Source organism: Patagioenas fasciata, chromosome 7 (genome assembly GCF_037038585.1).
Source record: "Patagioenas fasciata isolate bPatFas1 chromosome 7, bPatFas1.hap1, whole genome shotgun sequence".
Taxonomy (NCBI): domain Eukaryota; kingdom Metazoa; phylum Chordata; class Aves; order Columbiformes; family Columbidae; genus Patagioenas; species Patagioenas fasciata.
In genome coordinates, this window is record NC_092526.1 from 41,296,352 (window position 1) to 41,367,599 (window position 71,248).

Here is a 71,248-nt window from a genome sequence, read left to right on the forward strand (position 1 = left end):
CCAGGAACTGGGGAGGTGTGGGACCATAGTCCTGCCCTTGGCCTCACACAGCCCCACATCACACTGTCCCAGTAAGAGCACTGGGCAACGTGGGAGGGACAGGATCTGCCTTCCCAGGGCTGGGAGTCAGGGCTTGGCCCTTTGATTAATGAAACACATCCAGGTTTACTCACCATCGGAGAGGGCTTTATTTTACTTTTCCTGACCTGTCATTTCTGCCTCCAGTTTTCTGCTCTAACTGACCCTGGGGACAGTTAATCAGTAAAGTCCTTCAGTGGGACCCATTAACAGTACAAGAAACTTTGGAGGTGGAATCTAACTTGGACTTCTTCAGAGGTTTCATCAACTTCCTCCAGGGTCTGAGGTTCATGGGCTCAACACCAAACCCACCAGAGGGGTCATTAAAGCTCCTTGGGCTGCTCCTGTGCTGCTGAGCTGGGCTGGACTCCTGGGACAGAGGGAGCTCATGGCAAGCAGCCGCGCTGCAGAGAGACAGCTCTGCCCAGTAGCAGCTCCTCTGCAGAGTGCAGCAGGACTGAGGGCTCTGCCTGGGTATCTCAGGGAGACAAGCAAGGCAGAGAGAGATTAATGGTGGTCAGGATTGGGAAGATGACTGAGAGCTCACTGGAGGAGAAACCTTTGCAGCCCTTGCCATGGTAGGTCTCTGGGTGCAGGGCAGTGCAGCTCTAGGCATCACCTGGAGGCATCTCCTAAAACTGGCACAGGCACATCTTGTGGATCTGTAAGGATGGGATCTTGTCAGGCAATGCTGAATACCCGTGAATCTGGGTGAGCATCCAGGGGTGCCAAGGGCTGTCCTGCAAAGCAGGGTCCCTGCACCCCAGGGCTGTGCCGGGGCAGGGACTCTGCCGCCTGCCAGGGTCAGCACTCAGCCTGCCTGGGGAGATCCCAACAACACTGAGGGGAGAAGCTGTGGGGGGAAGGAGTGACCCCTATCAGGGCAGGAAAGGTGCTTCTGCTGTGGAGAAGGTGCTGTGTGGGTCAGGGCTGCTCACAGCTCCAGATCACTCCCAGCATTTTTCCAAGGGGATGTCTCAAGGAGAAGATCAATGCAAGGATTAGCAGACTGATAAGGAGCTTTCCTGAGCCCAGTGGCTTTCCTTTCCCAGCGGTTGGGCGGTGCAGGAAAGGATAGAATGAAAAAGAGCTCTCATGCTTAAACAAGTCACTGATACTGCTGAACTGCAACTCTGAGTGATCAATACATCTGCCAGAAATGTCATAACAACCCTTCATCCGCTTCTCTGCCTGTGGTCAGCACCTGCATCAACTTTGCTGGACCCGTCTTTTTTCCAACCTGCAAACAGGTTGGAAAGATGCCCCCAGGCAGTACCCTGTGAACAGCCAAGTCTGTAGGGTCAGGGGGAGGGCACAGCAGGTGGGATGGTCTGTCAGTGCTGACAGGGAAGAGACATGGACAGGGAGACACCTCCTAGGGGGAGAATCTCCAGGCAGAAGGGATGTGATACGGGAAGGGGAGGAAACAACCTGAAATTGTTATGGGAGAGAGAACAGAGAAAACTCTCTATGATCCCCTGCAGTGCAGATCCCTCCTGTGAGCAGCCCCCTCGCCTCCTCTCCCACCCAGCAAAGCCTCTGCCCTCAGGGTCGGCGGCTCCAAGGCATGAACCATCTCCTCTGCAGCCAGAGCTCCAGTTCCTCTGCAGAGCACAGGGGCTGAGAGCAGCTGCCCAGCAATGTTGGTGTCTGGGAGGTGGCTGCACAGCTGGGGAAGGGTGACGCTGTCTGAGTGCTCGGCTGCCTCTGCCCTGGCCTCTCTCACACCCACCCTCACTGCATTTTCCTTCTTGCTCCACTGCTCTGGGTCACTGTGGTTGTGATCTTGTTCTTGCTGTCAGGCTCTCTGGGGGTGGAAGTTTCAGCTGCAGAGTCACAGCCTGATCTTGTGGGTCCTTTCCTGCAGGTGTGTCCATGGGAACACGTGTCCCAGCTATGCTCTGAATTGTGGGGCTGTGGGCAATGCAGTCTGTGGGGCTGGGGAATGAGCTGAGTGTCCCTGAATCAAATGCCATCATTAGGACCCTTGGCTGTCTTGTTGAGGTTTCCTTCTAAGCTGTGAGCTTCCTTCCAGGATGCAAACTTGTCCTGCAGCATCTGTGTGTTACCTGAAAGCCCCATGGAGAAGCACAGAGTTGCTGCGACAGAGAAAATGCTGTTGGGTTTGTGAAATGAACTGTGTGTGTCCTGGGCTAAACATGGGTTGCTGAGACCTTAGGAAAGAGTGAGACGTGTCATGGTCTGAGGTGGATTCCTCTGCTCTCAGCAGTGCCTGGTGGCTTTTCAGGACAACATGGCAGTGTGATCAGCCTCCGTCCCAGAAACGTGGGGGCAGCTGGAGCAAGACAGAAGGACAGACCAGCTGTCCTCACCCTGTACTGACCTATAGGCCTCCTCTGGTCTCACAGGACTTACTCTGTTCTCACAGGACTTGCTCTGTTCTCCCTGAGTGCAGCAGAAATGCTGAGGGTTTCTGACACCCACGAACATTCCCCAGGGGAGCTGCAGGCTTTGGCTGGATGATCTTTTGAGGCCCCATCCAATCCCTAACATTCTGTGATTCTGTGAAGCTGTAGAAAACACAAACATTTCAAATTTCATTTTACCATCCTGTTTCCTTCTGGTGACAGTGCAGATGCTGACAGACCCTTCTTCACCAGCAGCAGTTTCGGATGACAACTTTGAAGCCCAGGTCTGTATCTTGCCCCCTGTTCCTATGTCCCCTGCTGTAGAGCAGGGCTGACTCCTCAAAAGCCAGCAGGCACAGGCCCTGCTCCTCACGGCACCTTCAGCCAGCACCACCCAGGGCTCAGCCTCAGAGATCAAGGAATGTCTGGAAAAAGACAAGCGGGTGTGAAGCAGGGGAGGGTGTGTGAGAAATGGCTTTGATTTTTGCACAGAGAAATCTCCCCTGTCATGTCATTGTCTTTTCTTCTTTTGTCAGTGCCTTGTGTCCAGAGGCTGCAGATGTCCAACAGCAACTCCATCACCCAGTTCCTCCTCCTCCTGGCATTCACAGACACATGGGAGCTGCAGCTTTTGCACTTCTGGCTCTTCCTGGGCATCTACCTGGCTACCCTCCTGGGCAACGTCCTCATCATCACTACCATAGCCTGTGACCAGCACCTCCACACCCCCATGTACTTCTTCCTCCTCAACCTCTCCCTCCTCGACCTGGGCTCCATCTCCACCATTCTCCCCAAGTCCATGCCCAATTCCTTCATGGACACCAGGTCCATCTCCTACCAAGGATGTGCTGCCCGGATCTTTTTTTAATCTTCTTCATCTCAACAGAGTATTTTATTCTCGCAGTCATGTCCTACGACTGCTACATTGCCATCTGCAAACACCTGCACTACGGGATCCTGCCGAGCAGCAGAGCTTGTGTCCACATGGCAACAGCTGCCTGGGCCACTGAGTTTCTCTATTCTCCGCTGTGCGCAGCCAATACATTTTCACTGCCACTGTGCAAGGGCAATGCCCTGGACCAGTTCTTCTGTGAAATCCCCCAGATCCTCAAGCTCTCCTGCTCAGACACCCACTTCAGGGATGTTGGGCTTCTCTTGGCTAGTGTCTGTTTAGCATTTGTTTGTTTCATGTTCATTGTGCTGTCATATGTGCAGATCTTCAGGGCCGTGCTGAGGATCTCCTCTGAGCAGGGACAGCACAAAGCCCTTTCCACCTGCCTCCCTCACCTGGCCGTGGTCTCCCTGTTTGTCAGCACTGGTGCATTTGCCAACCTGAAGTCCACCTCTATCTCTCCCCCATCCCTGGACCTGGTGGTGTCTGTTCTGTACTTGGTGGTGCCTCCAGCAGTGAACCCCCTCATCCATAGTATAAGGAACAAAGAGCTCAAGGATGGTCTGTGCAAACTATTTTCCTAGTCACTACTTCAGATCAGTTAGGTGCCCATTATCCCACCAGAACACCCACAGTATCTCAGAACTATCCAGGAATGACTGTTCTTCATACTTGTCTTTATTTTGCCTTAGTGCTCTTCTTCGGCTGTGTTTTTTGGTTTGTACCTATGGTAATATTATTGTTACCCTCCTGCTTGTCTTTTCTTGACACAAAGACTGTATGTAGATATGAAGCCAGACTTCCTGTTCAGATAAAATCTATTAATAAACCAGGAGAAAATTGTCTGTCTCAGCTCCCATATCTTCACATCTCCTCTGGAGCTGGAGCAGCAGACCCAGCATGCAGGAGGTCTTCAGGGGGGCAAATGTCCAGCTACCCCATGGAGGAGCAGCCCCATTGGCCCTTGGGGTATACCCTGGCTTCCTCAGGGCTCACTCTCACTCTCTGGCACCTGTGAGTCAGGGCTGCTGCTTCCCTGGAACCATGGCCAAAGACAGCAGCAGAGTGCAGCCTTTTCAGTGCTGGCCTTTCCCCATGTCCTCATTGTCCTGCTGGGGCCTTGGATTTGTGCCACCCCTGAGATCAGGTGGATCTTGTGACAGGTCTATTTTCCGTACAGTGGCTTCCCTGTGGCTGCAGGCAGGAGCAGGCCATGGGAACCACATTGTCAGATCTTGTCTTTGTGCAAGAACCAACATAACTAAAAAGACTCCACAGGACAGGGCCAGAAGGCCACATGCCTCTTCCAAAGCTGGTGTTAGGAATACACCCAAGTCCCTTATTCTGTGGGGCCAGCCCAGACTGGGCTGCTCTGCTGGGCTGGGCTGGAGAGAAAGCAGGAGCTGTGGGGAGATCTGGGGTGGGGATGGGAAGGGTCAACAAGAGGACATCCCAATGCTTGTTGAGCTGTGTGACCATGCAGGGGGAGGACACACTCCAGTGGGGTGAGTTGCAGAGCTAAGACACACAGGGGCAGGAGAGAGGAGGCTGCTCCATGTCCTTGGTGCACAGTCAGACTGGGAAGGTGCCCAGGACGTTTGTCTCTCCCATCACCATTTCCAGCACTGGCCACTCCCCCCTGTTACAGAACCACAGAATGTCAGGGGTTGGAAGAGACTTCAAAAGCTCATCCAGTTCAATCCCCCTGCCGGAGCTGGAACACCCAGATGAGGTTACACAGGAAGGTGTCCAGGTGGGTTTGAATGTCTGCAGAGAAGGAGACTCCACAACCTCCCTGGGCAGCCTGTTCCAGGCTCTGGTACCCTCACTGGGAAGAAGTTTCTTCTTATCTTTAAGTGGAACCTCCTGTGTTCCAGTTTTCACCCATTGCCCCTTGTCCTATCATTGGCTGTCACTGAGAAGAGCCTGGCTCCATCCTCGTGACACTCAACCTTTCCATACTGATCACCATGAATGTGGTCACCCCTCAGTCTCCTCTTCTCCAAACTAAAGAGACCCAGCTCCCTCAGCCTTTCTTCATAAGGGAGGTGCTCCACTCCCTTAATGATCTTTGTTGCCCTACGCTGGACCCTTTCCAGCAGTTCCCTCTCCTTCTTGAACTGAGGGGCCCAGAACTGGACACAATATTCCAGATGAGGTCTCACCAGGGCGGAGTAGAGGGGAAGGAGGACCTCTCTCGATCTACTGACCACCACCCTTGTAATACACCCGAGGATACCATTGGCCTTCCTGGCTACAAGGGCACATTGCTGGCTCATGGTCATCCTGTTGTCCACCAGGACTCCCAGGTCCCTTTCCCCTACACTGCTCTCTAATATGTAATTTCCCAACCTATACTGGAACCTGGGGTTGTTCCTGCCCAGATGCAGGACTCTACACTTTCCCTTGTTAAATTTCATCAGATTATTCCCCACCCAACTCTCCAGCCTGTCCAGGTCCCGCTGGATGGCAGCACAGCCTTCTGGTGTGTCAGCCACTCCTCCCAACTTAGTGTCATCAGCAAACTTGCTGATAGTACACTCAATTCCCTCGTCTAAATTGTTAATGAATAGATTGAACAATATTGGCCCCAGCACTGACCCCTGAGGCACTCCACTAGATACTGGCCTCCAACTGGACTCCGCACCATTGACCACCACTCTCTGGCTTCTCTCTTTAAGCCAGTTTGCAACTCACCTCACTACTCTATTGTCTAGACCACACCTCCTCAATTTAGCTGTGAGGATGCTATGAGAGACTGTGTCAAAGGCTTTACTGAAGTCAAGGTAGACCACATCCACCGCTCTGCCACCATCCATCACCTCTGTCCACTTTGAGCTTCAGGCAGGTGAAGCTGAATTGTCTTTCAGCCATTGCTCTCACACTCCCTGTGGGAAACTCTTAAATGTGGTGATGGACCTTGCTGGAAACTACTTAATTTACCGCAGAACTGAGAAAGAACATTAAGTTCTATTGTACTTTTTGGTTTTGGTTTTGGTTTTTCCCCCCTCTTTTTTTTGTTTCCTCTAATTAAAAAAGTCCTTCTATGCCTGTTTACATCCAGTTCTCTAAGGAAACATGAAGTAATTTCTGCAGATAAGTTGTAACATCCAGGTGCAAACTTCAGTGCATAACCTGATGTAAAGAAATATGATGTAAATCTGGGGAGACCAATGAGCAAAACAGGAAGTTTGGGGAGCTGATTATAGATGTCCTGCTAACAATTTGAGTAGAGAAACATTCGTCACAGGAACTGCTATGTTCATGTTGGCACCTTTTATACCTCCTCATCTGCCTCTTTTTTTTTCTTTCTTTTTCTCCTTTTTTTTTTTTTTTTCCTTGTTCCTCCCCCTATTCTGGCTTCCAAAACCTTTCCAAGGGAAAGATTCCATGAATAATAGAATAACTGACGTTTGAATATCATCTTGTCTCACTGTCCTGCTCAGGGCAGGGTGACCCAGGTGAGGTTGCTCAAGGCATCTGCCCAGTTTGCACCATCCACAAAGGAGCTGAAGGTTCACTCTGTCACATCATTCAGGGGGAGAAGAAAGATGTTCAACAGTGTTGGCCCAAGTGCTGGTCACTGAGGGATTTCACTGGTAACTGCCTGAATGGGGCACTTCGTATTACTGCTGACATTCCCACCTAGCATCCCATTCTTTAGCTCAGACAGCATCAATCTGCCTATAAGGACATCACAACAAACCATGTCTGACACCTTGTGAAATTTCTTGTGCACAACATTCCCTTCTTTCCCTACCCATTTGGGTTCAGCAATCGCTTCGTTGTTTTCCAGGTGCCTGGACATGGCTGCAGGAGGACTTGGTCTATTCCTTTCCCATGGAAGGAGACAGGCTGACCAGCCTGTAATTCTCACAGTTCTCACTCCTGCTCTTCTGGAAGACAAGCTTGACAACTGCCTTTTCCAAGGGCCTCAGAACCTCACTGAATGCTCTGACACATTTGAGACCACAATCCAGAATCACGGGTAAGATGGACATAACAGACAGGAGCACATTAGATTGATCTGCCTGGGCCAGTGGGGTTTGTTCCTGGAGTCACACATAGTCTGTCCCTTTTACACACAGAGGCAGGAGTCACAGTGTCCCTCTGGTTTCTAAGAGGTGGGAGGCATCTCAGTCCTAAGGTGTGTCCCCCTGCTCTGCACTCATCTGAGACGTCCCATGTCATTGGGAATGGACACAGGGACGTTGGTTAAATGAAGCACATCCCAGTGCTGCATTTAGGCAGCTTCTATGGGATGTTACTCCCAATGAGAAATTACCTCAAGACCCTGTCTGTCCCGTGGGCCATCATAAAACCTCCAGGAATAACTGATGGTATTTGTTCTCACTTGGGTCCATCTCACCTCACGTACATGATGTGTGTGCTCACATCTGTGCAGTGCAAACACGGAGTACTGACCTAGTCATTCAGTGTCATTCCATGGAGGGGCAAAGAACCTGTCTGAGTTGGGGTGAGAGGCCAGGGCTGGAAATGGAGGTTGTGAGGAATGAGTCCAAGATGATTGGGGCAGATTCCATTGGGTGTCCAGCACCCACAAGCACAGCCCAGACCCTGCTCTGCTGGTCCTCCCGGTGTCTGACAGGAGGCCTGGCTGTGAGAGGACGCTGCTGTGTGCCCAGTCCTGCACACACACACTGTTCAGCTGTACACTGGGGTTTGCATCTGTGGCCACTTTCTTGTGCATGTATTTGAGAGAAGTTTTGGAAGAAGACCTAAACCTTCAGGCCCTGCCCTGAAGAGATCTCCTTTCTTCCTGGAAAGGCTGTTCTGAGGCCAGCTCTGTCACACAAGTGCTCATTGCCTGTCCCTGCCTGCGCTCACAGGACTGACACACAGCAGGACGGTGACCAAGCTGCCAGAGCACTCAGGCCTTGCACCAACACAGGGGAAGAGAGGGAGAGTGTGGGAGTGGAATGAGAACAGCTCTGCAGTCCAAGTGCTGGTGGTCCCTGGCAGTGCTGCCAGGCTGGACACATTTCCTCTCCTCCTGTGCACACAGGAACTGTCCTTACAGCTCCAAAAAGGCCTTGGAGGAAGGATACCATGAAAAAGAATCACTACAGGGCCTTTATTTTGTTTAAATACACAAAGAGTATGGCCAGTAGTTGCAAAAGAAAAACAGACAGTGAATTTGAAAGGGGATGACACCATTATCACAATAAAAACACCACCAACAACAAAAAAATAGAGATGAAAGGCTAGCCCTGTAATTAGTTACATTAAAGCTCTTATGGAGAAAAAGGTGGGCAGTTTATTGCTTCAGAAAACAGTAAGATATGAGTTTCCAGAGGGCATCCTTGAGGTCCCTGTTCCTCATACTGTAGATGAGCGAGTTCACTGCTGGGGGCAACACCAAGTACAGAACTGACACCAGCAGATCCAGGGGTGTAGAGGAGATGGAGTGGGGCTTCAGGTGGGCAAACATACCAGTGCTGAGGAACAGGGAGACCACGGTCAGATGAGGGAGGCAGGTGGAAAAAGCTTTGTGCCATCCCTGACTCAGCACAGCCCTGAAGATCTGCACATAGGACACCACAATGAAAGAAAAACACCCAAATGCTAAACAGGCACTAACCAGAACCCCAATATCCCTGAGGTAGGAGTTTGAGCAAAACAGCTTCAGGATGTCACAGAAGAACTGGTCCAGGGCATTACCCTTGCACAGTGGCAGTAAAAATGTATTGGCCATGTACAGCAGAGAATAGAGAAACCCAGTGGCCCAGGCAGCTGCTGCCATGTGGACACAAGCTCTGCTGCCCAGCAGGGTCCCGTAGTGCAGGGGTTTGCAGATGGCAATGTAGTAGTCGTAGGACATGATGGTGAGAAGATAGAACTCTGCTGAAATGAAAAAGACAAAGAGAAAGAGCTGGGCAGCACATCCCATATAAGAAATGGCCCTGGTGTCCCAGAGAGAACAGGCCATGGATTTGGAGACAATGGTGGAGATGTAGCCCAGATTGAGGAGGGAGAGGTTGAGGAGGAAGAAGTACATGGGGGTGTGGAGGTGCTGGTTACAGGCTATGGTAGTGATGACAAAGCCATTGCCCAGGAGGGCAGCCAGATAAATGCCCAGGAAGAGCCAGAAGTGCAAAAGCTGCAGCTCTCATGTGTCTGTGAATGCCAGGAGGAGGAGGAATTGGGTGATGGAGCTGCTGTTGGACATCTGCAGCCTCTGGACACAAGGCACTGACAGAAGAAGACAAGACAGTGACAAGACTGGGGAGATTTCTCTGAGCAAAATCAGAGTCATTTCTCACACACCCTCCCCTGCTTCACACCCCCTTGTCTTTTTCCAGACCTTCCTTGATCTCTGAGACTGAGCCCTGGGTGGTGCTGGAGGTGCCGTGAGGAGCAGGGCCTGTGCCTGCTGGCTTCTGAGGAGTCAGCCCTGCTCTGCAGCAGGGGGTCATGAGAACGGGGGGCAACGGCCAGTCCCGGGCTTCAAATTTGTCATCTGAAACTGCTGCTGGTGAAAAAGGGCCTGTCAGCATCTGCACTATCACAAGAGGAAACAGGATGGTAGAATGAAGTTTGAAATGTTTGTGTTTTATACAGCTTCACAGAATCACAGAATGTTAGGGATTGGATGGGGCCCTCGAAAGATCAACCAGTCCAATCTTGCAGCTCCCCTGGAGAGTGTTGTTTGGTGTCAGAAACCCTCAGCATTTCTGCTACACTCAGGGAGAACAGAGTAAGTCCTGCGAGACCAGAGGACACCTGTGGGTCAGTGCAGAGTGAGGGCAGCTGGATTGTCCCTCTGTCTTGCTCCAGCTGCCCTGGGCTGGCACCTTTCTGATATGGAGGCTGATCACACTGCCATGTTGTCCTGAAAAGCCACCAGGCACTGCTGAGAGCAGAGGGAACCACCTGAGACCATGCAAAAGGACAAGTCTGACTAAGGGTGACGGGTCCACCAAAGGTCATGCAGGTGCTGTCCACAGGCAGAAGAGTGGTCAATGGATGTTATGGGGTTTTCTTGCAGACGTACGAATCACTCATAGTTGCAATTCAGCAGTATCAGTGACTTGATTAAGCATGAGAGCTCTTTTTCATTCTATCCTTTCCTGCACCCCCCACCCCTTGCGATAGGAAATGGAAAAGACAGGCTCAGGAAAGCTCCTTATCAGTCTGCTAATCCTTGCATTGATCTTCTCCTTGAGACATCCCCTTGGAAAAATGCTGGGAGTGATCTGGAGCTGTGAGCAGCCCTGACCCACACAGCACCTTCTCCACAGCAGAAGCACCTTTCCTGCCCTGATAGGGGTCACTCCTTCCCCTCACAGCTTCTCCCATCAGTGTTGTTGGGATCTCCCCAAGCAGGCTGAGCGCTGACCCTGGCAGGTGGCAGAGTCCCTGCCCCGGCACAGCCTTGGGGTGCAGGGACCCTGCTCTGCAGGACAGCCCTGGGCACCCCTGGGTGCTCACCCGGCTACACAGCTGTTCAACACTGCCTGACAAGAGCCCCATCCTTACAGATCCCTCAGGTTTTGCCTGTGCTAACTTAAGGAGGTGCCTCCAGGAGCTTCAGCTGCGTTGTCCTGCACCCAGAGACTTACCATGGCAATGGCTGCAAGGATTTCTCCTCCAGTGAGCTCTCAGTCATCTTCCCAATCCTGACCACCTTTAATCTCTCTCTGCCTTGCTCATCTCCCTGAGATCCCCAGGCAGAGCCCTCAGTCCTACTGCGCTTTGCAGAGGAGCTGCTCCTGGGCAGAGCTGTCTCTCTGCAGCGCTGCCACTTGCCATGAGCTCCCTCTGTTCCAGGAGTCCAGACCAGCTCAGCAGCACAGGAGCAGCCCAAGGCATTTTAATGACCCTTCTGGTGGGTTTGGTGCTGCGGCAGGATGCAAACACCCCTCTCTCCCCCTGCCCCTCCTTCAGTATGGAAGGAGTAGGCACATCTCCCTCTCTCCCTACTACTTGAGGCTTAGAGCTTCTTTTGTTTGGCCCCAGAGCACCCTGGCCAGGACCATTAGGAGAAGGGAGTGCCGAGGCGCCAGTGAGCCTCTGGGCACCTGCGACCAGTGTGGGTGATGTTTGGCAGCTTCAGGGGCACCCCACAGCTGGTGTGGGGGTGCAGAGAAGATTCTAGAATGCCTACAGCCAGGTCTGATCAACCAGTATAAAAATGGGATTCTTGTTGAGACTTTGCCCATTGTCGCTGGTCTCTTGGAGCATGAGTAAGATGCTGCCACTGAGAGCCCCTTTCCCCGGGATGGAGACTCCACTTGCCTTGCCGCCACGTGTGTGAGTAAAACTTCTTGCAGGATTGCGAATATACTTTTACTTTCCATGCACATATGCATGTGTAACTTTCCGTGCTCAATATGAGCATGTGTAAAATTACTTCTCGCATAATTGCAGGTGTATTTTTCTCCCGTGCTTCCACATAAGCACGTGTAACTTTCCGTGCTTAATACAAGCACGTATACTTTCCGTGCACATTTGCACGCATACTTCCCATGCTTAATACAAACACGTATACTTTCCGTGTACATTTGCACGTGTAACTTTCTGTGCTCAATACGAGCACATGTATCAATTATTTCCTCCCACAATCGCGAGTGTATTTTCTTCCTGTGCTTCCACATAAGCACATGTAGTATTCCGTGCACATTTGCACGTGTAAGTAAATTAACCCTCGCAGGATTGTGAGTGTATTATAAATTTACCATCGCGGAATTGCGAGCGTACACCTTCCGTACTCACTACGAGTACATGTATATCTTTAAAAATAATCACGCACCGTGTTCAGGCAAGTGTGTACTCCTCTGGGACTCAGAGACAATTCCGGCATTGTTTTGGGTGAAGCCATGTGTATGCACTCTGTGGACCGCCTGTTTTATTAGTTGCTGTCCCTTAATAATTTTCCTCAAGTGATATCCGAACCCGAATTTAAGTCACTTTTGGAGTGTTAAAACCCTGTTTCTCACCGGTTTAATAAAAGTTGTTTCGGACCTTGTCCCTTAAACTAACCTTGGGGTGTCTCCGTGACAGGTGCTGAGTCCATGAACTTCAGACCCTGGAGGGAGTTGAATAAACCTCTAAAGAAGTCAAAGTCAGATTCAAACTGCAAAGTTTCTTGTAATGTAAACGGGTCCTGCTGAGGAACACTACTGAGGAACTGACCCCAGGGTCAGCTAGAGATGACAGGTGAGGAAAAGCAAGGTGAAGGTCTCTCTGATGGTGAGTAAACCTGGATGTGTTTCATTAATCAAAGGGCCAAGCCCTGACCCCCAGCCCTGGGAAGTCAGATACTGTCCCTCCCACGTTGCTCAGTGCTCTTCCTGGGACAGTGTGATGTGGGGCTGTGTGAGGCCAAGGGCAGGACTATGGTCCCACACCTCCCCAGTTCCTGGGTGGGAACAAGGAGACCATGAGGCCCCTGTGCTGGAAGGACAAGGTGTCTCCTCACAGGCATCAGAGGTGGAAACAACAGCGATAGCCAAGGGGAGAAGGAGCTCATGTCTGGTGGGGGCTTTCAGCCTCTTTACATCCCTTGATCATCTCCACCACAGCCTGTCCTATGCTGTGGCATCACCTGCACCTCTTTCCCTGCAGGCTGCAGACATCCCCCCTGCTACCCCACCTTGCTCTTGTCTGAGCATCTTCCTTCCTTTGCTGAGATCTTTACATCCTCCCCAGCTGTTCCTTGAAGCACAAAGCCTTGGGCTGATGCAGACTCCCTCTGGGTGACCTGCTCCACCACAGCACTGCCCTTCCAGTCACATTCCTTTCTGCTCATGTCCAGCCTGCACCTCCCCAGCTGCACTTTGGGCCATAATTTCTTTCTCATGTTCTTTCCCACTATGAAGAAACCTCCATTGTCTCTGAAACCACCCTTCAAGCACTCTCAGGCTACTCCTACACTGCTGCTGGGCCAAAGCAGCCCAGATCCCTCAGCATTCCACACCATGTGCACAAGGTGCTGAACCTGCCTTGGCAGAGCACTGCACTCTCCAGTTCCTCCCTGCTTCTCCAAACTGGGAAGCCGCACCCTGGCACACTCCCGTGTGTGTGGGGTCACACCAGTGCTGAACCAAATGGGATGGGAACTCCAGGTGTCTGGGTCCCCATGCTCCTCCTCATGCAGCCCCGTGTGCAGCTGCCTTGTTCATGGTGAGCATGAACCATGGGCTTGTGTGGCTGCCCTTGTAGTGATCAGGCCCTTCTCCTTAAGGTCACTGCTCAACGTGTCAGGTCCTGATGGACAGGATTATTCTCCTGCCCTGATACAACAGTGCGCACTTCTCCTTGTACAACTTAAGAGCTTTCAGATGCTGGAACCCCAAAATTTCTCAAGGTCTTGACTCCTTGACTCTCCCTGAACTGCTGCAGCCACAGCCTCTCCTCTTCCAGTAGGGCAGGGACCACTCGCCTGGGGAGCTCCCGGTGACCCCCAACAAAAAGGAGCCCCGGCCTCCAGGACTCTGCTCAGCCCTTCAAGAGGTCACTGCAATAGCAGCAGTAGCAGGTTCCATCAGCAGTTTATTAAAGAAAAAGAAAATAATTTCCAACTTCCCTGGCACACTCTTGCAGTGCTGCTTTCTTCACTTTATCCTGGTGCCTCTCCCTGGCCGCCGTGCCCCACTGTTGGTGGCACCAGACTGTTGGGGGGCATGGCCATGTGCCCACACAGCCCCAGGGCCGTGTCATTGGTGCCCTCACTCCCAAGGGGACACCCAACTTGTCACTTCCACATAAAGGAGCTCCATACATCCAAGCAACCTCTTCACTTTGAGGGAATCCCTCTGCTGATCCTTCCAGCTTGTCTCTCCTGAAAAGCCTGTACCCAGCCACTGCAGCACCCCCAGCTGTGTGACTTGTCCCACCACACCTTGGCAGTTACTGCATGGATGTCAAACAGCACAGGCTGCAGCTTGTCCTGGCTGTGCCTGCCCAATGCATTATACGTGTGTGAAAGCCTTGGCACCTCATATAACACTGCAGACCTGTAACTGGCATTAAAGGGAAAAAATGCCCTGAATTTGATTCTGCAATAGAATCATAGAATCATTTCGGCTGGAAGAGACCCTCAGGATTATCGAGTCCAACCATAACACTAGCACTAAACCATGTCCTTAAGAACCTCGTCTAAATGCCTTTCAACCACTCCAGGGATGGTGACTCCACCACTGCCCTGGGCAGCCTGTTCCACTGCTTCACAACCTTTTCCATGGAGAAATATCTCTTAATATCCTACCTGTACCTTCCCTGGAGCAACTTGAGGCTGTTTCCTCTTTTTCTGTCACTTGCTACTTGGGAGAAGGACGAACCCCCTTCATGCTCCAAGCTCCTTTCAGGCAGTTCAGAGATCAGAAGGCCTCCCCTCAGCTCCTGTTTTCTAGGCTGAACCCCCCAGGTCCCTCAGCTGTTCCCATCACACTTGTGCTTCAGCCCCTTCCCCAGCTGTGTTCCCTTCTCTGAACTTGCTCCAGCACCTCAAGGGCTTTCATGGTGTGAGGGGCGCAAAACTGACGCCAGGATCCAAGATGCAGTCTCATCAGTATGCTGTTGGCCTTTTTGGCCATCTGGGCAAACACTGGCTCCTATTGAGCTGCTGTTTACCAACAACTCCAGGTCTTTTTCCACCAGGCAGCTTTCCAGACGCTCTTCCCTGAGCCTGGAGCATTCATGGGGTTGTTGTGATCCAAGTACCTGACCTGGCAATTGGCCTTTGATAAACCAGATACAATTGGCCTCAGTCCAACAATCCAGCCAGTCCAGATCCCTCTGTATGGCCTTCCCACCCTCCAGCAGATCAATGCTCCCACCCAAATTGATGTCATCTGCAAATTTACTGAGGCTGTACTCAGTCCCCTCACCCAGAAAATTCAAAAAGAGATTGAACAGAACTGACCCTAATGCTGAGCCCTGGGGACCACCAGTCATGACCGGTGCCTAAATGACATGGCTCCGTTCACCACAACTCTTTGGGCCTGGCCCTCCAGCCAATTCTTTATCCATCCCAGATACACCATCCAGGCCATGAGCTGCAGCTTCTCCAGGAGATGCTGTGGGAAACAGTGTCAGAGGCTTTACTGAAGTCTAAGTACACAATATCCACAACCTTTCTCTCATCTACTGGGTGGGTCACCATGTCATAGACGGAGATCAGGTTGGTCAAACAGGACCTGTCTTTCATAAATCCATGTTGACTGGGCCTGATCGCTTGGTTCTCTGGTAAGTGCCATGTGATTAAGATCACCTGCTCCATGACTTTGCCCGGCACCAAGGATAGACTGACAGGTCTGTAGTTCCCCAGACCCTCCTTCCAACCCTTCTTGTAGATGTGTGTCATGTTAGCCAACTTCCAGTCAACTGGGACCTCCTCAGTTAGCCAAGATTCCTGGTAGATAAAGGAAAGTGGCTCAGTGATCACCTCCACCAGCTCCCTCAGCACCCTCGGGTGGATCCCATCTGGCCCTATAGACTCGTGGGTGTCCAAGTGGTGTAACAGGTCACCAACCATTTCCCCTTGGATTATTGGGGTTTCATTCTGCTCCCCACCCCTGTCTTCTGGCTCAGGTGGCTGGGTACCTGGAGCACAACTGTTCTGACTATTAAAGACTGAAGTAAAAATGCGTTCAGTACCTCAGACTTCCCTTCATCTTCTCTCACTATGTTTCCCCCCACATCCATCAGGGGATAGAGATTCTCCTTGGCTCTCCTCTTGTTGCTAATGTATTTACAGAAACATTTCTTGTTGCCTTTCACAGCCATGGCCAGGATGAACTCTAGTTGGGCTTTGGCCCTTCTCATTTTCTCCCTGCATAACCTCACAGAATTCCTGTATTCCTCTAGAGAAGCCTGCCCCTCCTTCCAAACATTATAAATTCTATTTTTACTCCTGAGTTCTAGCTGCAGCTCTCTATTCATCCAGGCCGGGCTTCTTCCCCACCGACTCACCTCCTGGTACAGCTGCTCTTGTGCCTTTGAGATCACCTTTCTGAACAGAAACCAGCTTTCCTGGACTGCTTTGTCCTTCAGGACTGTCTCCCAGGGGACTCTGCCAACCAGCCTTCTGAACAGGCCCCAGTCTGCCCTTTGGAAGGCCAAAGTACTGGTTCTGCTGACCACCCCCCTCACTTAGAATCATAGAATGATTTTCATTGGCAGAGACCCTCAGGATCACTAATCCATGTCCCTAAGAACCTAATCTAAACGCCTCTTAAATACCTTCAGGGATGGTGACTCCACCACTGCCCTGGGTAGCCTGTTCCAATGCCTGACAACCCTTTCTGTGAAGAATTTTTTTCCTAATATATAATTTAAACCTCTTCTGCACTCTCTCTAGTACCTCAATGTCCTTCTTAGGATGAGGGACTCTGGAGCAGACAGTGTTTGAAAAACATGCAGCCAACTTCAGAAAAATGAAGTGACTTAAGCTGAAAGGAAAACTCAGTAAAAGATAATTAGTCTTGTTCTAACCAAAAGCAGGAGTGACCTCATCACAGCCTGCACCTTCCTCAGAGAGGCAGCAGAGGTGAGGGGCCTATGACCTCTCTCTGGTGACCAGTGAGAACAGGACAGGTGGAAATAGAATGAGGCTGTGCCAGGGGAAGTTCAGACTGGACATTAGGAGAAGGTTCTTCACTGAAGGGTGGTCGGTCACTGGGACAAGCTGCCCAGGGAAGTGGTGATGGCTCCCAGCCTGTCAGAGCTCAAGGAGTGTCTGAATGATGCTCTTTGTCTTATGGTTTAGTGTTACATAACCACACGAGCAGCAGGGAGCTGGACTCATTGGTCCTTATGGGGATCTGCTAAGGTGAGATGTTGTATGGTTCTGTGATCTTGAAGCTCAAAAATATTCCATCCCAGACACATTTACGTGTGTGTGTTTGTCTCTTTCTGGGCTAACTGAGGAGATCTCTGGGAAGGATCTAAACCTTATATGTGTCATATCCATATGTATATTTTCCACTAACACAGCCAAGTGGACAGAGAGACATGGCGGGATTGGGGAGGTGAGGAACAGGTTCTCCATACAGTGATGGACCTCAGGCAGACTGCTTCTCCTTCCTGTCCATACCTCCTTAGGGCACACTCTGCATCAACATCAGTGGGAGAATTCTCCTGTCCCTTATTCTAAGTGCTCTTTCTCTACCTTCCTCTTTCCCTACACCCTTGAAACTTACCTAAATATGTGTACAAGTGTTGAAGACCAGATGTACATGACGAAAGCAACATAGATCTGAGAATCTTCTCTGATAACTGCCAGTCCCAGGCAGATACCTCAGGTACACGAGGGCCTCTGGGTTGCCCCCACTTCTGTTATTTCATTTTCTCCCACAAGAATATAATCAATGTACTGACAAACAGCTGTGCTTTCGGGTTTGGGTGTTTTTTCTAGCTCTTGGGCTAAAGTGTGATGAGCTAACGTGGGAGAATGTTTGTGCCCCTGGGGAAGTCGGGTGAAAGTGAATTGTCATTTCCCAGGTGAAAGCAAAACAATCTCTGTCTTCTGGTTGCAATGGTATCATAGAACCCATGTCTTTAACATCTATTGTTGCTATGATTGGATGAGCTGCTTCTTCCTGTATCATGGTTATGAGTTCAGACAGACTGGGGACCGCAGCAGTTAAAGGATCAGTGTTGGCATTGAGCTGCCAAAGATCTATTGTAAGTCTCCACGTCCCATTGCATTTTCTAAATGGCCACACTGGAGAGTTTAAAGGAGAACGGGTATTTATTACCACTCCTTGTTCTCACATTTCTTGTATAACCAGTTTAATACCTTCTTTGGCACCCAGGAGAAGAGGATATTGTTTCACATTTGTGACCTGGCTATATGGGAGTGCCAGTGCAGTTTGCAATAGTCTGAGATGTAACTGTGACATTCCACAAGTCCACAAGAATCCTTTTGAATCCTTCCCATCTCCCTTTGAGGGTGTCCATACCTAGTAAACTGTTTGGAATGTCTCCAGTCGCCATCTTGATAGTGACTGGGTTCTCATTCCCCAGCAATAACAATTTTACTCAAGCAACTTCCATAACTTCCATTGACCCTAAAGCATTAAGGACGCAAAAACATCACCTCAAGGGAAAAACTCCACACCTTTCAGCATCTACTTCACTTAGAGTAGAAATCTGTGCACCGGTGTTGATCAAAAAGGTTATAGGTGCATGCTTAGGACCCACTATAGCCATGATTAATAAATCTCCACCTCTGGTACGTGTGAGCTTTCAGATATAAATCCATCCTCCATTCCCCCGCCCACTACTAGGGAATGGAGGTTCTAGTTTTCCTGTTTCTGGGAGAGACTTTCAGCCTCGGTGGGGGAGGGAGCTGAAGCTGTAACAGGTAGGACTCCTTTCATGCTCTGTGAGGCTTCTTTTGGATTTGGCCACCTTGATACTAGTTTAGTAAGTTTATCAAGGGGTAAGCCTTCCATTATATCTCTGGGAACTCCCTTTTTAATTCCCAAAACCCACCATTGTTGTCGGACCTCAGGCTGTTCTCCCTTTCCTGTTTTAATGTATGGATGCTCCTTTCTTGGGGCACCAATAGCAGCAGCAGTACTAGTAGAGAGGGGCAGATTCTTGACTTCAATATGATGAATTCCTCTCGACCTTTCTTCTAAGATTTTTACTGGGCCATATTTCCTATTATAATCTGTCAGTTCTTGTGCTACTTTCCCCCACATCCACACCTTTTGAGTATTGGCTTGGTTGGGGGAAGTTGGGGCAGGGGTGAAGGGGGAATCCATGCTGTTATTAGCTCCATCTCTCTGGCTCCCACTTCTGTTACCCTGGCTCCTAATCACACCTTCCAACCTTTCTCCTGGTCTCATTAATGTGAGTGTCCTTTGAAGGTTAATCCCAGTAGTTTTAAGTGATTCTGGAAGTCCCCTTATCAAGGGAGTCATCATGTCTGAATTTACCGGCAACATCACTGGGGGTTCACATTCGGGAGTTAGTTTCCTTTCGTGTATCATTTGCAAGCAGGCTGCTTTGTGTACTCTTTCTAGCAATTGATCAGGTGTGCCAGTGATTGCCAAGGGCTCTCCCCTCTCTAAAGGATTTAACCCTCCAGCCCAATAAGCAGCTGGCTGGGTTAGAGACCATGGGGCACATTTGTCACCAGTTGTTAAGAAAACTCAGTGTCCCCAGTAACCATTTGCTTCTTGTTCACTTACGTGAATTTGGTCTCCCCCAGTTAGTGGTATGCGCCACACGTATTCAGTTTCAATTCTTTAGGGAGGCGACCATATTCTTTTTTTTGTTTAGCCAGTTCCATGGCAGTGTAAGGTGTTTGCTTAGTTGTAATGTGAGGGTCAGTATCCTCCTCATTTGCATAAAAATATTCTGATTTCACTAATGGTCTCACATGTGGGTATTTGTCGTAACGCTTTCCCATGTCCTTTAATACTTTCTGAGGGTAAATCTGATTTATTTGTCAGATACTTTTCTCCTCTAACTTCCACTCCCTCAGCAGTCCTGTGGTTTTTAAACATTCTTCCTTTAGACTAGCTTTTAACGAGCAGTTTTCTTCCCTTTCCTTTTCTAACTGTTGAAAACAATTTTCTAATTGTTCTAAACTTAAGGTAGTTTTTTGCAAAATCTGCACTAGATTTTCAAGAAATTCTATAATTTTGCTTTTATTACTATGTCGTCTGAGGCGATCTTCAATTGCTGCTACTAGGCTGACTCCTAAGACAGCACAGGCTACAGCTTTATCTTTATTTGATCTAAACTTAGACTTAGTCTGTAAAAAAATCACTTGGTTGACTACACTCTGTAAATTAACCCAGTTATCACGAGCCCAGTCTTCTCCAGCTACGGAGGGTCGAGCCCCATACTTTGCTAAAAGTGTGCAGAACGAGTCTTGATCTTTTACTAACAAAAAATCTTGATTATCAGCCTTTTCAGTCATTCTTATTATGAAGGGGTGTAACTCACTCTGGGAAGGCACAACTCAGTTACAAAGCCACAGCAACAGCTGCGTCACCCTTCTCTTTCTCGAGTGGTTGAAGGAGCCAAAATCTGCTATGGGGAGGCTCAACGTAGTTACATAAACAGACAAGATAACCCCTTCACTCTCCCTAGCAGAAAATTCTCATCAACATGACAGCAAAATCCCTTTTGCACTTTGAGAACTTTTGGTTTGATTCCAGGAGACAGAGCCCTCAACTCAAGTTTGGGGTGCTCTACGCCAAGGTGTGTGTGGTGTACGGGAAATCTGAATCATCCCACTTGCATTTTGGACACTTCTCACCGATCACGGTGGAGGGTCAGGCGCGGCTGGAGCAAAACGTCCTTCCCCTGATACAGACCAGGCACTACCTGCACCCCTCTGTTTCCCAGAATCCTGTCTGTGATGCCAATTTAATGTCACGGTCCATTCAGTGATGGATTCGTGATAGTTCGTTTACCTTGATCTCGAAGTGCAAAATTAAGGCAACCAAAATGCCAAGGGGTTATAATTCAATCAAGCACTGTTACTTTATTATTTTGCCCATAAAGTGGCACGCGACAGAGAGAGAGAGTAGAGAAAAAGGGGAAAGGAAAAAGAAAAAGGGAAAGAAAAGAAAAAGGTGGAAATGAGGATTTGGTTACCACCAGACAAGTTCCAAAGGCATCCCTCTGGTCCCGTAGAGTCCTGCCGGTCTTGCACCATTATTCCAAGGGCTGATTGTTCTCATAATGAAAAATCTCCCTTGTGTGCAATTGCTAGCTCCCAAGAATAAATTGTATCCATTTCCCCTCATCTTTTTCATGTGACTCCTTGTAAAAGGGGAGTCTCTTCTTTGTAGCCACTGCTTCAGTTGGGTTTGTTTTCAAATCTCTAAGCAATATGTCTCAGAATACACAGTGCCACAGATTCCTCCAGAAAAATACAGTCCAGCAAGCACGAAAACAAGGGTTGTGCTCATTTAACTAAAAGCGAGTTAATTTTCTTCATGCAGTTAGAAACCTTTATTTTTCATAGCTAGCATGGCCATTTTTCAGATTTAGTTTGACAACAAGAAGATAAAACCCCAGGACACAGTTAGGGCTTTTCAGTTCTGCTGTCTGGGAGCCAAGGTCTGTCTGAGCTCTGCCCACAGGTGTGAGGCTGCTGGGAAGGGGGCACAGATGGGACAGACCTTGGCTGGTGTCCAGACTGATCAAAGGGACTATTCCGTCCCACTAGCATCAGGCTTCCTATTTAAGGAGAGTTGGGATTTTCTGGCTGGGAGGACAGACACGAAGACAGAGAATCGTTCTGGTTTCTGCTTTGTTTTGGCGGAGTTCTGTTTGGTGGTTCTCTCTAGTTTCACCTTTTACCATCCTGCCGTTTGCAGAGGCGTCTGGGCCTTATTGCCTTTTTCTCTCTTCTCTCTCTGGGATGGGCTGCTTGGGACCAGGTGCTGCTTCCTGGGACTTGCTGCTAAGTGCAGGTGGAGTTCATGAGGAATTGCATTGAGTAACTTTTATTTGATATTCTCTTTCTGCACCCTCAGTAAGTTTGCAGATGACATCAAGTTGGGTGGGAGTGTTTGTTGGAGCGATAAAGGACTCAGCACTCCGATTCAATGTGAATCACGCAGAGCCATTTATTACAGAAACAATCCTCCTTATATACGCAACTGTTCTCTAATCACGCGTCCATGCTCCAAGCATGGATTCGCTAAAGGAGTATCATGGGCAGTCCACACGCTGGAGCCCCACCGATGATAGGTCCAACGACTCATGCCATGCTGAATGAAGAAACACCCCTCTTTCTCACAGCACATTCTGTTCTCAGCTTCTCGAAGTGGCCTTGAGATTCCTTTGGGCCTGACTAATTCAACAACATATCTCCTTCTAAGGAAACTCCTCCACAAGTGTTGATCTGCTGGAGGGTGGGAAGGCCATACAGAGGGATCTGGTCTGGCTGGATCAATGAGCTGAGGCTGATCGTATGAGTTCCAACAAGGCCAAGTGCTGGGTCCTGCACTTGGGTCACAACAACCCCATGAATGATGCAAGTTCAGGGAAGAGAGGCTGGAAAAGGAGCTGGGCGTGTTGGTGGCAGCAATTAAACATGAGTCAGTATGTGGCCAAGGTGGCTATCAGCATCCTGCTTGTGTCAGCAGCGGTGTGGCCAGTAGGCCCAGGGCAGTGACCATCCTTGTGCTGGACACTGAGGAGGTCAGACCTCAAATCCTGGGGGCAGTTTTGGGCCCCTCACGCCAAGAAAGCCCTTGAGGTGCTGGAGCGAGTTGAGAGAAGAGAACAGAGCTGGGGAAGGGGCTGGAGCACAAGTGTGATGAGAGCGGTTGAGAGACCTGGGGGGTTCAGCTGGAGAACAGGAGCTGAGAGGAGACCTTCTGATCTCTGAACTGCCAGAAAGGAGCTTGGAGCCAGGGGAGGTCGGGCTCTGCTCCCCAGGAACAAGCACCAGGAACAGAGGAACGGCCTCAAGTTGCGCCAGGGGAGGTTGAGGTTGGATCTGGGGAACAATTTCTTCCCCAAAGGGCTGTGGAGCATTGGAACAGGCTGCCCAGGGCAGTGCTGGAGTCACCATCCCTGGAGGGTTGGACAGACGGAGATGATGTTCTCAGGACATGGGGCAGTGCCGGGGTTGGGTTAGTGGTTGGACTTGATGATCCTAGGGTATCTTTCAACTGAAAGGATTTGGTGATCCTGTGGTCAGTGATTAACCCTACCCTCCATGATTAACTGGGGTAAACAATGATTAACCAGAAATTGATACACGAGGCCAAAGGATGTTGTGCAATTAGCAGCACAATTAATAGTCAATAATTAAACACAGTGCTGTCAATAATTGATGATTAAGTATGTCAGGTGATCGATTGCCACTAATTAAGCACACCTTGCAATTAATCAGAACTGATGCAGGCAGTAATTAATGATGAAGCATGTTGGGTGATCAATAATCAATGATGTGTAGAAAATTAATGAGCACTAATGAAGAGCATCAGGCAATTAATAGTTGATAACAAAGCTCATCATGCAGTTATTGATTGTTAATTGAGAATGTTGTGGAATCAATGATTAATAATGATAAATCACCATGTGTGTTGGGTGATTAATAGTCCAGGACATTGTGCAATCAAGCATCAGGGATTAATCGGGGTTGATTAATGAGGACAGAGCTAATGAGTCGGATGAAGATGAGGGGGAAAAGGGTGAGGACACGCTGGGTTTCAGGGGTACGTTCTGCGTACACTCGCTCAGGGTTTTGCATGCTCACTTGGGGCTTTGCACACTCATTTGGGAATTTGCATGCTCTGTGCACACTCACTCAGGACTTTGCATGGATATGCACACTCAGCTTGGGGATTTACACAGCTCTGCACAACTCTGCATGGCTTTACACACTCACTGGGGCTTTGCACAAGTGCACAGCTCTGCACACTCACTCAGGGCTTTACACACTCGCTTGGGAATTTGCACAGATCTGCACAGTCCCTGCACGCTTGCTCAGGTATTTGCACAGCTCTGTATGCTTGGCTGGGGACTTTGCAGGGCTGTGCACGGCTCTGCGCGGCTTTGCACACTCGTTGCACGCTCCCTGCACACTCGATCAGGGCCTTGCATGTTCCTTCAGGCTTTTGCACAGCTCTGCACCCCACTGGGTTCTTGGGGAAGGCAGGTTCTGTGCCCCTCACCCCGTGTCCCCCCAGAATGATGATTAGGGTCCCCTTTGTCCCCTGGGTAATGACACAGATGCTGAGTTCGCCAGAGACATTATGGCGTGCTCAAAGCTTGGAGGGTGTCCTGGTGCAGGGGTGCTTTCCAGTGCTGGGAGGTGGGTCCCTGTACCAGAGCACCATCCCGGTACTGGGGGTCCTGGTGCCAGGAGGGGTTCCTGCTGTGTGTGTGTGGGGGGGTGGGGTCCCAATGGTGGAGAGGGGTTTTCAGTGCTGGGATGGAGTTCCAAATGTCAGGGGGTCCTAGTGCTGGAAAGTCCCGATGCTGGGGGATCCCGTTGCCAGGGGGGGTTCTCAGTGCTGGGGGAGGGTCCAGGTGCAAGAGGGATTCCTGGTCCTTGGGAGGTCCCTGTGCCAGGGGACCTGGGTGCCAGTGGGGTCCCAGTGATGGGGGTGTTTGCAATGCTGGGGAGATGTCCTGGTCCCAGGGGAGGTCATGGTCCCAGGGGTGGTTCCCAGTGCTGGGGGGGTTCCTATATTAGGAGGTCCTGGTGCTGGGGTGGTCTGAATGCTAATGGGGGATTTCAATGCTGTGGGGGTCCTAGTGCTGGGAGGAGGTTCCTGGTGCAAGGGGGGTCCTGGTGCCCAGGGGGGTTCCTAATGCTGGGGGGGTCCCAGTGCTGTGGGGGATTTGTGGTGCTGGGGGAAACCTGGTACCTGGGTGGTATCGCAATGCTGGGGGAGGTCTTGGTGCTGGGGGGGTCCTGATGCAGGGGTTCTCAATGCTTGGGGGTGTCCCAGTACCAGGAAGGGTTCCCAGTACTGTGGGGCTCCCTGTACCTGGGGGTCCTGGTGTGGAGGGGGGTTCCCAATAACAGGGGGATTTCCCAGTCCTGGAGGGGTCTCAGTATGTGTGGGGGCGGTTTGGGTGCTGGGAGGGGGATGTTCCTGGTCTGGGGAGGTCTCAGTGTGGGAGGGAGTCAGCGCGAAACCATGCGCATCTGGTAGAAGGGGGGGGATTTGGTGAAGCCGAACACCAGCGGTTCCAGCGATAACTGTTCCGGGGGCTGCAGTGGCTGCAGCCGCAGGTTCTGCAGGATGGTGCAGAGGAACAGGAACAGCTCCATCCTCGCCAGACCCTCGCCCAGGCACAGCCGCTTCCCTGCAGGGACACAAGGGGGTCAGGGGGAGCCAGGGGTTCAGGGACCCCCCACTCTCAAAGCTGGGGCTACCTGAGGAGAAGGGGACAAAGGCATCATTGCGCTTGAAGTGGCCACTCTCGTCGAGGAAATTTGTGGGGTTGAAGGTGTTCGGGTGTTTGAAGATGGAGGGGTCATGCAGGACGGAGCTGAGCAGCGGGTACACGTCGGTGTCCTGGGGGAGTCAGAGGGGACATGTGGGGGACACGGGGCAGTGTGCAGCAAGTGTGCACAGGGAAGTGTGTGTGCAGCAAACATGCACAGAGAAGGGCGCGTGCAGCAAGTGTGCGTGGGGCAACATGCAAAGGGAAACATGCATGGAGCAGTGTGCATGGAGCAGAATGCATACAGCAAATGTGCGTGGAGCAGTATACATGCAGCAGCAGGCATGGAGCAGCACTCATGCACAGGTGTGCACAGGGCAGTGTGCACAGAGATGCATATGTGCAGCGTGTGCATGGAGCAGGGTGCACGGGGAAGCGTGCATGAAGAAAGTGTGCATAGAGCATGCAGCACATTTGCATGGAACTGTGCAAATGGGCCAGCGTGCACAGAACAGCATGTGTGCAGCAAGCGTACATGAAGCCATGTCAGCGGGGGTGAGCACAAGACAGTGCAAACAGGGCAGAGTGTATGAGGAAGCAAGTGTGCATGGGGCACCAAGCAAGTGTTCAGGGAGCCATGCAAACGAGGCAGGGTGCACAAGGAAGCATGCATGCAGCAAGGGTGCATGAGGCAGTGCAAACATGGAAGCATGCAGGGAGCACTTTGTAAAAGGCAGTGTGCACAGAGAACGGTGCATCCAGAATCGTGCACAGAGAATTGTGCACGCCACTGGCACCTTGGGGATGAAGTAGCCGCGGAAGACGATGTCTCGGGTGACACGGTGGGGGACGTTGAGGGGGATGAGGTCGCTGCAGCGCTGGATCTCATGGATCACGGCATCCGTGTACGGCATCCGGCCTCGGTCCTCCAGAGCGGGTGCCCGATCGCGGCCGATCACCCGGTCAATCTCCTCGTGCACCTTCTCTGCAGCACCGAGTGGGACAAGGGGTCAGGGAGTGATAAGGTCCCCATGGGTGCGTCGGGGCTGAGGGGGTTGCGCCCCACTCACCCTGCACGTGCGGATGCTTCATGAGCATGAGGAAGCCGTAGCGTAGAGTGGAGCTGACGGTCTCGGTGCCAGCGAAGAAGAGGTTGAGGGTGGTGAGCTCCAGGTTCTCCAGCGTGAACTCCGATGAGGGGTTTGACTTTTCCTGGGGGGACACACATACATGGAGTGTGGAGGTGCAGGGAGCGCCCCATAGTGCACAGAAGCACCCCAGGTTTTGCACAAGTGAGCTGGGTGCGCATGAACACCTCTGGGTGCAGGGCATCACCCCAGGGTGCTCAGGGGATGTGGGTGAACAGGAGCACTCTGTGTGCAAAGGAACATCCCAGCGTGCACGTGATCCCCTCTAGGTTGCAAGCACCTCCCCTGGCGTGCAGGAGATCAACCCAGGCACAGAGGAGCACCCCAAGGTGGAGGAGATCTCCCCATGTGCACAGGAGCATCTGAAGTTTTGCACAAGTAAACTCGGTACAAAGGGGCCTCCCCACCTTCTCCATCTGCTGCAGGAAGCAGTCAATGAAGTCACGGGGGGCCCCGGGCTGCAGTGAGGCCGCATTGTCCTTCACCCTCCGCGCGATGAAGCTGCGCATCTGCCCCAGCATCACCGGGATGCGCCGGTGCGGGCCCGGCACATGCTGCATCAGCGTCTCCGCCATGTCATATACCTGGTGGGGGGTACAGGGATGTCACTCGTCCTCCCACAGACACCACTCTGCATCCCAGGAAGCTGCCAGCCCCCCCCATCCACCCATTGCATCGCACCTGTCCCACCTGCACCCAGAGACTGGGAGGTCCAGAAACTCTTGATCATCATTGCACCCCCAACAGCCCCCATTACACCTCCCTGTAGTCCCCCCACTGCACCACCGTGACACAGTCCCCCACACACTCCCTGGACAGCCCCCAGCCACCCCTTGCAGCCCCTGGGGTCCCAGCTGCTCCCAGGGGTGCTGAGTTCCCAAAAAGTCATTGCACCCGCTGACACCTCCACCTATTGCATCCCCCCCTACTTCACCCCTATTACACTCCCAGAACTCCCCCATCCACCCCTTGCACCCCCCAGGTTGCACCTGCACTCAAGGTACTGAGCTCCCAAAACCTGTTGTTCACCATCAAACCTCCTCCGACCCCCCCCCAACTCAGCTCATGCACCCCCTGACCCCACATGCACCCAGAAACTGGGTGCTCCCAGAAGCTCTGGTTCATCATCGCACCCCCGGATCCCCCAGTTAACTGCCCCACTCCCCTCATTGCAACCCCATCATCACCCCCCACCCCCAGTCGACCCACCTGCGCCCAGGGGGTGCTGAGCTCCCGGAAACTCTCGTTCATGAGCCGCAGCAGCTCCAGGAACTCGCTGTCACGATAGTCGAAGCGGTTCCCGAACACGATTGAGCAGATGATGTTGGACACAGCGCAGCTCAGCAGGTACGTGGGGTCAAACGGTTTCTCTGGGGGAAAGGGGGTTTTTTGGGGAGGCGATCAGCACCCAAGGGTGACCCCCCCACCCACCCAGACCTCCCCAAACCACCTCACCCCCCACTCCATAACCTGAGTGCAGCTCAGTAGGTACAGGGGAGTCGAAGTGGGGAGGTGGGAGGATTTTTTGGGGGTGTCAGCACCCAGGGGTGCGCCTCCCTCCAATCCCCCTGAGCCCCCCCACCGAAGTGCAGCCCACCGGGTACGTGGGGGTCAAACCACTTCTCGGGGGCAGTGGGGCTGTTCTTGGGGGGTGTCAGCACCCAGGGGCGTGTGTCCCCCACCCTGACCCCCCCCATACCCTGGGTGTCTTGCAGTTCCTTCAGCAGCGCTTGCGCCTCCTCCTGGATGCGGCTCTCGATGCTTTTCCGGCCCATCCCGAAGTCCCGCAGCACTGAGAGCGAGAAGCGGCGCAGCTGCCGCCAGCGCTCCCCATTGGCGAAAATCACCCCTGGAGACACAGGGGGTTCAGCACCCTTGGGGAAACAGCATCCCAGGGGAGGGGACATGGGGGGGGCAGCACCCATGGGGAGAGGACAGGGGGATCAGCACCTATAGGGGGTGGGTAGCACCCTTGAGAGGGTCAGCACCCTGCATTGGGAGAATATCATGGGGGTCCAACCACTGTCAGTGTGCCACCATTGGGGTCCCACCCTCAGTGTCCCCGCACACCGTGGCCATGGAAGGTGCTCTCCACGGTGGGTATGCGTCCGCGCCCGGCGAAGGCCTCGGCGTTGTCCACCAGCGCCTCGCGCACTGCGGCGTGTCCACAGAGCACCAGCACTCGCCGGGTCCCTAGCCACACCGTGAACACAGGGCCATACTTCTCACTGAGCTGGGGACACCACGGACAGTCGTGTCACCCACTGTGTCACCCACCCACCCGCTGTGTCCCCTGCCACATCGTGAACATTGGCCCGTAGTTCTCACTGAGGTGGAGACACCAGGGGACACCTGCGTCACCCACCCACCTGCCGTGTCCCCAGCCATACCAGGAACATGGGATTGTACGTCTGGCTGAGCTGAGGGGACACTGGGTGACACTCAAACACCCCTGCTCCCCTCACCTTGAGCAGCACCTGCAGGAACCCCCTGTGTCCCCCCATGTCTTCATGTCCCCACCTGGAGCAGCCCCTCTAGGATCCGGGTTGGGGACAGCTGCAGCAGGTTCCCATGTCCCAGCCATGTTTCCCCATGTCCCCATGATGTCCCCACCTTGAGCAGCCCCTTTAGGGTCCTGGTTGGGGACAGTTGCAGCAGGTTCCCATGTCCCCCCATGTCCTCACCTTGAGCAGCCCCTCCAGGGTCCTGGTTGGGGACAGCTGCAGCAGGTTTCCCAGCAGCGGCAGCGCGGGGGGCCCAGGGGGCAGTGGGTGCCCCCCCTGCCGCCCCTTCCCCAGCAGCAGCAGCAGGAGGAGGAGGAGGAGGAGGAAGAGCAGGAGGAAGCTGAGGGACCCAGCCAACTCCATGGTGGCACCTCTGTCACCGTGTCACCTTCTGACGCTGCTATTTATGCACTGATTGCAGAAAAGGGGGCAGGCCCAGCGGGGCCACCACCCCATGGTGGCTCTGGTGCTGTCCCTGTGGGTGGCACCAGGGGTGGACCCGTAGGTGTCCCTGTGAGTGTCCCTGTGCCTGGCCCTGTGCATGTCCCCAAGCTCTGGTGTGTGTCCCTGTGTCCCTGTGCATGTCCCTGTGCCCTGGTCTGTCTCCCCATGCATGCCTCCAAGCTGTGGTGTGTGTCACATGCATGTCCCTGTGCTCCTCCTGCATGCCTCCAAGCCCTGGTGGGTGTCCCCATGTTCTCGTCCAAGTCCCCAAGCCCTGGTGGGTGTCCCCATCCACGTCCCCAGGCCCTGCTGTATGTCCCCGTGCCCTCTTCCATGTCCCCAAGTTCTGGTGTGTGTGTGTCCCTGCATGTCTTCATCTATGTCCCCAGGCCCTGGTGTGTGTCCCCACACATGTCCCCATGCTCTGTGCATGTCCCTGTGCCCTGGTTTGTGTCCCCATGTATGTCCCAAGCCCTGGTGTGTGTCCCCGTGCCCTCATCCATGTTCTCAAGCTCATGGGGCATCAGGAATGTGTCACAGTGGGGTGTGGGGACACAGCCGTCACCTACACCCTCTGCCCAGCAGTGGGGTCCCCGCCAGTGACACCCGAGGCCGCGGTGATGCATGGCCTGGTCTGGCCGCAGCAGGGCTGGTGGGTGCTGATGGCCCAATGCCAAGCGAAGGCTGCCATCATCGTCACCGTCACAGCACCATGACCATCTAAGTGCTTCCGGACCTGCTCAGGGACCCCCAGCACTCACAGCACCCTATAGCACCCCATGGGGAGCCTATGGACACCCCACATCCCCTATGACACCCACAGCACTCCACAGACACCCTACAGCACCCCATGGACACCCCATGGCCCCCACGGCACCCCATGGTACCCAAAGCACCCCACAGCACCCTATGACACCCACAGCACCCCATGGACACCCCACAGTCCCACGGCACCCACAGCTGTGGATACTCCAGGGCTGGGAGCAGGGGGTGCCCAGGGGAAGGTGTGGGATGGGTGGCCAGGGGGGATAGAACCTCTGTCCCTGTCCCCTTCCCTGTCTTGGTGTTGGCAGGAGGGGTGACACGATTGCTGTCCCTGTGGTAAGGAGAGGCAGCAGGGAAACGATCACTGTCCCCGTCACAGAGGCGGCAGTGGCCGCAGTGGGGATGACACGGTCACTGTCCCCAGATCCACCTCCCTGGCCTGGGGCCTGTGGTGTCACTGACAGCGTGGCCAGTTCCCATCAGGGAGGGGACAATGATGTGACATCCGGGGCAGGGACACCCCCTGGCCCCGGAGTGGCCTTCACAGCAGCTGGGGGGGGCCTGTCCCAACCCTGTCCCGTGTCCCCACCTCATGTCTGCACCCTCTGTTCCCACCCCCTGTCCCTGCCCTGTGTCCCCACCCCCTGTCCCCAGCCCATGTCCCCACCCTGTGTCCCCAGCATAGTTCCCTGTTCCAGCCCCAAGTGGCCATCCAGTGTCCCCACTGGGTGTTGAACTGGGTGCTGGGGGGGGGGGGCACTGGGTGCTGAACTGGGTGCTGGGGGTGCAATCTGGGTGCACCAGCAATGTGCCAATGCTGGTGCACGCCCTGCTGCTGTGGCCTCGCATGAGGTCCATTGATGGCAGACGGGACCCGTCAGTGTTGCATGGGTGTGCTGGCATAGCACAGGGTGTGTGAGCCTTGCACAAGGTGCATGAGCCTCACACGAGGCATTTTAGCTTTGCATGGAGCATGTCAGTGTTGCATGGGCTGTGCAAACCTTGCACACAGCACATCGGCGTCACACAGGGCACACAGGACTTGCATGGGGTGTGTTGATGTTGCACAGGGTGTGCAGACCTTGCACGAGGCACACTGGCTTTGGACAGGCTGTGTGAGCCTCACACCAGGTGTACAAGCCTTGGATGGGGCACATTGGTGTTGCACGAGACACACAAACCTTGCATGGGGTGCACGAGCCTTGCACAGGGTGTGCTGATGTTGCACGGGGTGTGCAGACCTTACATGGGGTACACTGGCCTTGCATGAGGCATGTCAGTGTTGCACAGGGCATGTTGGTGTCGCACGGGGCATGTTAGTCTTGCACGAGGCACAGTAGCTTTGCACAAGGCAAGTGAGCCTTGCACAGGGTGCATTAGCCTTGCACAGGTCATGTTGGTGTGGCACAGGGTGTGTGGACCTTGCACAGGGCATGTCGGTCTTGCACAGGGACACTGGCCTTGCACGAGATACATTAGCCTGTCAGAGGGCATGTTGGCATTGCACGTGCTGTACGGACCTTGCACAGGGCACATGAGCCTTGCACGTGGCATGTTGATGTTGTGTGGGCTGTGCGAGCCTCGCATGGGGCATGTGAGCCTTGCACGGGGAATGTTGGTGTTGCACAGGTGATAAGAGGAACAAAAATCTTTTAGAAAACCCTAGGCCTAATGTAACAGGAACTTAATAGAGAAACAACAGCTCTGTAGAAACTGGACATGAGGGAAAGTGGGATGTCCTGGGCTTGCAAGCTGGGAAAGCAGAATGTTCCACTAAATGAAGAAAGAGCTGCGTGACCGTTGCTGAGTAGCAGCACGAACCAACAACACACACACTCTAGAAATCAGGTCAAGGAGCCGACACTGGAGGGGCAGCAGATGTGAGGACACCAGGGACACCAGTGACCCTGATGAAGACTCTGGAATATCAAAGATGTACTGCCAGAAAAGGGTGGGGTTATGTAAATAATTGATGTTTAATGCATGAAGGAAGCAGTAGAAACAAATGAACATGCAATAGGTATATGTAATAAATACTAAGAAGTGTGAGTCATGCCCGTTCTTGATTAGAGGAACGATCCTCTGAGCGTCTGGTGCGCTGCAATAGAAGTGCTGCTTTTTAACACTTTCAACACAGTGTTAAAGAGGTTTTTTTGCCAACTTTTCGGTATCATTAGCAAAGCCAATTTCTGCACACCAGTTACCCCAGAAACAGACAAACACATATGGGTCTTGAGACTGAAGAATATAGAATAATAGCACATCTAGAGTGAGAAGGGACCCATAAGGATCATTGAGTCAAACTCCCTGCTGCTTGCAGGGTGACCTAAAATTGACGATAAGACTGAGAGCATTGCCCAGATGCTCCTTGAACTCTGGCAGGCTTGGAGTCATGACCACTTCCTGGCGGAACCTTTTCCAGTGACCAACTGTAAGAGTTGGCCTAAAGATGAAACAGTATTTGCCTGAAATATTTGCCATCAGGGACTAGGAGAATCAGGGCCCTGACAGAAAGAACAGATGGACAGTGACTTAGAGAGAGGCTTGAGGAGAACTATTGTGTTGCACAGGTCTCTCCAGCCCAGGGGTACCGGTAACAATGGCTGCTGTGTGGAATCACCTGCTGCCTCAGCCAAACTTCCCCCTGCCTCCTAAAAGGGATTGTTACATGGGTCTCTCCAACCCAGGGACAACAGCTGCCATCCAGAAGATATGTTCTCACCTGCTGCCTCAGTCACACCTGCCCCCACCTCCTCCCTCAAACAAAGGCCAACGAAGAAGAGCATGCCCAGAAGCTTGCCAAGGGTCCTGAGGTCACCCAACGGACCAGAAAAAGATGCCTGAATGTGGAGCCACGCAGGCACAGACGAGTCCTGGCAAGCAGAGCGGGGACTTTTTGAGCCAGTGCAGTTAAGCCTGGATTGCGAAACAAAGGTGGAGATTGGCCTCTGTGTGCACATACGCAGGCACATCGCAAGAAGAGCCAGAGGCCACGGATGCATTTGCAAAGAGCAAGTTTTATTTTAGTTACCTCTCTACTGGGGGATCTCCGAAGCCACACCTGAGCTCCCAGGCAGAGGTGACACAAGCGGGGACGCAGGCGCTGGTCAGTTCAGCCCTGCTGGAAGATCACTGGGCCTGCTGAGCTCGCCTGTATTTCAAGGCTTCAGGCAGGCGCAGCCTCCCGCTCTTTCTCACAACGAAGCAGGAATCTCAGACATAGTGATAAGGTGCCCAGAGTTTCTCCCAGGCCTGTGTTATCTAACACAGAGCTTCTACTCATCAAGCACACAAGGTCAGTAAGACAATTAGTGTGATGTGTGTGCTTTTTCTACAGACAGGTGCAAGTCACTTGAGCGTGTTTACATGTAACTAACCTCCTCGCCAAATCTTCCGCTATATCCCCATACAGCCTCAAACAATGGGAGCGAGGCGGGGTGAAGAAGCATAAAAGATGACTCCCAAAGGGACATGGTGAAGATCTTCCCACCAGAGGATCATGAATCACGACAGAGGACCAGCAGGATGCTGCTTGGGACCTTGGACCATAGGCATGCCTTTGGGCCCATGGTGGTACCCAACCAACCAACCAAACAACTAACCCTCTTTCCACCTTTTTTTTTTTTCTCTTTCCCTTTCTCTCTACTCTATCATGTGCTGCTGTGTGGGCAAAAAAAGTGAAGTAACACTGTTAATGAATAATAACCCCTTGGCATTTTGGTTGCCTTAATTTTGCACTTCGAGATCAAGGTAAACGAACTATCACGAATTCATCACTGAATGGACCATGACACTAAATTGGCATCACAGACAGGATTCTGGGAAACAGAGGGGTGCAGGTAGTGCCTGGTCTGTATCAGGGGAAGGACGTTTTGCTCCAGGCGCACCTGGCCCTCCACCATGATTGCTGAGAAGTGTCCAGAATGCAAGTGGGATGATTCGGATTTCCCACACACCACACACACCTTGGCATAGAGCACCCCAAACTTGAGTTGAGGGCTCTGTCTCCTGGAATCAAATCAAAAAGATCTCAAAGTGCAGAAGGGATGTTGCTCTCATGTTTTCTGCTAGGGAGAGTGAAGGGGTAATCTTGTCTGTTTATGTAACTACATTGAGCCTCCCCATAGCAGATTTTGGCTCCTTCAACCACTCGGGAAAGAGAAGGGTGACGCAGCTGTTGCTGTGGCTTTGTAACTGAGTTGTGCCTTCCCAGAGTGAGTTACACCCCTTCATAATAAGAATGACTGAAAAGGCTGATAATCAAGATTTTTTGTTAGTAAAAGATCAAGACTCGTTCTGCACACTTTTAGCAAAGTATGGGGCTCGACCCTCTGTAGCTGGAGAAGACTGGGCTCGTGATAACTGGGTTAATTTACAGAGTGTAGTCGACCAAGTGATTTTTTTACAGACTAAGTCTAAGTTTAGATCAAATAAAAATAAAGCTGTAGCCTGTGCTGTCTTAGGAGCCAGCCTACTAGCAGCAATTGAAGATCGCCTCAGGCGACATAGTAATGAAAGCAAAATTTTAGAATCTCTTGAAAATCTAGTGCATGTTTTGCAAAAAGCTACGTTCAGTTTAGAACAACAACTAGAAAATTGTTTACAGCAATTAGAAAAAGAGATGGAAGAAAACAGCTCATTAAAAGCTGCTCTCAAGGAATGTTTAAAAAACACAGAAGTGCTGAGGGAGTGGGAGCTGGAGAAGAAAAGTATCCGACAAATCAAACTAATGAAAAGGATACTGACTCTCACATTACAACTAAGCAAACACCTTACACTGCCACTGTGCTGGCCAAGCTAAAGAAAGAGTATGGTCGCCTCCCTAAAGAATCTGAAGTGGAGTGCGTGTGGCGCATATCCCTAAGTGGGGGAGAGTCCCTGGCAATCACTGGCACACCTGATCAAATGCTAGAGAGTGTACACAAAGCAGCCCGCTTGCAAATAATACATGAAAGAAAATTGATTCCTGAATATGAATCCCCAATGATGCTGCCAGTGAAACTTAACATGATAACTCCCTTAATAAGGGGACTTCCAGAGTCTCTCCCAGAAACAGGGAAACTAGAACTTCCATTCCCTAGTAGTGAGAGGAGGAATGGAGGATGGATTTATATTCGACAGCTCACACACAGAAAAGAGGGAGATTTATTGATCACAGCTATAGTGAGTTCAAAGCATGCTCGTGTAACCTTTTTAATCGATACCGGTGCACAGATTTCTGCCCTGAGTGAAGAAGATGCTAAAAGGTTTGGGGTTTCTCCCTTGAGGGGATGTTTTTGTGTACTCAGTGCCTTAGAGTTAACAGAAGTTATGCAAAAATTACTTCAAATTGCACCATACAGCCAAGTTATGAATGCCAAACAATACTCCCTTCCCCTGCGTGCCAAGGGAGGTATCAAACCAGTTATACAAGAAATACGAGAACAAAGAGTGGTAATAGATGCCCATTCTCTCTTTAGCTCCCAGTGTCTTGGGAGAAAGGTGTGTTTGTCGTTAGCCTGGCTCTGGTAGACACAGAGAAGATTGCAGGACAGCAACTGATTGTATTAAGAGGCCCATTTGAAGTCATAAAAACAGTCACTTCTGTGACCCCTCCTTCTGATGGGGTGGCCCAAAAGGCCTCAGTATGGAAGTGGTATGCTCAGATTGAACACTATTGTAGCGTTTTCTCAGTATCTGAAGGAGCTTTAAAAAATCTAGCTATACAAGAAATCAAGAGCTTAAACGATGATCAAGATAAACCTGCCTCAGTAACCCAAGTTGCACCTCCCTTTTCTCATGATCAGTGAGTTAGTGCTTGGTTTACTGGCACTTCTGCTAAAAGAGAAGGAAAGGTGTGGAAATACAGGGCAGCAGCACTCCATACCTCTTCCAATGAACAGATTATAACAGAGGGAGAGGGCAGTGCACAAGTAGGTGAATTAATCACAGTATGGAGTGTTTTCCAACACGAAGCACAAACTGCTTCTCCTGTCCACATTTATACTGACTCTTAGGCTGTGTTTAAGGGCTGTATCAAGTGTCTTCCTTTCTGGGAACAGAACAGATGGGAAGTTAATAGGATTCCAGTGTGGCAAAAGGAAAAATGGCAAGAAACCTTAAGTATTGCTGGAAAGGGAAATTTTGCTGTGGGCTGGGTGGCTTCTCATCAGGTAGATGGGGGATCCCCAGGAGAATGGAATAACGGAGCTGATGAATTAGCAAGACTGGCCCCTGTACAAAAGGACCAAATTTCGGCAGAATGGGAACGCTCGTTAGTATGGTTACATGTGAAACGCAAGCACACCGGAGCTAAAAACCTGTATGGTAAAGCTCTGGCCCGAGGCTGGCCCGTCACCAGAAAAATGTGTAAAACCTGCATCTCGACCTGCGAACAATGTCGGAGACAGCTAGAAAGGCCCTTTAGAAGACAACCCTCCGCATTTGAGGGAGAGTGAAGGTTAGTGGGATGCCTGGCAAGTGGATGATGTTGGTCCCTTTAAGCAATCAGGAGGCAAGCATTTCATACTGGTGAGAGTGGAAATAACATCAGGATCAGTCCAAGCTGAAGCTTTTGGCAAAGCTACAGGTGAAAACACTGTGAAACCATTGCGAGAATGGCTTGGAACTTTTCCAAAGCCACAAGAAATGCAGTCTGACAATGGTTCCCATTTCACTGCCAAAGTTGTACAAGATTGAGCACAAAATGAAGGGATTAAATAGATTTTTCACACCCCATTTTACCCACAAGGTAATGGAATTGTAGAAAGAACAAACGGCCTCTTGAAACGGCTTTTGAAACCTCATGAGAGTAATTGGGATACTTGTCTGTGGCAAGCTGTCACAGGTGTAAGTGACAGATGGGGTGTAAATGGATGCCCCAAAATCACCACTTTCTGCCCAAACGCCCCTTCCTTGATTCCCTTTCTAAAGGGACCAAATGATTCCAAGGATCCAGCCCATTACCCAGGGCAGCCAGTCCTGGCGGAACTCCCCACTGTGGGAAGTGTACCACTGATATTGAAAACCCCTTCAAATGCAAATTCATAGGTAGCTTCCAATGCCCTGGGCAAGGAACATCAGATAAATATCCATTGGATAATTCCATCTTTTTAATTATTTTTGCCTCAAAGAGGCGAGCCCTGTTTGCTTTCCTTTTTGCAGGGGAACTCTGAGGGACACAGAGAATAACACGAATAATCCAATAATCGAATCTGAAAGCCTAGTTTGTCAAGATGACCAAAAGTATAATTGGGTTACTAATACTTTTCTGCATCCTCTCACCTACTCATAACCAAAAATATGCTAAATGGCCTTGTGTGGAGGGGTTTCTGTGAGATGGAGATTTGTTATTGAACTAGCCAGGCCCAAAGGAATTTCAAGGCCAACTCAGAAAGCTGAAAACAGGACCTGCCGTGGGAAAGAAGCAGTTCTACAATAACAACGCCTCAACATTAGGTCATTAGGTCATGGTTGTGAAGAATTTGAGAGAATGTGTTGTAATAAGTTGTCTGATCATTCTGAATCTATTCATAGTACTTTAGACAAACTAAACCAGCATGTTAATAAGATTTCATAGTAGAATTGGGGTTTGACAAATGATTTAAAAGCTTGGGAATAGGTGGGTAGTTGTTTGATCTTATGTAAGGCTTAACTGTATTATATGTAACCGTAATTATTGTTGTTAATCATGTTGCAGTGTATTTCAAAGATGATTCAGTGTGCTGTCAATAGGGCCTGGCTGGTTCAAGAACAATAACGGGGGAATTGTGGAGGGGTTTCTGTTAGATGGAGATTTGTTATTGAACTAGCCAGGCCCAAAGGAATTTCAAGGCCAACTCAGAAAGCTGCAAACAGGACCTGCCGTGGGAAAGAAGCAGTTCTACAATAACAACGCCTCAACATGATGTAAATCAACGGACCTATCAGCAGTGAGCCTTCAGCGCGTGGACAACTCGTGAACACAGATGATATTCAATTAGTGAATGCATGCTTGGAGCGTGGACACGTGATCAGAGAATAGCTGCATATATAAGGAGGCTTGTTTCTGTAATAAACGGCTCTAGCGTGATTCACATTGAATCAGAGTGCAGGGTCCTTTATTCGCTCCAACAAATGGTGACCCTGACGTGATACTCTGAATGGCGCTTCACTGCGATCGGGGAAAAGCCTGGAGTGGCTCAGCTGGAGGCGGATCAGCTGGACTGAGAACCAGGCAGAGGCATACAGACATTCCACAGACAAATTTGTCGAAGAAATCACCGGAAAAGGTGAGCGACTGGGGCAGGAGGAGGGAAGAGTGAAGCTCCTCCTGATATCCTCTCTGTGAGAGGACTTAAATATTAAGAAAGTAACATATGTAGACTGTTAGTTTGGTGTAGAACTAATGGCTACCCGGGAGAAACTGAGAAGGCTTTTAAACTTGAACTTTGGGATGATACAGGGCAGAAATTATGGGATAAGGTCAGCAATGGAGATAAAGCTAAATCATTAGTAACTACATGGAAGCTTACAATTTCCACCTTAAAAGATCTTACGGCTGAACAGTCTGCTGCTGTTGGAATTTTTGTAGCATTGCAGCCTGATAAGAAACCTGAAAGTCACTGTGAAGTTACCTGGTTCGTGTCTTTGATACCCTCCCTATTCCATCTCCTGCTGTGCCTTCGGCACCCCCAATAGTTCAGCAGTCCGGAGCGGGGGGAGGAAAAATGTTGAGTGAGTGGCCTCCTACACTATTACCCAACCCTGATGAGAACAGCAAGTCCAAAGGATTGGAATCAGACAACTTGCCCAAAGAACCTGTGAAAGCTGAGAATGCTAAAGTCATAAACAAGTGTACTATCAGTCCTTTTACCAATTTGTATCTGTCTTTAACATCTTTTAACCCTCCAGCTTCCACGAGAGAGCAGAAGGAGTTGCCAAATAAGAACTGGACAAAAGAACTGTGTGAAAGATTAGATCAGCTATTAGCGAGTGAATCCAGCAGTCGGCAATGCAGTCATGCTGATCGTGATGGGAAAGGGGTGCACCTCGGGACTCAGGTTATACGAATAATTATGATGCTAGAAAGTATTGCTGAGAATGTGCACTGTTCCGAATCCCCCTGTTACTAATGATTCTCCAGCACCGTTCGAGTCTGCGTTATCTGATGACTTGGATGAGGGTTTGCAGCATTTTTTTGAAAAGGAGTATGTGGACATGTTGCCTCGAGATCAGATAAAAACCATGAAAGACTCAAGCAAAATTGGACCTATGCAATGTAACAGCTATAGATCATTTAGGACAGAATGATGGGGATTCGTTGAAAGCGATGGGTATCCATCAGCTCTTGGAAGAGACACTAACTGACACATCACAATTACAGGCGTGATTAGTTTCTGAAATCCTGAGGCAGTCAACAGACCTTGCATATCAAGCTATGATAAAGGTGCCTGAAACCAACAAAGCAGCCAAATTATCAATCAGGGTCTCAATGAGAATTACATGCAGGTTGAAAACTTAGAAGGTAATAAAGCACTGGTGTTGAAATTAGCAGTAGAGAATTCTAATGTTTGCTATCAACATGTTATTTGCGAGTTTTACAGTACATATTATGCGCTCCTGTGTATTGCCTCTCTGAAAATCAAGCAGCTTGTCAGGAATGTAAGTTAATTGTTTTACTAGTTGTTTTTAAGTGCGCCATAAAATCTTCTCCCCATTTTTCCCACTTGCGCTGCAACGAGCCCTGTGCTTCTCCCCCTCCCTCCCTCTTCTCAAGGTTTTTACTTACGAGATGGGGTCAGAATTGACTGTTTTCAGCCATGTTCCTAAGAAATTGGTATTGGGAGGTGTTCTAGAACATAGGAAAGCACTTGGAAATAGCAGGAAATATGATCTTGTTAAATATTGAAATTTGTGTTGGCTGCTGTATAAGTTAAATGATTGGGAAAAGTGTCCAGAGAATAGAATCTTGAAATATAACACCTTGTTGCAATTAATGTTGTTTTTAAGGTGAGACGAGTAGGACAAAATAAATCCCTACAAGAGATCATTAAATCATTTCAGACAGTTTTACAGGCAGAACGGTTTGAATTTCAACAAGCTGAGAGAGAGTTAACTGATAACATACGGGTCAGAGTAAACTTGCTGAAGTCTGCAAGATGCTTTCCTCATTAACCTGGTTTCTTTGTGGGTATCTAAGTATGTTGCAGTTTTGGCAAGTCTTTGTTATATGGTACGGTAAGTTCACAGACTGTTAAATCATGAGAATCCATTGACTCAAAATGTGCGTTTTGTGATAATACAGAGCACCATGAGTAATTTAGTTCTTTACTGCATGAATGTGATGGTAAAATTTTTGTGTGTAGTAGCTGTTATTTTTCTTTCTAGCATGCTAGCTTTATTCTGGTATCCAGACTTGCGCAACTCTGTGATAGGCTGTGTCTCATCTCGGTGTACTAGCTTTGGCTCTTTCGTATGCACACCATGTAAAGAATCCTGTTCTGGGGTAACACCAGATGAGACACTAGTAACAGCCTTGCCCAGTCCAGCTTGCAGTGGCAGGGGGGTGGGTGCCGATTGTGCTCCAGCCGCACTGACCTGTTTTGTCAGGGAGACCCAGCGGTACCTCTGCCTGGCTGAGCAGTAGGAGGTTGAAAGGTGCAATGCAAAAATTGAGAGATTGTCTTAGTGTAACTGTGATCCATCTGCATATTTGAACTTGATGTTTGGTTTTCATATCTAAGCTCAGTATTTTAATTTGCATATTTATATTTGGTACCAAAATACTTTTGTTTGGGGAGATAATTACAAAATGGGAACCGGTTCCACTGCTAAAATACCACCTCACTCCCCCTTAGGATGCATCCTTACACATTAGAGTAATTGCTTATATTGTTATCTAATAATTCTGAGATGAGAAAATAACTGAAGTTCTCTGATTCGCATTGAATTTATGTGTTTGTTGGAGGTATGGGAACTAAATGCTATGATAGATGTGAATTTGGAAGAGGTTGTATTTAGAAGTTGCTAGAATATGAACTGATTTGGATTTAGGAAAATGGAATAATGGATTGATGTTTAATATGCTGGTTTTTGACATCTGTAAATTGCAAAAAGTAAATGGAGCTAAGGAATGTAACTATTGCTGAGCTACTTGGAAATGCATATGAACTGTATTATGGTTGGAATGAAATGGGAAAACAAAAAAGCAAAATATCCCAGGCCTGTGTTTGAACATAAATTTCAGGCCTGTGTCAAGTTTCAAGATAAACTCAGCTCATTGTAAATGAGGAGTCTGCCAGAGCCTCCTACTTCGTACCAGCAATTACGCCACCTGCATGGCCTTGGCTATATCTGAACTGTAGCAAGAAGGAAACAAAACAAAACAAACCAAACAAAACAAAATAAAACAAAAAAACAGAAAACAAAAACACAACCTGGCTGCCTGCTTTTAAAGTGGTTAAAGGGGGGTTTTCTCTCCCCCCCCACTGCAGTGATGTTGTAATAATGAATGGAGCAGTCTGAGGGTGAAGTTTAAAGGCATCCCTAGCAGATCTGTAGTTCTAATGAAACTGGGAAATTAAACAAAAAATAATTAATAGACTTATTCTGTGGTAACTAGTTGTAAAAGACTTCTTAGTAAATTCACCATGATAGTTTTGAGATCGTGGCAAATAAAGAAAGAAAGACCGTTTCCTTGAGACCAATGGAATGCCAAACTTGGAACAAAGTTTTACCATATGAATTCTTGTATTTGTCAGAAAGCCCTATACCTCTCTTGGATCAAGATTTGTTAAGTAAATTTTAAGCTCTAATAACATTTTCTGAGAACTCTGTTTAGCTGCATGTCCTACAAGAAGCTGCTTGGATGGTGCAGATCTGCTTGCTTCAAGCGAGAAATCTCCAAGGAAATTTCGAATGCTGTATTTCCACTAATATTAAAAGCCAATGTTTCAATAAAGCAAATACCACACTGATAGAATTGAAACAGGACTTCAATCCGGTAAGGGAAAACAGTATCCAATAAATATGAGAGCTGAAATGGAGTTGGAAACTTTGAGGAATAAATTTATGACAACCTTACAGGCTGACTGCATTCAGTTGGACTTGCAGATTTGTCTATTTATAGCTACAACATAGAAAGAACATGTGGCTATTGTGGGACAGTATGATGAGATTGCTAACAGACTGATACACCAATTGTTATTCTGATCAAGAAATGCAGGGAATGAATTTAAGTCTTAATAGGCCATGATCCTTTTGTCATATATGTACTGTTTGTGAAATTTAGTTTTGATTTTTTGTTTGTAATCTATGTCCTTGTAAATTGCACTAAGCTGGTTTTCTTAACAGCACAGCTTTTGGCATGCCTAAATGTAAATTGCTGCAGAACCTGCAAGTCTTTAACATCAGGTCACAGACCATATTTGTATTTGGTCTGATCCTACATACTTGCACAGTTTTTGTTGATGGTTCTGGGAAGTCTCATAAAGCTGTAGTGGTCTGGCGTGAAGATAACAATTGACATCATTCTGTAAAAATTATTGAAGGTTCAACCCAATTAGCAGAACTTGGCGCAGCTTCACACTACTTCGAGCTTTTTAAGGAGGAACCTCTAAATTTGATTTGTGATTCTGAGTACATAGTCAAGATCCAACACACGTATCTGATTCCAAACTGTCTTTGTCTGTTTGTTTAAAACCCCCCACCCACACACACACACACACAAAAAAAAAAAAAAGAAAAATAAAAGAGAAGTAGAGGAAACACCACAAAACCAATTATCAAAAGCACTCTATGCGATGAAACACTTTGCAAGTATGACCCAAAACCATGCTAAATCAGAAAGAACCTACATTAGTTATGGTCAAATCACTAGTTAATGGTCAATGGAAAAGGCCACATCAACTGATAACCTGGGGAAAAGGTTCTGTTTGTGTCATTACAGACCAAGGATCAAAGTGGATTCCTGTGAAATGGGTCAAGCCATGGTTGAATAAACACAATAAAGATTGAATGGATGCAGATGGACAGGAGGGAGATAAGTTGTGAGGACCGTTTCCTATGTAAACCGTGGATCCTAATTCAGTGTTATAGATGCTCACAGACCTGGTTGTCTAGAAGCCTGTTAGCAAGCAGGTGATGTACCTTCTGTGGAGAATGGCAATTTGAACACACAGCAGGAGAGCTAAAAGGGCGATATTACACTTAGATAGAACTGAGGTAAAATTATGGGACATTCTTCCCATAATACTGCACTCTTTCTCTCTAGTCTAGCAGCTAGTAAAAGCTTTAGGAGACATATCAAAGTTAAGATATTGGTTTTTAAATAGGTTAATCTAACTTCTGAAATACTAACTCAATTAATAGCAGATGTTGATGATATTAGGCATGCTACTCTACAAAATCGCACAGTTATAGATCTTTTAACACTAGGTCATTAGGTCATGGTTGTGAAGAATTTGAGAGAATGTGTTGTAATAAGTTGTCTGATCATTCTGAATCTATTCATAGTACTTTAGACAAACTAAACCAGCATGTTAATAAGATTTCATAGTAGAATTGGGGTTTGACAAATGATTTAAAAGCTTGGGAATAGGTGGGTAGTTGTTTGATCTTATGTAAGGCTTAACTGTATTATATGTAACCGTAATTATTGTTGTTAATCATGTTGCAGTGTATTTCAAAGATGATTCAGTGCGCGGTCAATAGGGCCTGGCTGGTTCAAGAACAATAACGGGGGAATTGTGGAGGGGTTTCTGTTAGATGGAGATTTGTTATTGAACTAGCCAGGCCCAAAGGAATTTCAAGGCCAACTCAGAAAGCTGCAAACAGGACCTGCCGTGGGAGAGAAGCAGTTCTACAATAACAACGCCTCAACATGATGTAAATCAACGGACCTATCAGCAGTGAGCCTTCAGCGCACGGACAACTCGTGAACACAGATGATATTCAATTAGTGAATGCATGCTTGGAGCGTGGACACGTGATCAGAGAATAGTTGCATATATAAGGAGGCTTGTTTCTGTAATAAATGGCTCTAGCGTGATTCACATTGAATCAGATTGCAGGGTCCTTTTATCACTCTAACAGCCTTGGTCTGAAGCCACTGTCAGATACACTATTTCTCTAGGACCATATCCCAAAGACTGCTTTCCAATTTTAGCTACTGTAGTAAGTGCATCACCCAAATGAATGGAAATGGGATAGGAAGGATTGGGTTAGAGTCCTGAATGGTACAATTGGAGAAAAAATTAAAGTTGGATGTAGAAAGGTAGAAGGATCTAACCATGAAAAAGTCTCTTCAATTACAGTTAATGGAAACCTTTTAGATCTAAATTCGAAAACTCAAATTCACCCTGACATCTCAGTGAAACTCTGTCCCACTGCAGAGTGGAAATGTAACAAACAAAATCCTCTCATTTTGTGTTGTCGCCAAAAGAATCTTGGCAATTACAACAATACCACCTTGGACCCAATTACCTGCAATGGGGAGATTACTAAATCCTGCAAAGATGAAGAAACTCATTGTTGACACAACTTCACTTTAACAAGGACCATCCAGGTGGTGTGTAATTGGTCAAACAATCATGCAAACCAGTTGGAACTACTAGGCCTGAACTACAAATTTAAAATAAATGCTCTCCTCGAACCCCTAGTGACACTTGTAGCAATAGTAACCTATCACAACAAAGACAGCATTTTCACGCCAGATGTCAAAAATAAAACTAAAACTTCACCCTCTTTTATGGTGGTCCAGAGTGACGGTCTCCTTGTGCAATGCAGACTGATTACTGAGTCCCTCACTGAACCTGTAAACAGCTGTGGAATTGGACTACACGGCTCTACTAGATCACGCCAAAAAAAAAAAAAAAAAAAAAAAAAAAAAAAAAAAATCAAAATTGTTGGCTATATTTGACTGCAATACAATACACACATAAAGTAACGTGTGGTAAAAATAATACCAGACATTGGGGGGAACTCAGGATAGAGGTTGTGATGCCTACCACCCAACTAACAGCAGTACCTAGTCTGGAAATTTTTTAAATTGGACCATATGTGATCAAAAATATAGGCCAACAACAAATACTGTTCAATTCAGAATGGTCCCTCAAGCGTGTTGTGTTGTTAATGCAAAGTAACATTTCTGAGATTCAGCCAGCCCACTCTCCTTTCTTAAGGACCTCCTTCGAGGGGTCGACAACCTGGCTGAGGAAACAAATTCCTAATAGGACACTGAGACACCTGACTGGTGTGTTGGGAACAGGACTGGGAGTTCTAAATGGTATTGATTCAGAGATATTAATGAATAAACTGACTGCTACAACTAGTGATTTTGCAAAATTGCAAATGCCCTTGCAGTCTTCCCTATTGGCTTTGGGAACTAACCAGTGGCTGTTACCCACAGTATTACCAAAACAGGAAAAGGTAAATATAAAAGATCACAAACTGATAATAGACACACTTGGTGTGGTCCAAAATAACCTTTCTGTGGCTCTCAGTTGTATTCAGGCACAACTGCGGATGCAATCAGTGGCTGCCTCGATCATAAGGGAAGGTGAAGAAGGTGCTTTTCCTACCAAAATTCAGAAAATTGTTTGGGACAGCGCCACTGAATTTAAGAGAGAACTGCAATCCTGGTGGACTTCAGTAAACTTCACTTATAACCCCATCACAAACACAGCCATGATTTTTGTGTAAACCATACACAATGCTTCAATATACATAATCTACCCCATCATTGCATTAGGGTTGAACCACAAGGGAACTGTACTCTGTCCTTTTGAGCATAGAGTATGGGCCCAAAAAGTGGATGAAAAATGGCCAACTGTTCATTTAGAATCTTGTATTGTGCGAGAACAGCAAGGATTAATCTGTGAAAGTAATACAATCAGTGCTCAAGACATTTGTCTGGACACTGAGCAAAACGTTTGCCACTTAGAGGTTAGTCCTGACAATCGAGAAATGGTATTAGTGTACATTGGCAAAGGTTGTGTGTGCTTGAGGACTGCTTGCAACTCTATATTAGTAGATACAGTGATGGTAAATGTTAGAGATGATTCAAATTTTTGTGTTTGTAATTTTGTTAAAAATTAATGGATGTGATTTTTCTTATTTAGCACCAGTTATACCTCATCAACTTATACATTCTAATTACACACTGATTCATGAATTACTGCCTACACCTATCGAGACGAATCTCACATTGGTAAAGCAATTGTTACAATGCCAAGACTTGATCAAGGTCTCGGAAGAGGCTCAAGTAAATGGGCAGAAGACCTTAATAACCATTCACCACAATGCTGAAAAAAATTCACCGTGTGTTAAGAAGAACAGAAAAAGATGCAGAATATAAGTGGTGGAACATGCTTTTTGGGTGGTCACCTACTGCTACAGGCATCCTGAACAAGTTGTGTCACCCAATTGTTGCTCTCTCAGTACTAGTTTTGGTAGGTTTTGTTCTGTCCGTGATATTGTATATTTTAAATTATAAAATGTTAAACCGTTTGACACATTTGTCATCTGTACTTAATGCACACAGTTTGTTTAGTGTGCCCTTCAATGCAGACATTCTTAAAAGCATTGATACAAAGCAGATCACAGGGATATAAACCACTTTATGTTTCCTTTCCCTTTTTCTTCCTCCTTCTGTCTCCAAGGATGGTGTTACTGCCCCAAGCTCCTGATAATGTTCAGCCATGGCATGGTGTAAAAGTCAGTCCGAAGAACAGTATTTGCCTGAACATCACCATCAAGAACAGATACCCTGACAGACAGAACTGGACAATGACTTGGAGAAAGGCCTGAGAAGAACTGTGTTGCACAGATCTCTCCAACCCGGGGGTACCAGTAACAATGGCTGCTGTGTGGACTCACCTCCTCCCTCAAACAAAGGCCAACAAAGAGCATGTCCAAAAGCTCGCCAAGGGTCCTGAGGTCACCCAACGTACCAGAAGGAGACCCCTGAACATGAGGCCACGCAGGCACAGATGCGTCCTGGCAAGTGAAGCAGGGACTTTTTGAGCCTGTGCATTTAAGCCTGGGTTGCAAAACAAAGGAGGGGATTGGCCTCCACCCATGGAAGCGAGTGTCGGTAAAGCAGCATAAAAGATGGTTCCTGACTGGACATCATTGAGATCTCCCCACCAAAGGATCATGACAGAGGACCGACAGGATGCTGCTCAGGACCTGGGACCATAGGGACACCTTTGGACCCATGGTGGTAACCAGGCTTCTCTCCCCCGTTTCTTTTTCTTTCCCTTTTACTCTACTTTATCGCGTGATGTTTTACGGGCAAAATAATAAAGTAACACTGTTTGATTGAACCCCTTGGCATTCTGGTTGCCTTAATTTTGCACTTCGAGATCAAGGTAAATGAACCATCATGAGTCCACCACCAGCACCTAAGATAGCAAGAAACAGAAGAATGGTAGCTCTTGGAACAAGTCCCCAGCCCCACGCTCCTCCTCGCCTCTACCCCAGCTCACCACAAATGCTCCTCTGAGTCCAAAGGGACCACAAAGCACCTGCAACACAAGAAGGAAACACTGAACTAAGTCACCAGGCAATACTGTGCTCCTGAACACCCACCATCACCACCACCTCTCCTTTTTGGCTGCTGGCCGGCGTGCAGCTTCGCCTCTCTGAGCTTGCCTGTGGCACCTGCAAAAACAAAGGCACATGCTCAAACACTGCCCAAAAGCACAGCCTGCCCACAGACGGTCCCATCTCCAGCTCCCTTACCTTGGCCACTCACCCACCTGGCCACCGTTGCTTTTGACTGCAACACTGTTGACCACATAGAGGTTCAGCTACCACCTGTAAAACACAACCAAAGGACACCCATACCTGCACCAGCAACACAAGACCTGAAATGAGCTGCTTCTTCAGCCCAGCACTCATTGCTCATCTTGCTCGAGGAGCTGCGGTGCTGACACCCAGCTTTCCTCATTGCTTTAGACTTATAAAATAGAAAAAACAACCAAACTTACATAGAGGCACGTGGCACACCTTCCCTCTGACACCACACACCAACCCACTTGCTTACGGCACTCTGCTCACCTCCTCCATTGCTCTTTTGTGCCATGTTGTGCTTCCACATCTGAAATTAAGTTATTCAATATGTCAGCAAGATGCTGATCAACAGATTTAACTTTCCACAGGTCTCATTTCTATTTAGCAGTCCCACCAGAAGCTCTAATCCAGTCCCTAAAACACTAGTGAAGGGACTGTCCACTCCCCTGCCCACAGCTATTCCTCTCTAGATGACCTCTGCCTACACAATTTAACATGTCAACAGACTAACCATGGACTCCTAGAGCTCAGTCCACCCACCAGTGACTCTACACCTCTGGGCAGAGCAGCTCAAAGTCAAACGTACATATGTGCAGACTGATGCTTCATAGAACACTACAAACATCACCACTCCAACAGTACCAAAACTGTTCAACAACAAGAATGACTCCAAGACCAGAGACAGCATCAATCAAAAGAACCTACAGGGAGGCAGCAGTGACGCGAGGAGCCTCTACTGCAACCCCAAAACAAAAAGGAGCTGAATGCCACAGCGCCTTATGAGATGGTGGCACTGGCACAACAAACTGAGATGGCGCAAGCAGCTCCTGCAAGACCCAAGAACTTCTTCCCAGTATCTTGAAGTCCCAGTCCCTTAGACTGGATGGGTGGAGAGCAGAGCTGCCAATGCAGCGTGGAAAAAAACACCATAAAACACAACTGACCAGAAATGTCCAAGGCATAAGAACCATCCACACTTTCGGTTGTTGATACAAGAAAACCAGCACCCAATTGGCACTACGCTAATCAGCACCAGCATTCCAGACCCTGGAATGGCACCTGAGATGCCAGTCACGCCCCTTGAGCACAATGAGAGCGCAGGATCATCTGACAGGCACAAGGCAGGCTTCCTAAACTACACAACAATGCAGACACAGGCTGGAGCTGCCCTGTCCATGCTGGCATTGCACTGTAAAGTTGCCTGCGCCCTTTACCTGCCCAAAGGGGACTGTTTCTGGATAGCCCTTTCCCCTATGAGAACTTTAATCCCCCGCTGCGATTCTCAGCCCCTATCCCTCCACTTAGCTTTCAGAGGGCCCAAGGACTGAATCCATCCTCAACATAGGAAAACACCACATGGGCTCAAGGGGACCTTCCTGCAGTTGCCACTTTCCCCTTCATCACCTGCCATAAGAAAAGAAAACACACGCACACTAATGAGTACCCAGATAATATTTATCAGTAATAGTCCACAAGTCATTGCTCACCTTGTCTGAGTTCTGGGAGGTACATTTGAATGATCTACCAGGGGCCACCGCATGCTGCAAAGGCTCTAGGAACAACACACTATTCTGTGGGTGATCAGGGAGGCGGTGAACCACCCCATAGCCTGAAAGACACTCTGCCTTATGGCCCTGCTGCTTCCTTCAGAAATGCTAAAATTCCATCTACAGATACGAGATGCTCATCCTAACCCCTGCTAAATACCCTGAGCATCAGCCCTAGGAAGAGAGATTATAAAAGCAGCTTGTTATATAGCAGTACCAACCAAAAAACAATGCTGCATTTTCATCGCAGTCAGGAATTCCACAAAAATGCAAAGCACCTGAAATTAGATCAATAAATTAAACATAGTTTACAGACATATGTTCTGCTACAGCTGCTATTGAACCTTCACTGCTCTTGAAGCTCTTACCACAAACAGACACCTCCACTTCTCCAAACACACCTGCCCATGTGGATTAAGTAGCTCAAAAGCTGCCAACTGCTGAAAGAGCAACATAGAACCAACACCAAAGCAGCCTCAAAGCAGAATGACCTCCCGGGGCTCAGCTATCCCAGGCCCTGCCCACCCTCTTCCCACAATCCCCTGGGAAAGGGGAGGGGTGAATCACCCCAGGCCCCACCCACCACTCTTACCAAATCACCAGGACCCTCACTGGGAGTTACAGCACCTGCACTTTTTTACTTCTATTGCATCTGCAATGGGACTGAATACAGATTTTAACTTAGTTTTTCTAGGGTGTGGATAGAAAATTAAATACAATAACAACATTATTATTAAAATTGTGTATTGAAATTTCCTATAAAAAAAAGGAAGATGTTATTGCATTTCACTAAATTTCTAGCAAGACCACAGATACTACCTGACTTCTACCAGGAGTACATTCTAGGTAGGACTGAATGACAAAGCAGAATAAGATTCCATAAGAATCTCTTCTAAAAAATAAGCCAGGGCTTGCTTCGCCTCCCCAGGACTCCAAAGGTCTCCCCAGGACCCCTCTCATTTTTCAGGGCTCCCTGGACCCTCCCCAGCTATCACCTCATCTCCCTAGGGCTTCCCTGAGATCCACCGTCCTCCGCAGGGCTCACCTCAATTCCCCAAGGCTGCCAAGTTCTCCCCAGGGCTTGCCTTGGTTCCTCAGAGCTCCCAATGCCTCCCTAGGGCTTGTCTCGGTTCCTCAGGGCTTCTAATACCACCCCAAGGCACCCCAAAATGTGTCTTGGCTCCTCAGAGCTCTCCATTCCTCTCCAACGCTCCCCTACAGGCCTCTGTCAGATTCCATCAGGCTCTGTCAGGCTCTATCAGGTTTTGTTGGGCTCTGTCAGGCTCTGTTGGGCCCTGTCAACTTCTGTAAGGCTTTTTCAGGCCCTGCCAGGATTTTCAAGCTCTATCAGGCTCTGTCAGGCTTTCTCGGGCTCTGTCGAGTTCTGTCAGGCTCCATTGGGTCCTGTCAAGCTCTGTCGGGTTTTGTCAAGATCTATCGGGCTCTGTTGGGACCTGTTGAGCTCTGTCGGGATATGTTGGGCTCTGATGGGCTCTGTCAGGCTGTGCACAGCTCTGCACGGCTTTGCACACTTGTTGCATGCTCCCTGCACACTTGACCAGGGCCTTGCACATTCCTTCACGGTTTTGTACAGCTCTGCACCCTACTGGGTTCTTGGGGAAGGGAGGTTCTGTGCCCCTCACCCCGTGTCCCCCCAGAATGATGATCAGGGTCCCCTGTGTTCCCCGGGTGATCACACAGATGCTGAGTTCACCAGAGACTTTATGGGTTGCTCAATGCTTGGAGGGGGTCCTGGTGCTGGGGGCGGTTCCCAGTGCTGGGGGGTTGGTTTCTGGTGCTGGGGGCATTCCCAATGCTGCCGGGTGGGTCACCATACCAGAGCGCCATCTTGGTACTGGGGGTCCTGGTGCCAGGAGGGATTCCCGCTGTGTGTGTGGAGGGGGTGGGGTCCCAATGGTGGAGAGGGGTTTTCAGTGCTGGGATGGAGTTCCAAATGTCAGGGGGTCCTAGTGCTGGAAAGTCCCGATGCTGGGGGATCCCGTTGCCAGAGGGGGTTCTCAGTGCTGGGGGAGGGTCCAGGTGCAAGAGGGATTCCTGGTCCTTGGGAGGTCCCTGTGCCAGGGGACCTGGGTGCCAGTGGGGTCCCAGTGATGGGGGTGTTTGCAATGCTGGGGAGATGTCCTGGTCCCAGGGGAGGTCATGGTCCCAGGGGTGGTTCCCAGTGCTGGGGGGGTTCCTATATTAGGAGGTCCTGGTGCTGGGGTGGTCTGAATGCTAATGAGGGATTTCAATGCTGTGGGGGTCCTAGTGCTGGGAGGAGGTTCCTGGTGCAAGGGGGGTCCTGGTGCCCAGGGGCGTTCCTAATGCTGGGGGGGTCCCAGTGCTGTGGGGGGTTTGTGGTGCTGGGGGAAACCTGGTACCTGGGTGGTATCGCAATGCTGGGGGAGGTCTTGGTGCTGGGGGGTCCTGATGCAGGGGTTCTCAATGCTTGGGGGTGTCCCAGTACCAGGAAGGGTTCCCAGTACTGTGGGGCTCCCTGTACCTGGGGGTCCTGGTGTGGAGGGGGGTTCCCAATAACAGGGGAATTTCCCAGTCCTGGAGGGGTCTCAGTATGTATGTGGGCGGTTTGGGTGCTGGCGGGGGGGGGATGTTCCTGGTCTGGGGAGGCCTCAGTGTGGGAGGGAGTCAGCGCGAAACCATGCGCATCTGGTAAAAGTGGGAGGTTTGGTGAAGCCGAACACCAGCGGTTCCAGCGATAACTGTTCTGGGGGCTGCAGCGGCTGCAGCTGCAGGTTCTGCAGGATGGTGCAGAGGAACAGGAAGAACTCCATCCTTGCCAGACCCTCGCCCAGGCACAGCCGCTTCCCTGCAGGGACACAAGGGGGTCAGGGGGAGCCAGGGGTTCAGGGACCCCCACCCTCAAAGCTGGGGCTACCTGAGGAGAAGGGGACAAAGGCATCATTGCGCTTGAAGTGGCCACTCTCGTCGAGGAAATTTGTGGGGTTGAAGGTGTTGGGGTGTTTGAAGATGGAGGGGTCATGCAGGACGGAGCTGAGCAGCAGGTACACGTCGGTGTCCTGGGGGAGTCAGAGGGGACATGTGGTGGGTGGGGGACATGGGGCAGTGTGCAGCAAGTGTGCACAGGGAAGTGTGTGAGCAGCAAACATGCACAGAGAAGGGCGTGTGCAGCAAGTGTGCGTGGGGCAACATGCAAAGGGAAAAGTGCATGCAGCAGGAATGCATGTAACAGCATGCGTGCAGCAAGTGTGCATGAAGCAGCGTGCATGCAGCAAGTGTGCATGAAGCAGCGTGCATACAGCAAGTGTGCATACAGCAAATGTGCATGAAGCAGTGTACATGCAGCAGCGGGCATGGAGCAGCACTCATGCACAGGTGTGCACAGGGCAGTGTGCACAGAGATGCATGTGTGCAGCAAGTGTGCATGGATCTTGGTGCAGGGGGAAGCGTACATGCAGCAAGTGTGCACAGAGAATGCAGCACACTTGCATGGAACTGTGTAAATGTGGCAGCATGCACAGAACAGCATGTGTTCAGCAAGTGTACATGAAGCCATGTTAGCGGGGTGTGAGCACAGGACAGTGCAAACAGGGCAGAGTGTATGAAGAAGCAAGTGTGCATGGGGCACCAAGCAAGTGTGCAAGGAGCCGTACAAATGAGGCAGGGTACACAAGGAGGCATACATGCAGCAAGGGCGCATGGGGCAGTGCAAACATGGAAGAATGCAGGGAGCACTTTGTAAAAGGCAGTGTGCACAGAGAACGGTGCATCCAGAATCGTGCACAGAGAATTTTGGGGGTGTCAGCACCCAGGGGTGCTCCTCCCTCCAATCCCCCTAAGCCCCCCCACCCCAGGTGCATCCCAGTGGGTTCGTGGGGGTCAAACCACTTCTCGGGGGCAGTGGGGCTCTTCTTGGGGGGTGTCAGCACCCAGGGGCGTGTGTCCCCCACACTGACTCCCCCGTACCCTGGGTGTCTCGCAGCTCCTTCAGCAGCACTTGTGCCTCCTCCTGGATGCGGCTCTCGATGCTTTTCCGGCCCCTCCCAAAGTCCCACAGCACTGAGAGCGAGAAGCGGTGCAGCTGCCGCCAGCGCTCCCCATTGTCGAAAACCACCCCTAGAGGCACAGGGGGTTCAGCACCCTTGGGGAAACAGCATCCCAGGGGAGGGGACATGGGGGGGGCAGTACCCATGGAGAGGGGACAGGGTGGTTAGCATCCATAGGGGGTGGGTAGCTCCCTTGAGAGGGTCAGCACCCTGCACGGGGAGAATGTCATGGGGGTCCAACCACTGTCAGTGTGCCACCATTGGGGTCCCACCCCCAGTGTCCCCACGCACTGTGACCGTGGAAGGTGCCCTCCAGAGTGGGCAGGCGTCCGCGCCCAGTGAAGGCCTCGGCGTTGTCCACCAGCGCCTCGCGCACTGCGGTGTGTCCACAGAGCACCAGCACCTGCCGGGTCCCCAGCCACACCGTGAACACAGGGCCATACTTCTCACTGAGCTGGGGACACCACAGACATTCATGTCACCCACTGTGTCACCCACTCACCCGCTGCGTCCCCTGCCACACCGCGAACATTGGCCTGTAGTTCTCACTGAGCTGGAGACACCAGGGGACACCTGTGTCACCCACCCACCTGCTGTGTCCCCAGTCATACCAGCAACATGGGGCTGTACGTCTGGCTGAGCTGAGGGGACACCGGGTGACACCCAAACACCCCTGCTCCCCTCACCTTGAGCAGCACCTGAAGGAACTCCCTGTGTCCCCCCATGGCCCCATGTCCCCACCTTGAGCAGCCCCTCCAGGATCCGGGTTGGGGACATCTGCAGCAGGTTCCCATGTCCCCCCATGTCCCCTCATGTCCTCACCTTAAGCAGCCCCTCCAGGGTCCTGGTTGGGGACAGCTGAAGCAGGTCCCCATGTCCCAGCCATGTCCCCCTATGTCCCCATGATGTCCTCACCTTGAGCAGCCCCTCCAGGGTCCTGGTTGGGGACAGCTGCAGTAGGTTCCCATGTCCCCCCATGTCCCCATGTCCTCACCTTGAGCAGCCCCTCCAGGGTCCTGGTTGGGGACAGCTGCAGTAGGTCCCCATGTCCCAGCCATGTCCCCTCATGTCCTCACCTTAAGCAGCCCCTCCAGGGTCCTGGTTGGGGACAGCTGAAGCAGGTCCCCATGTCCCAGCCATGTCCCCCCATGTCCCCATGTCCTCACCTTGAGCAGCCCCTCCAGGGTCCTGGTTGGGGACAGCTGCAGCAGGTTTACCAGCAGCGGCAGTGTGGGGGGCCCGGGGGGCAGTGGGTACCCCCCCCGCCGCCCCTTCCCCAGCAGCAGCAGCAGCAGGAGGAGGAGCAAGAGCAAGAGCAAGAGCTTCCTAAGCTGAAGGGACCCGGCCAGCTCCATGGTGAAACATCTGTCACCGTGTCACCTGCCCACACTGCTATTTATGTATTGGTTGCAGAAGAGGGGACAGGCCCGGAGGAGCCACCGCCCCATGGTGACTCTGTTGCTGTTCCTGTGGGTGACATCGGGAGTGGACCCGTAGGTGGCCTCGTGGGTGTTCCCATATGTGTCCCTGTGCCTGGCCCTGTACATGTCCCCCAACCCTTGTGTGTGTCCCTGTGTCCCTGTGCATGTCCCTGTGCGCTGGTTTGTCCCCCCGTGCATATCCCTAAGCCCTGGTGGGTGTTCCCATTCATGTCCCCAAGCCCTGCTGTATATCTCTGTGCCGTTGTCCATGTCCCCAAGTCCTGGTGTGTGTGTCCCTGCATATCCCCATGTTCTTGTCCATGTCCCCAAGCCCTGGTACATGTCCCCATGCTTTGTGCATGTCCTTGTGCCCTGGTTTGTGTCCCCATGTATGACCCAAGCCCTGGTGTGTGTCCCTGAGCCCCTGTCCATGTCCCCAACCCTAGCATGTGTCCCCAGGGCCTCATCCATGTCCCAAGCCCTTGAGGCATCAGGAATGTGTCACAGAGGGGTGTGGGGACACATCTTTCCCCTGCGCCTCCCTGCCCACCTGCAAGGGCAAAAACTCGTGGACTCCACACAATTCAATATGAATTCAAGCGAAGCCATTTATTACAGAGACAAGCCTCCTATATACGCAGTTATTTCTTGATCACGCGTCCACGTTCCAAACACGCATTGGCTGATCGGATATTGCCCATGTTCAGATCTTGTTATTATAGAATTACCTCACTCTCATAACAGGTGTTGTTCTTCAGCCTTTGCGCCAGCCTTGGAGTTGCTTTGTATAGTTCAGAAATAAATCTCTATCTAACAGAAACCCATCCACACAACAACCTTAAGAAAATTCTTTAAATCTCCCACACCCACCATCAGGGTCCCTCCCGGTGACACCAAGAGGCTGCAGTGACACATGGCCTGCCCTGGCTGCGGCAGGGCTGGTGGGTGCTGATGGTCCAATGCTGAGCCAAGGCTGTCATCAACATCACCGCCATGGCATCATTCCCATCCAACTGCTGCCGGACCCACTCAGGGACCCCCAGCACTCACAGCACCCTATAGCACACCATGGGGACCATATGGACACCCCACAACACCCACAGCCCCCATGACACCCACAGCTTCCCACAGGCACCCTACAGCACTCACATGGACACCCCACAGCGCCCACAGCACCCCATAGACACTCCACAGCACCCCATGGACACCGCACAGTAGAGCTTGAAAGGGGCCAACAGAGCCTGGCAGAGCCTGACACAGCCTGACAGAGCCCATCAGAGCCCAACAGATCCTGACAGAGCTCAACAGGTCCCAACAGAGCCCGATAGATCTTGACAAAACCCGACAGAGCTTGACAGGACCCAATGGAGCCTGACAGAACTCGACAGAGCCCGAGAAAGCCTGACAGAGCCTGATAGAGCTTGAAAATCCTGGCAGAGCCTGAAAAAGCCTTACAGAAGTTGACAGGGCCCAACAGAGCCTGACAGAGCCCAACAAAACCTGATAGAGCCTGACAGAGCCTGATGGAATCTGACAGAGGCCTGTAGGGAAGCGTTGGAGAGGAATGGAGAGCTCTGAGGAGCCAAGACACATTTTGGGGTGCCTTGGGGTGGTATTAGAAGCCCTGAGGAACCGAGACAAGCCCTAGGGAGGCATTGGGAGCTCTGAGGAACCAAGGCAAGCCCTGGGGAGAACTTGGCAGCCTTGGGGAATTGAGGTGAGCCCTGCGGAGGACGGTGGATCTCAGGGAAGCCCTAGGGAGATGAGGTGATAGCTGGGGAGGGTCCAGGGAGCCCTGAAAAATGAGAGGGGTCCTGGGGAGACCTTTGGAGTCCTGGGGAGGCGAAGCAAGCCCTGGCTTATTTTTTAGAAGAGATTCTTATGGAATCTTATTCTGCTTTGTCATTCAGTCCTACCTAGAATGTACTCCTGGTAGAAGTCAGGTAGTATCTGTGGTCTTGCTAGAAATTTAGTGAAATGCAATAACATCTTCCTTTTTTTTATAGGAAATTTCAATACACAATTTTAATAATAATGTTGTTATTGTATTTAATTTTCTATCCACACCCTAGAAAAACTAAGTTAAAATCTGTATTCAGTCCCATTGCAGATGCAATAGAAGTAAAAAAGTGCAGGTGCTGTAACTCCCAGTGAGGGTCCTGGTGATTTGGTAAGAGTGGTGGGTGGGGCCTGGGGTGATTCACCCCTCCCCTTTCCCAGGGGATTGTGGGAAGAGGATGGGCAGGGCCTGGGATAGCTGAGCCCCAGCCCCTAGGAAGGGAGGTCATTCTGCTTTGGGGCTGCTTTGGTGTTGGTTCTCTGTTGCTCTTTCAGCAGTTGGCGGCTTTTGAACTACTTAATCCACATGGGCAGGTGTGTTTGGAGAAGTGGAGGTGTCTGTTTGTGGTAAGAGCTTCAAGAGCAGTGAAGGTTCAATAGCAGCTGTAGCAGAACATATGTCTGTAAACTATGTTTAATTTATTGATCTAATTTCAGGTGCTTTGCATTTTTGTGGAATTCCTGACTGCGATGAAAATGCAGCATTGTTTTTTGGTTGGTACTGCTATATAACAAGCTGCTTTTATAATCTCTCTTCCTAGGGCTGATGCTCAGGGTATTTAGCAGGGGTTAGGATGAGCATCTCGTATCTGTAGATGGAATTTTAGCATTTCTGAAGGAAGCAGCAGGGCCATAAGGCAGAGTGTCTTTCAGGCTATGGGGTGGTTCACCGCCTCCCTGATCACCCACAGAATAGTGTGTTGTTCCTAGAGCCTTTGCAGCATGCGGTGGCCCCTGGTAGATCATTCAAATGTACCTCCCAGAACTCAGACAAGGTGAGCAATGACTTGTGGACTATTACTGATAAATATTATCTGGGTACTCATTAGTGTGCGTGTGTTTTCTTTTCTTATGGCAGGTGATGAAGGGGAAAGTGGCAACTGCAGGAAGGTCCCCTTGAGCCCATGTGGTGTTTTCCTATGTTGAGGATGGATTCAGTCCTTGGGCCCTCTGAAAGCTAAGTGGAGGGATAGGGGCTGAGAATCGCAGCGGGGGATTAAAGTTCTCATAGGGGAAAGGGCTATCCAGAAACAGTCCCCTTTGGGCAGGTAAAGGGCGCAGGCAACTTTACAGTGCAATGCCAGCATGGACAGGGCAGCTCCAGCCTGTGTCTGCATTGTTGTGTAGTTTAGGAAGCCTGCCTTGTGCCTGTCAGATGATCCTGCGCTCTCATTGTGCTCAAGGGGCGTGACTGGCATCTCAGGTGCCATTCCAGGGTCTGGAATGCTGGTGCTGATTAGCGTAGTGCCAATTGGGTGCTGGTTTTCTTGTATCAACAACCGAAAGTGTGGATGGTTCTTATGCCTTGGACATTTCTGGTCAGTTGTGTTTTATGGTGTTTTTTTCCACGCTGCATTGGCAGCTCTGCTCTCCACCCATCCAGTCTAAGGGACTGGGACTTCAAGATACTGGGAAGAAGTTCTTGGGTCTTGCAGGAGCTGCTTGCGCCATCTCAGTTTGTTGTGCCAGTGCCACCATCTCATAAGGCGCTGTGGCATTCAGCTCCTTTTTGTTTTGGGGTTGCAGTAGAGGCTCCTCGCGTCACTGCTGCCTCCCTGTAGGTTCTTTTGATTGATGCTGTCTCTGGTCTTGGAGTCATTCTTGTTGTTGAACAGTTTTGGTACTGTTGGAGTGGTGATGTTTGTAGTGTTCTATGAAGCATCAGTCTGCACATATGTACGTTTGACTTTGAGCTGCTCTGCCCAGAGGTGTAGAGTCACTGGTGGGTGGACTGAGCTCTAGGAGTCCATGGTTAGTCTGTTGACATGTTAAATTGTGTAGGCAGAGGTCATCTAGAGAGGAATAGCTGTGGGCAGGGGAGTGGACAGTCCCTTCACTAGTGTTTTAGGGACTGGATTAGAGCTTCTGGTGGGACTGCTAAATAGAAATGAGACCTGTGGAAAGTTAAATCTGTTGATCAGCATCTTGCTGACATATTGAATAACTTAATTTCAGATGTGGAAGCACAACATGGCACAAAAGAGCAATGGAGGAGGTGAGCAGAGTGCCGTAAGCAAGTGGGTTGGTGTGTGGTGTCAGAGGGAAGGTGTGCCACGTGCCTCTATGTAAGTTTGGTTGTTTTTTCTATTTTATAAGTCTAAAGCAATGAGGAAAGCTGGGTGTCAGCACCGCAGCTCCTCGAGCAAGATGAGCAATGAGTGCTGGGCTGAAGAAGCAGCTCATTTCAGGTCTTGTGTTGCTGGTGCAGGTATGGGTGTCCTTTGGTTGTGTTTTACAGGTGGTAGCTGAACCTCTATGTGGTCAACAGTGTTGCAGTCAAAAGCAACGGTGGCCAGGTGGGTGAGTGGCCAAGGTAAGGGAGCTGGAGATGGGACCGTCTGTGGGCAGGCTGTGCTTTTGGGCAGTGTTTGAGCATGTGCCTTTGTTTTTGCAGGTGCCACAGGCAAGCTCAGAGAGGCGAAGCTGCACGCCGGCCAGCAGCCAAAAAGGAGAGGTGGTGGTGATGGTGGGTGTTCAGGAGCACAGTATTGCCTGGTGACTTAGTTCAGTGTTTCCTTCTTGTGTTGCAGGTGCTTTGTGGTCCCTTTGGACTCAGAGGAGCATTTGTGGTGAGCTGGGGTAGAGGCGAGGAGGAGCGTGGGGCTGGGGACTTGTTCCAAGAGCTACCATTCTTCTGTTTCTTGCTATCTTAGGTGCTGGTGGTGGACTCATGATGGTTCATTTACCTTGATCTCGAAGTGCAAAATTAAGGCAACCAGAATGCCAAGGGGTTCAATCAAACAGTGTTACTTTATTATTTTGCCCGTAAAACATCACGCGATAAAGTAGAGTAAAAGGGAAAGAAAAAGAAACGGGGGAGAGAAGCCTGGTTACCACCATGGGTCCAAAGGTGTCCCTATGGTCCCAGGTCCTGAGCAGCATCCTGTCGGTCCTCTGTCATGATCCTTTGGTGGGGAGATCTCAATGATGTCCAGTCAGGAACCATCTTTTATGCTGCTTTACCGACACTCGCTTCCATGGGTGGAGGCCAATCCCCTCCTTTGTTTTGCAACCCAGGCTTAAATGCACAGGCTCAAAAAGTCCCTGCTTCACTTGCCAGGACGCATCTGTGCCTGCGTGGCCTCATGTTCAGGGGTCTCCTTCTGGTACGTTGGGTGACCTCAGGACCCTTGGCGAGCTTTTGGACATGCTCTTTGTTGGCCTTTGTTTGAGGGAGGAGGTGAGTCCACACAGCAGCCATTGTTACTGGTACCCCCGGGTTGGAGAGATCTGTGCAACACAGTTCTTCTCAGGCCTTTCTCCAAGTCATTGTCCAGTTCTGTCTGTCAGGGTATCTGTTCTTGATGGTGATGTTCAGGCAAATACTGTTCTTCGGACTGACTTTTACACCATGCCATGGCTGAACATTATCAGGAGCTTGGGGCAGTAACACCATCCTTGGAGACAGAAGGAGGAAGAAAAAGGGAAAGGAAACATAAAGTGGTTTATATCCCTGTGATCTGCTTTGTATCAATGCTTTTAAGAATGTCTGCATTGAAGGGCACACTAAACAAACTGTGTGCATTAAGTACAGATGACAAATGTGTCAAACGGTTTAACATTTTATAATTTAAAATATACAATATCACGGACAGAACAAAACCTACCAAAACTAGTACTGAGAGAGCAACAATTGGGTGACACAACTTGTTCAGGATGCCTGTAGCAGTAGGTGACCACCCAAAAAGCATGTTCCACCACTTATATTCTGCATCTTTTTCTGTTCTTCTTAACACACGGTGAATTTTTTTCAGCATTGTGGTGAATGGTTATTAAGGTCTTCTGCCCATTTACTTGAGCCTCTTCCGAGACCTTGATCAAGTCTTGGCATTGTAACAATTGCTTTACCAATGTGAGATTCGTCTCGATAGGTGTAGGCAGTAATTCATGAATCAGTGTGTAATTAGAATGTATAAGTTGATGAGGTATAACTGGTGCTAAATAAGAAAAATCACATCCATTAATTTTTAACAAAATTACAAACACAAAAATTTGAATCATCTCTAACATTTACCATCACTGTATCTACTAATATAGAGTTGCAAGCAGTCCTCAAGCACACACAACCTTTGCCAATGTACACTAATACCATTTCTCGATTGTCAGGACTAACCTCTAAGTGGCAAACGTTTTGCTCAGTGTCCAGACAAATGTCTTGAGCACTGATTGTATTACTTTCACAGATTAATCCTTGCTGTTCTCGCACAATACAAGATTCTAAATGAACAGTTGGCCATTTTTCATCCACTTTTTGGGCCCATACTCTATGCTCAAAAGGACAGAGTACAGTTCCCTTGTGGTTCAACCCTAATGCAATGATGGGGTAGATTATGTATATTGAAGCATTGTGTATGGTTTACACAAAAATCATGGCTGTGTTTGTGATGGGGTTATAAGTGAAGTTTACTGAAGTCCACCAGGATTGCAGTTCTCTCTTAAATTCAGTGGCGCTGTCCCAAACAATTTTCTGAATTTTGGTAGGAAAAGCACCTTCTTCACCTTCCCTTATGATCGAGGCAGCCACTGATTGCATCCGCAGTTGTGCCTGAATACAACTGAGAGCCACAGAAAGGTTATTTTGGACCACACCAAGTGTGTCTATTATCAGTTTGTGATCTTTTATATTTACCTTTTCCTGTTTTGGTAATACTGTGGGTAACAGCCACTGGTTAGTTCCCAAAGCCAATAGGGAAGACTGCAAGGGCATTTGCAATTTTGCAAAATCACTAGTTGTAGCAGTCAGTTTATTCATTAATATCTCTGAATCAATACCATTTAGAACTCCCAGTCCTGTTCCCAACACACCAGTCAGGTGTCTCAGTGTCCTATTAGGAATTTGTTTCCTCAGCCAGGTTGTCGACCCCTCGAAGGAGGTCCTTAAGAAAGGAGAGTGGGCTGGCTGAATCTCAGAAATGTTACTTTGCATTAACAACACAACACGCTTGAGGGACCATTCTGAATTGAACAGTATTTGTTGTTGGCCTATATTTTTGATCACATATGGTCCAATTTAAAAAATTTCCAGACTAGGTACTGCTGTTGGTTGGGTGGTAGGCATCACAACCTCTATCCTGAGTTCCCCCCAATGTCTGGTATTATTTTTACCACACGTTACTTTATGTGTGTATTGTATTGCAGTCAAATATAGCCAACAATTTTGATTTTTTTTTTTTTTTTTTTTTTTTTTTTTTTTTTGGCGTGATCTAGTAGAGCCGTGTAGTCCAATTCCACAGCTGTTTACAGGTTCAGTGAGGGACTCAGTAATCAGTCTGCATTGCACAAGGAGACCGTCACTCTGGACCACCATAAAAGAGGGTGAAGTTTTAGTTTTATTTTTGACATCTGGCGTGAAAATGCTGTCTTTGTTGTGATAGGTTACTATTGCTACAAGTGTCACTAGGGGTTCGAGGAGAGCATTTATTTTAAATTTGTAGTTCAGGCCTAGTAGTTCCAACTGGTTTGCATGATTGTTTGACCAATTACACACCACCTGGATGGTCCTTGTTAAAGTGAAGTTGTGTCAACAATGAGTTTCTTCATCTTTGCAGGATTTAGTAATCTCCCCATTGCAGGTAATTGGGTCCAAGGTGGTATTGTTGTAATTGCCAAGATTCTTTTGGCGACAACACAAAATGAGAGGATTTTGTTTGTTACATTTCCACTCTGCAGTGGGACAGAGTTTCACTGAGATGTCAGGGTGAATTTGAGTTTTCGAATTTAGATCTAAAAGGTTTCCATTAACTGTAATTGAAGAGACTTTTTCATGGTTAGATCCTTCTACCTTTCTACATCCAACTTTAATTTTTTCTCCAATTGTACCATTCAGGACTCTAACCCAATCCTTCCTATCCCATTTCCATTCATTTGGGTGATGCACTTACTACAGTAGCTAAAATTGGAAAGCAGTCTTTGGGATATGGTCCTAGAGAAATAGTGTATCTGACAGTGGCTTCAGACCAAGGCTGTTAGAGTGATAAAAGGACCCTGCAATCTGATTCAATGTGAATCACGCTAGAGCCATTTATTACAGAAACAAGCCTCCTTATATATGCAACTATTCTCTGATCACGTGTCCACGCTCCAAGCATGCATTCACTAATTGAATATCATCTGTGTTCACGAGTTGTCCGTGCGCTGAAGGCTCACTGCTGATAGGTCCGTTGATTTACATCATGTTGAGGCGTTGTTATTGTAGAACTGCTTCTCTCCCACGGCAGGTCCTGTTTGCAGCTTTCTGAGTTGGCCTTGAAATTCCTTTGGGCCTGGCTAGTTCAATAACAAATCTCCATCTAACAGAAACCCCTCCACAATTCCCCCGTTATTGTTCTTGAACCAGCCAGGCCCTATTGACCGCGCACTGAATCATCTTTGAAATACACTGCAACATGATTAACAACAATAATTACGGTTACATATAATACAGTTAAGCCTTACATAAGATCAAACAACTACCCACCTATTCCCAAGCTTTTAAATCATTTGTCAAACCCCAATTCTACTATGAAATCTTATTAACATGCTGGTTTAGTTTGTCTAAAGTACTATGAATAGATTCAGAATGATCAGACAACTTATTACAACACATTCTCTCAAATTCTTCACAACCATGACCTAATGACCTAGTGTTAAAAGATCTATAACTGTGCGATTTTGTAGAGTAGCATGCCTAATATCATCAACATCTGCTATTAATTGAGTTAGTATTTCAGAAGTTAGATTAACCTATTTAAAAACCAATATCTTAACTTTGATATGTCTCCTAAAGCTTTTACTAGCTGCTAGACTAGAGAGAAAGAGTGCAGTATTATGGGAAGAATGTCCCATAATTTTACCTCAGTTCTATCTAAGTGTAATATCGCCCTTTTAGCTCTCCTGCTGTGTGTTCAAATTGCCATTCTCCACAGAAGGTACATCACCTGCTTGCTAACAGGCTTCTAGACAACCAGGTCTGTGAGCATCTATAACACTGAATTAGGATCCACGGTTTACATAGGAAACGGTCCTCACAACTTATCTCCCTCCTGTCCATCTGCATCCATTCAATCTTTATTGTGTTTATTCAACCATGGCTTGACCCATTTCACAGGAATCCACTTTGATCCTTGGTCTGTAATGACACAAACAGAACCTTTTCCCCAGGTTATCAGTTGATGTGGCCTTTTCCATTGACCATTAACTAGTGATTTGACCATAACTAATGTAGGTTCTTTCTGATTTAGCATGGTTTTGGGTCATACTTGCAAAGTGTTTCATCGCATAGAGTGCTTTTGATAATTGGTTTTGTGGTGTTTCCTCTACTTCTCTTTTATTTTTCTTTTTTTTTTTTTTGTGTGTGTGTGTGTGTGGGTGGGGGGTTTTAAACAAACAGACAAAGACAGTTTGGAATCAGATACGTGTGTTGGATCTTGACTATGTACTCAGAATCACAAATCAAATTTAGAGGTTCCTCCTTAAAAAGCTCGAAGTAGTGTGAAGCTGCGCCAAGTTCTGCTAATTGGGTTGAACCTTCAATAATTTTTACAGAATGATGTCAATTGTTATCTTCACGCCAGACCACTACAGCTTTATGAGACTTCCCAGAACCATCAACAAAAACTGTGCAAGTATGTAGGATCAGACCAAATACAAATATGGTCTGTGACCTGATGTTAAAGACTTGCAGGTTCTGCAGCAATTTACATTTAGGCATGCCAAAAGCTGTGCTGTTAAGAAAACCAGCTTAGTGCAATTTACAAGGACATAGATTACAAACAAAAAATCAAAACTAAATTTCACAAACAGTACATATATGACAAAAGGATCATGGCCTATTAAGACTTAAATTCATTCCCTGCATTTCTTGATCAGAATAACAATTGGTGTATCAGTCTGTTAGCAATCTCATCATACTGTCCCACAATAGCCACATGTTCTTTCTATGTTGTAGCTATAAATAGACAAATCTGCAAGTCCAACTGAATGCAGTCAGCCTGTAAGGTTGTCATAAATTTATTCCTCAAAGTTTCCAACTCCATTTCAGCTCTCATATTTATTGGATACTGTTTTCCCTTACCGGATTGAAGTCCTGTTTCAATTCTATCAGTGTGGTATTTGCTTTATTGAAACATTGGCTTTTAATATTAGTGGAAATACAGCATTCGAAATTTCCTTGGAGATTTCTCGCTTGAAGCAAGCAGATCTGCACCATCCAAGCAGCTTCTTGTAGGACATGCAGCTAAACAGAGTTCTCAGAAAATGTTATTAGAGCTTAAAATTTACTTAACAAATCTTGATCCAAGAGAGGTATAGGGCTTTCTGACAAATACAAGAATTCATATGGTAAAACTTTGTTCCAAGTTTGGCATTCCATTGGTCTCAAGGAAACGGTCTTTCTTTCTTTATTTGCCACGATCTCAAAACTATCATGGTGAATTTACTAAGAAGTCTTTTACAACTAGTTACCACAGAATAAGTCTATTAATTATTTTTTGTTTAATTTCCCAGTTTCATTAGAACTACAGATCTGCTAGGGATGCCTTTAAACTTCACCCTCAGACTGCTCCATTCATTATTACAACATCACTGCAGTGGGGGGGGAGAGAAAACCCCCCTTTAACCACTTTAAAAGCAGGCAGCCAGGTTGTGTTTTTGTTTTCTGTTTTTTTGTTTTATTTTGTTTTGTTTGGTTTGTTTTGTTTTGTTTCCTTCTTGCTACAGTTCAGATATAGCCAAGGCCATGCAGGTGGCGTAATTGCTGGTACGAAGTAGGAGGCTCTGGCAGACTCCTCATTTACAATGAGCTGAGTTTATCTTGAAACTTGACACAGGCCTGAAATTTATGTTCAAACACAGGCCTGGGATATTTTGCTTTTTTGTTTTCCCATTTCATTCCAACCATAATACAGTTCATATGCATTTCCAAGTAGCTCAGCAATAGTTACATTCCTTAGCTCCATTTACTTTTTGCAATTTACAGATGTCAAAAACCAGCATATTAAACATCAATCCATTATTCCATTTTCCTAAATCCAAATCAGTTCATATTCTAGCAACTTCTAAATACAACCTCTTCCAAATTCACATCTATCATAGCATTTAGTTCCCATACCTCCAACAAACACATAAATTCAATGCGAATCAGAGAACTTCAGTTATTTTCTCATCTCAGAATTATTAGATAACAATATAAGCAATTACTCTAATGTGTAAGGATGCATCCTAAGGGGGAGTGAGGTGGTATTTTAGCAGTGGAACCGGTTCCCATTTTGTAATTATCTCCCCAAACAAAAGTATTTTGGTACCAAATATAAATATGCAAATTAAAATACTGAGCTTAGATATGAAAACCAAACATCAAGTTCAAATATGCAGATGGATCACAGTTACACTAAGACAATCTCTCAATTTTTGCATTGCACCTTTCAACCTCCTACTGCTCAGCCAGGCAGAGGTACCGCTGGGTCTCCCTGACAAAACAGGTCAGTGCGGCTGGAGCACAATCGGCACCCACCCCCCTGCCACTGCAAGCTGGACTGGGCAAGGCTGTTACTAGTGTCTCATCTGGTGTTACCCCAGAACAGGATTCTTTACATGGTGTGCATACGAAAGAGCCAAAGCTAGTACACCGAGATGAGACACAGCCTATCACAGAGTTGCGCAAGTCTGGATACCAGAATAAAGCTAGCATGCTAGAAAGAAAAATAACAGCTACTACACACAAAAATTTTACCATCACATTCATGCAGTAAAGAACTAAATTACTCATGGTGCTCTGTATTATCACAAAACGCACATTTTGAGTCAATGGATTCTCATGATTTAACAGTCTGTGAACTTACCGTACCATATAACAAAGACTTGCCAAAACTGCAACATACTTAGATACCCACAAAGAAACCAGGTTAATGAGGAAAGCATCTTGCAGACTTCAGCAAGTTTACTCTGACCCGTATGTTATCAGTTAACTCTCTCTCAGCTTGTTGAAATTCAAACCGTTCTGCCTGTAAAACTGTCTGAAATGATTTAATGATCTCTTGTAGGGATTTATTTTGTCCTACTCGTCTCACCTTAAAAACAACATTAATTGCAACAAGGTGTTATATTTCAAGATTCTATTCTCTGGACACTTTTCCCAATCATTTAACTTATACAGCAGCCAACACAAATTTCAATATTTAACAAGATCATATTTCCTGCTATTTCCAAGTGCTTTCCTATGTTCTAGAACACCTCCCAATACCAATTTCTTAGGAACATGGCTGAAAACAGTCAATTCTGACCCCATCTCGTAAGTAAAAACCTTGAGAAGAGGGAGGGAGGGGGAGAAGCACAGGGCTCGTTGCAGCGCAAGTGGGAAAAATGGGGAGAAGATTTTATGGCGCACTTAAAAACAACTAGTAAAACAATTAACTTACATTCCTGACAAGCTGCTTGATTTTCAGAGAGGCAATACACAGGAGCGCATAATATGTACTGTAAAACTCGCAAATAACATGTTGATAGCAAACATTAGAATTCTCTACTGCTAATTTCAACACCAGTGCTTTATTACCTTCTAAGTTTTCAACCTGCATGTAATTCTCATTGAGACCCTGATTGATAATTTGGCTGCTTTGTTGGTTTCAGGCACCTTTATCATAGCTTGATATGCAAGGTCTGTTGACTGCCTCAGGATTTCAGAAACTAATCACGCCTGTAATTGTGATGTGTCAGTTAGTGTCTCTTCCAAGAGCTGATGGATACCCATCGCTTTCAACGAATCCCCATCATTCTGTCCTAAATGATCTATAGCTGTTACATTGCATAGGTCCAATTTTGCTTGAGTCTTTCATGGTTTTTATCTGATCTCGAGGCAACATGTCCACATACTCCTTTTCAAAAAAATGCTGCAAACCCTCATCCAAGTCATCAGATAACGCAGACTCGAACGGTGCTGGAGAATCATTAGTAACAGGGGGATTCGGAACAGTGCACATTCTCAGCAATACTTTCTAGCATCATAATTATTCGTATAACCTGAGTCCCGAGGTGCACCCCTTTCCCATCACGATCAGCATGACTGCATTGCCGACTGCTGGATTCACTCGCTAATAGCTGATCTAATCTTTCACACAGTTCTTTTGTCCAGTTCTTATTTGGCAACTCCTTCTGCTCTCTCGTGGAAGCTGGAGGGTTAAAAGATGTTAAAGACAGATACAAATTGGTAAAAGGACTGATAGTACACTTGTTTATGACTTTAGCATTCTCAGCTTTCACAGGTTCTTTGGGCAAGTTGTCTGATTCCAATCCTTTGGACTTGCTGTTCTCATCAGGGTTGGGTAATAGTGTAGGAGGCCACTCACTCAACATTTTTCCTCCCCCCGCTCCGGACTGCTGAACTATTGGGGGTGCCGAAGGCACAGCAGGAGATGGAATAGGGAGGGTATCAAAGACACGAACCAGGTAACTTCACAGTGACTTTCAGGTTTCTTATCAGGCTGCAATGCTACAAAAATTCCAACAGCAGCAGACTGTTCAGCCGTAAGATCTTTTAAGGTGGAAATTGTAAGCTTCCATGTAGTTACTAATGATTTAGCTTTATCTCCATTGCTGACCTTATCCCATAATTTCTGCCCTGTATCATCCCAAAGTTCAAGTTTAAAAGCCTTCTCAGTTTCTCCCGGGTAGCCATTAGTTCTACACCAAACTAACAGTCTACATATGTTACTTTCTTAATATTTAAGTCCTCTCACAGAGAGGATATCAGGAGGAGCTTCACTCTTCCCTCCTCCTGCCCCAGTCGCTCACCTTTTCCGGTGATTTCTTCGACAAATTTGTCTGTGGAATGTCTGTATGCCTCTGCCTGGTTCTCAGTCCAGCTGATCCGCCTCCAGCTGAGCCACTCCAGGCTTTTCCCCGATCGCAGTGAAGCGCCATTCAGAGTATCACGTCAGGGTCACCATTTGTTGGAGCGAATAAAGGACCCTGCACTCTGATTCAATGTGAATCACGCTAGAGCCGTTTATTACAGAAACAAGCCTCCTTATATATGCAGCTATTCTCTGATCACGTGTCCACGCTCCAAGCATGCATTCACTAATTGAATATCATCTGTGTTCACGAGTTGTCCACGCGCTGAAGGCTCACTGCTGATAGGTCCGTTGATTTACATCATGTTGAGGCGTTGTTATTGTAGAACTGCTTCTTTCCCACGGCAGGTCCTGTTTGCAGCTTTCTGAGTTGGCCTTGAAATTCCTTTGGGCCTGGCTAGTTCAATAACAAATCTCCATCTAACAGAAACCCCTCCACAATTCCCCCGTTATTGTTCTTGAACCAGCCAGGCCCTATTGACAGCACACTGAATCATCTTTGAAATACACTGCAACATGATTAACAACAATAATTACGGTTACATATAATACAGTTAAGCCTTACATAAGATCAAACAACTACCCACCTATTCCCAAGCTTTTAAATCATTTGTCAAACCCCAATTCTACTATGAAATCTTATTAACATGCTGGTTTAGTTTGTCTAAAGTACTATGAATAGATTCAGAATGATCAGACAACTTATTACAACACATTCTCTCAAATTCTTCACAACCATGACCTAATGACCTAATGTTGAGGCGTTGTTATTGTAGAACTGCTTCTTTCCCACGGCAGGTCCTGTTTTCAGCTTTCTGAGTTGGCCTTGAAATTCCTTTGGGCCTGGCTAGTTCAATAACAAATCTCCATCTCACAGAAACCCCTCCACACAAGGCCATTTAGCATATTTTTGGTTATGAGTAGGTGAGAGGATGCAGAAAAGTATTAGTAACCCAATTATACTTTTGGTCATCTTGACAAACTAGGCTTTCAGATTCGATTATTGGATTATTCGTGTTATTCTCTGTGTCCCTCAGAGTTCCCCTGCAAAAAGGAAAGCAAACAGGGCTCGCCTCTTTGAGGCAAAAATAATTAAAAAGATGGAATTATCCAATGGATATTTATCTGATGTTCCTTGCCCAGGGCATTGGAAGCTACCTATGAATTTGCATTTGAAGGGGTTTTCAATATCAGTGGTACACTTCCCACAGTGGGGAGTTCCGCCAGGACTGGCTGCCCTGGGTAATGGGCTGGATCCTTGGAATCATTTGGTCCCTTTAGAAAGGGAATCAAGGAAGGGGCGTTTGGGCAGAAAGTGGTGATTTTGAGGCATCCATTTACACCCCATCTGTCACTTACACCTGTGACAGCTTGCCACAGACAAGTATCCCAATTACTCTCATGAGGTTTCAAAAGCCGTTTTAAGAGGCCGTTTGTTCTTTCTACAATTCCATTACCTTGTGGGTAAAATGGGGTGTGAAAAATCTATTTAATCCCTTCATTTTGTGCTCAATCTTGTACAACTTTGGCAGTGGAATGGGAACCATTGTCAGACTGCATTTCTTGTGGCTTTGGAAAAGTTCCAAGCCATTCTCGCAATGGTTTCACAGTGTTTTCACCTGTAGCTTTGCCAAAAGCTTCAGCTTGGACTGATCCTGATGTTATTTCCACTCTCACCAGTATGAAATGCTTGCCTCCTGATTGCTTAAAGGGACCAACATCATCCACTTGCCAGGCATCCCACTAACCTTCACTCTCCCTCAAATGCAGAGGGTTGTCTTCTAAAGGGCCTTTCTAGCTGTCTCCGACATTGTTCGCAGGTCGAGATGCAGGTTTTACACATTTCTCTGGTGACGGGCCAGCCTCGGGCCAGAGCTTTACCATACAAGTTTTTAGCTCCGGTGTGCTTGCGTTTCACATGTAACCATACTAACGAGCGTTCCCATTCTGCCGAAATTTGGTCCTTTTGTACAGGGGCCAGTCTTGCTAATTCATCAGCTCCGTTATTCCATTCTCCTGGGGATCCCCCATCTACCTGATGAGAAGCCACCCAGCCCACAGCAAAATTTCCCTTTCCAGCAATACTTAAGGTTTCTTGCCATTTTTCCTTTTGCCACACTGGAATCCTATTAACTTCCCATCTGTTCTGTTCCCAGAAAGGAAGACACTTGATACAGCCCTTAAACACAGCCTAAGAGTCAGTATAAATGTGGACAGGAGAAGCAGTTTGTGCTTCGTGTTGGAAAACACTCCATACTGTGATTAATTCACCTACTTGTGCACTGCCCTCTCCCTCTGTTATAATCTGTTCATTGGAAGAGGTATGGAGTGCTGCTGCCCTGTATTTCCACACCTTTCCTTCTCTTTTAGCAGAAGTGCCAGTAAACCAAGCACTAACTCACTGATCATGAGAAAAGGGAGGTGCAACTTGGGTTACTGAGGCAGGTTTATCTTGATCATCGTTTAAGCTCTCGATTTCTTGTATAGCTAGATTTTTTAAAGCTCCTTCAGATACTGAGAAAACACTACAATAGTGTTCAATCTGAGCATACCACTTCCATAC

General features: G+C 48.6%; 2 protein-coding genes across 2 annotated transcripts; both read right to left on the reverse strand.

The window, feature by feature from the left end:
• Positions 1-21,880: 21,880 nt before the first annotated feature.
• LOC136103084 (cytochrome P450 2G1-like) lies at positions 21,881-29,206 on the reverse strand. The gene is made up of 9 exons (XM_065840906.2): positions 29,024-29,206; positions 28,410-28,572; positions 28,039-28,188; positions 27,549-27,709; positions 26,747-26,923; positions 26,262-26,403; positions 25,989-26,176; positions 25,181-25,322; positions 21,881-25,110 (listed from the first exon to the last, which is right to left on the reverse strand). Exons 1-9 carry the CDS (start codon positions 29,204-29,206, stop codon positions 24,929-24,931), a joined length of 1,488 nt encoding a protein of 495 aa, XP_065696978.1. The 3' UTR covers positions 21,881-24,928.
• An 18,188-nt stretch (positions 29,207-47,394) lies between these two features.
• On the reverse strand, positions 47,395-54,733 carry LOC136103259 (cytochrome P450 2G1-like). Its single transcript, XM_071810753.1, has 8 exons — positions 54,545-54,733; positions 53,670-53,832; positions 53,285-53,448; positions 52,250-52,391; positions 52,012-52,180; positions 47,773-47,800; positions 47,603-47,674; positions 47,395-47,415 (listed from the first exon to the last, which is right to left on the reverse strand). The coding sequence occupies exons 1-8, from the start codon at positions 54,731-54,733 to the stop codon at positions 47,395-47,397; spliced, it is 948 nt and encodes a 315-aa protein (XP_071666854.1).
• Positions 54,734-71,248: the final 16,515 nt, after the last annotated feature.

Coding starts and splice junctions, on each gene's coding strand:
- LOC136103084 (XM_065840906.2), bottom strand. CDS start 29,206: ATGGAGTTGGCTGGGTCCCTCAGCTTCCTCCTGCTCTTCCTCCTCCTC. Junction 28,189..28,409: donor GAGCACCTTCCATGGCCACG/GTGTGCGGGGAC, acceptor CTGTGTCTCCAG/GGGTGATTTTCGCCAATGGG. Junction 25,111..25,180: donor CTTTGTCCCCTTCTCCTCAG/GTAGCCCCAGCT, acceptor GTGTCCCTGCAG/GGAAGCGGCTGTGCCTGGGC.
- LOC136103259 (XM_071810753.1), bottom strand. CDS start 54,733: ATGGAGCTGGCCGGGTCCCTTCAGCTTAGGAAGCTCTTGCTCTTGCTC. Junction 53,833..54,544: donor CCCTGGAGGGGCTGCTCAAG/GTGAGGACATGG, acceptor TGGTGTCCCCAG/CTCAGTGAGAAGTATGGCCC. Junction 53,449..53,669: donor GGGCACCTTCCACGGTCACA/GTGCGTGGGGAC, acceptor CTGTGCCTCTAG/GGGTGGTTTTCGACAATGGG.